The sequence below is a fragment of the Chelon labrosus genome, assembly GCF_963514085.1.
Source record: "Chelon labrosus genome assembly, chromosome: 2".
Taxonomy (NCBI): Eukaryota; Metazoa; Chordata; class Actinopteri; order Mugiliformes; family Mugilidae; genus Chelon; species Chelon labrosus.
The window spans coordinates 24,450,933-24,523,021 of record NC_140338.1 but is presented as its reverse complement, the minus strand read 5'-3'; positions in this window follow the sequence as shown (position 1 = coordinate 24,523,021).

The window sequence follows — 72,089 nt, the reverse complement described above, 5'->3', positions numbered from 1 at the left end:
GATTTCATGAGACCCTGGTGTTTATTTGATCTGTCTGTTTTAATAAAAGCCTCAAATGAAGATGCGAAAACCTAGTCCGTCTTTAAATTACCAGCAGATATTGGATTTACTTTATATAAAGGAATACTAAACTGTTGAGACGTGGTATTCTGTGTATGTAAATGTATGTAAGGTTAAATAAAGCGAATAAATCTAATTTATAGTAAACAGCTGAGTCTAACTTTCAGTGTAACTTTGCCAGCTAGTGCCTAGAAAGTTAAGCTAGTTCACGTTACGTCTGGAGTCGTTTTCTCTGGGTTTTGACCAAGTCTCTTAAAATAAGTCTCCATGGTCTAAAAAAATCAAGAGCACAAACTTCAGGTTTTGAAAAGTGGCGGTAACGGTATTAGTGAACAACACAACACAAATGGCTTCTCATGCTAGGTTAAATTCTGGGGAGGCGGCTTTGGTGATTGGAGGGAGGGAGGGAGTGATGCTTTTGGGAACAATAGGGAACATAACGCAAGGGCAAAGTTGTTTGAAACATGCAAAAATACTTCCGATTTGTTATGAGACCATGATTTTTATAGCTGCAAAAAAAAAGTAACTGCTCAGTCTCGTATTTTGCCATGTGTAGTGTTAACTATATGTTTCGAAAATATTTTCCATGTTGTTATGACATCTCATTATACCTGCAAACTAAATGATTTTTATAATAACATATGATAAACTGGCACGGTGTTATAACAAAAATAAATAAATAATCTATATGATGTTAAAATACATCTTTCATCACAAAATGTGGTTTTGGATTTGGACCCAGACCCGCCTTTAGATGTGGCCCCAGATCACGTCCTCCTGCAGCAGCTGTATTAAAGGAACAGAACTCCGCACTTGCAGGAGTCAACATCATGTACAAGGAAGGGCAAAACATGCAGCTACAGTTTGTGCTTCAGTCACGGATGACTAACCTCACTCCATGTGCAACATCAATGTAGCGTGTGAGTGATATTAAAAACAGTTTGGAGCCTGGTTTGAGAGAGCTGCTGAAGATTGAGGTAATGAGATTACTGTTTTATGATAATGTAACTGACTGTAAGCATGATGGTGATGGTGTTTTTGAGCGGTTGAGGGTAATGACCGTGCATATTAACCAATGGTATACTCCTGAGTAAGCAGGATACTGGAGGGCACACAGTTCATTTTAGGTGGCAAGGTTTCCCAGCGGATGCTGGTACATTGTCAAAGTCCAAGGTTTAAGATACACAGTTGGATGGATGTGAGCTCTTCAAGATAGCCATTAGATCAAGAGGTTGCATGGAGAGAGTGAGGATTTAAACTGAACCACAGATTGTATTCTTCATGAAATACACCAATCAGACACAACATTAAAATCACTGACAAGACAAGTAAATAACATGTGACAATTCATTGTTCTGCTGGGGAGATTTGGACCTGGCGTTCATGTGGATGTTACTTAGACATGTACCACCCACCTAGACCAGACCAGCAATGATAATCCCTGATGGCAGCAGCCATCCCCAGCAGGATGCAGCCTGACACAGACACAACTGTGCAAACTGATCAAGTATCTGTAGGGGGTGTTGGACAAACAAGTCCAACCTATGGAGGCCCCACCTCACAACTAACAGGACTACAAGCATCTGCTGCTAACATCTTTCTGCCTGATACCACAGCACACCTTTAGGGGTCTAGCAGAGTTCATACCTCAACGTGTCAGGGATGTTTTGGCAAAAAAGGGGGACCAACACAATGGGTGGTGTAGGATAGTGGTCATAATGTTATGCCTGATATGTGTAAATTCACGAAGCTTAATGCAAGGTGGGCCACTAATAACAGCCCCACTTCTTTGTTGCATGGATTTTCTTTTAAAGTATCCCTCAAGGATCTGCTCGATGCTGACATGGTTGCATCACACCATTTGTGAGGAGCTGTCACGATCATGGCTGACTGTAGCCTCAGATTTCTGCTCTCAGGTGACTGGAAACCGACGTCCTCTGCTCTTGAAGCCCATCTGCCTCAGTACCGGACATGATGTGCATAGTGAAATGATTCTCTGCTTACTGCAGTTGGAAAGAGTGATTATGTGAGTCACAGCAGTCTCTCTGTCACGTACAACCATTGTAGGCATTTCCATTCACAGAACTGCTGCCCACCGGATGTTTGTTGGACCATTCTGAGAGAATTCTAAATTGGAACCAACATCGAATCCAAGGTCAAAGTCACCAAGATTCTGCGAACGTGAACCAAAGCTTCAGATCTGCATCGGCAAGACTCTATGCATTTCACTGCTTCTGATTTGACAATAGCATGAATGAGCAGGTGCATATACTGTATGTTCCTATTAAAGAGTAATGAAGTGTGAGTCCGTGCTATGTGCCTTCATGAAGGGAGATTAACAACTCAGCTGTATAGTCTTGTGAAAAGGTTATCCGTGACTGTGAATATTACCTGTTGGTCCATCCAATTATGTTTGGATGTTTATTGTGAAACTGCAGCTGCTTTAAATAAAAAATATGATGCACACTTTGATGTTCCATGTGTTGGTTCATTTAACTGTGTCTATTTTATGTAGACATTCAGCTTGTCATCATCGTAATTATGTTAATTAAGTTTACAGTGTCAAAACTGAGGACATGCGTTGTAATTTAGACCTGATTTCAGAACAACACCGCTTCAGTTTATTGTGCATTTCCAAACTTTTATTTACTATTTTGTTTTCCCTGTCTTGACTTGATCAAGGCAATTTGCTTTCTAATGAGGATGTTCCAAACAACAGGATGGACTGCCTGTCTGAGCACAGCCTTGGAGAATAAAGAAAAGACTGACCTATCCATGGCGTTGGTGCACGCGTCTTACATGAATACAAATGCACGTGTGTTCTGACATATACAGTGCAAACAGTGCATGATTTGATGAACCAACATAATATGCATGGACACGTGGCACACATGTGCATGTTTTCAAATGAGCGTACACACACAATGTTAAAAACACAGTTGTCACCCACACCTGTTTCTGTGGCTCTCACAGTCTGCGTCATCAGATTGTAACAAGAGCGCTTTGCATGAGACGCACGCACGCACGCACACGCACACACACCCACACACACACACACACACACACACACAGGATTCTCCAGGGCTGCAGTGTCTGGCGGGTGTCCAGTGCTGAAGTGGTTCTGCTCTAGAGAACGGCAGGCCCTGTCTCCAGCCCATCAATCAAACCCTCGTGGCTACCCTTCCTTTCTCGTCCCCCCTCTCCCTTCTCCACATCCCCTCTTTCCCATTGCTCCCCGTCTCCCTCTTCCTGCTTTCATCCCCCTCTATTTCTCTGATAGATTCACCACTTTGTATACAATTGCTCATGCACCACCTCACCTTTGTTAATCTCCCTCCTTTTCTTTCTTGTCTCTCTCCCTCTTTGAATCTTAAACTCCCATCTCTCCACCAATCTATCCTTCCGCTCTGCATATTTAAACTGCTCTGTACTCTTAAAACATCCAGCAAGCTCTTCCCCATTTACTTCCTCATCCCACAGGCTTACACATCCCTTCACTTTCCCTCTCTCTCTCTCGCTCTCTCACCCTGTCTTTTTGCCTCCCTCTGTCTCTTCCTCTCGCTCTCCTGATTGATGCAAGCAGACGGCCTCTATCAGTGTTTTATACATAATCCAAATAAGATATGCTTGTGCCTGCGTTTCTGAAAGTCCTAGCAAGCCCCTGACACGATGTGCTGACAGAGGATTCACAATATGCGATCACACACACGCACACTCGTATTTGTACATGTATACGCACATGCAAACAAGTCAAACACACACACACACACACACACACACACACACACACACACACACACACACGGCCGTCATCAAAGGATTATTTCTAAAAGTTATGGCAGACAAGACAAAACACTGTATGTGGTTATGTGAGGGAATGCATGGGTGTGTATGTGTGGATGTGTCGGTGCGTCTTAAGAGAGACTGAGACGGAATGTGCATTTAAATGGCTGTGTTAAGTAATGCTGACCCATCTCTTTCTTTTCGTGATGTCCCATCCATACCAAAGCAGCGAAACTGGATGCATGTAAAGCTTTATGGAGAAACATAATGAATGCAATGATCCAATCTGTTCCTACCTGTCATCTAAATTCACCAATAGGAGGATTTAAATCACTAGATAAGGAGCTTCCAATCAAGTATTTCTGTATCCTTATTGTACCACGACAACAATCTTTACACACATTATCGCCTTATTTGTCACCATCATTCCATTATCAATAATTATAATAGAACTAATATAGCTCTTCATGCCCTCCCTTCCTCCCGACATGCAGAATTTAGCTGTATTGTACCACAGTATGTCCAGTTTCGTGACTACCTCATGAAGCTGGTTAAGATACAGTATTGCCTATGCAGTGTAAAACTGTCGTCAAGGCGCACAGGGACTACTTTGAGTCATCTAAAATATGGAACACAACTTTTTTCCTCACCATACAATCCCATCAAGACCACCTGAGGTTGAATTGTATAAGTTAGCCCACATAAAGTAACCTCCTTCTCCTCCTCCTTGAAAGACAACTCCAATGTTTCTATTATAACACATGTGCTGTTTGGTATTGAACTTCTAAGCCTTAGAAGTTTAACCTTAGAATCTAAGGTATAATGTAGATACACTTGCTGCTCACTCACAATTCAGTGTGAGCACATTTCTCGGATGTATTGACCTCAGAAAATCTTGATTCACTCACCTAGAATGTTTCAAAGCCAAACTCAGACATTGGTAAAAGAAGGCAGTCGGGTCATGATTGGATCTGTTCGTCTAAATCTGCCCCGCTGAAGCTTCGGCCATTACTAGGGAATGAAGAGTCATGCGGGGTGCGGTTGCAGTAAGATAACAGCAGACATGGGATGACTGTATATGACATGTATTTCATTTACCCTTTCCTCCCTGGATGTTGCTGTACTGGGGAAATATTGTATTTCCTGACGCGACTTCACCCACTACCAAGGTGCGTGGAGGAGGAAAATAAATAGTAGAAAGGTCCCAACTCCAGCTGCACTTGAAATGTATGGAACAACTTTATTAGACTGGCGAATTTTGGCTGGAGGCCTTCATCAAGGTCCTGTAGTCCAAGGTTGCTGAACTGTCTTAGCTGTCTTAACTGTCTTAGCTAAAACGCAACCTGCCTCTATTTTCTACAGTCTGTAAGCTGTCTAGTATTACTATACCTAAAATGGATGAGGTTATTTGCGCTTTATTTTATTTCCATCAAATGTGGTTATGGCTGGAAGTTCAATAACATCTGTGTTTACTCTGACCTGGTGACGAGGACAAGGAAAATTGCATTTCAAACCAAAGTGTCTCCACACATGGAGCCCAAGGTTGGTCATTTTGGCCTCAGAGTTCTGGATTTGCTACTGACTGAATTTGAGTTTTTTGTTTCTTAAAAACAAGAGCATGTGACTTAATATTGATGTTACAGTTGTAAGTGGTTGAGGCTACAGTGAGATACTTTAGTGCCTTGTTTCACAACCTCAGCGTTATACCTCTCTATAGGATTAGTTGTGTCATCTCTATCATCTCAATGTGTTTTTGTTAGTTTCACTTCCTCTTTTGTCCAAGTGACAAAGAAAAAGACATTCAACAGCAAGGAACTTGGCAATGTCTTGTGAAAAGTGTTCAAATCCAAATTTTGCCACAAAGCAATCCTGCTTATTGATCAAATCCAACCAATATGGTAAAGTCACTGCATATTTCAGAAAAAGAAAACTGAGAGAACATTGAAATAATATTAGTACGTTTTTGCCAATTGCTGCCCTTCAACAACAAAATTCAGCCTCAACATGGAAAATGTGTTCCCCACACCACAGTAGTCACACAGTCCAGGTGCTTCAATGAGTTCATTTTTTATTTCTGTCTTTAATGCTCTAGGTCATGGTTGTTTATGACTGTTTCATTCATTCCTTAAGGTTACATAACACTGTTATACGAGCAGCTTTGACTAAAATGTTTTCATACTTCTATTGGTGGTTCATCATCAAACTAAAATGTTAATGCTTTAATCCTGCACAACAGTTGCACTAATTACAAGGAAAAGCAACACACAGACCTCAGGTAGAGAAACGCTTCGACTGAGGTCAAAATCTTCACACCAGCATGATGAGCTGTGGCTAAGGCCAGGGACATACAACTCAATTTCAGCTTATACTGCCCTTTGTTGATATGAGGAAAAATTATTAAAGATACAAACATTTGTGTCTAGGAACGCGATATGGAGCTGGTGATAATAAAGAAAACACCAGAGAGGGGGGATTATATCATGACATGCTGCTTACACTAATGAATGACAAAGTATTGATGTATGAAGTCAGTCCTAAGGGATTCACAGTAATTGAGTAGTCTGGCTGCCACTGAAGCCATGTGCGCTTGACATCCAAGGTACTACACTGATACCGGACAGGATCCACTTTACTATCACATGTTTACTGCACACGCATGTGCTGACCGTTTCAACAAGTCCAGCTGTCCACTTAGGTCTTTGGAACAGCCTGTCAGATACATGCTGGCCCTCCTCAGTTCTTAAAGGAGATTTTCGAAACCATTGCACCCAACATTTAAGCTATTACAAACATCAGTCTTGCTTCAGGGGTAGTGCCAGGGAATTTTAAACATGTAGTAGTACATCAACTGATTTAAAAAACCTCAAACTCTAGACACATTTCTAAACTCCTATTTCTTTCTAAGATTTTGGAAGAAGCTGTGCTCTGGCAGTTGAAATCTTTTTTTAGACTTACATGGTGTCCTAGAGGTGTTCCAGTCTGGTTTTAAGTCTCTCTGTAGCACTGAAACTGCTCTTTTAAAAGTTTTTAATGATCTTTTATTAGTCACTGACTTGGGCGACTGCCATCCTTGACTTTTAGATCTCATAGCTGCTTTTGACAGTGTAGATCACAGGATCCTTTTAACATGTTTGGAGCACTGTGTGGGCATCAAAGGGCCTGCTCTGGAGGGGTTTATGTTCATCCTGTCCGAAAAGAGCTTCTCTGTAAGCCTTGGTGACACTGGTTCTTCCTCAGCACCTGTCAATTGCGGAGTCCCCCAGGATCTATTATTGGGCTGATCTTATTTTCCTCGTACATGCTCCCCTCAGGCCACATCCTCAGGAAGTCTCATTCCATTTTTATACAGATGATGCACAACTTTACCTGCCATTAAAATGGAATGATTCTAACTCCCTAAAGCCTGAACTGTCTGCAGGATATTAAAAATTGAGTGACCCTATTTTTTCTAAATTTCAATGAAAGTAAAACTGAACTGAGGTCCTGATATTTGGGACTAGTTGAGCCTGTGAAGCTCTTCATTTGTAACCGAGTTCCCTCCTCACATTTGTAAAATCCTCTGTTAAAAATCTGTGTGTGATCATCGATAGTGTCCTTAAATTGGAGAAACCAATAAATTCAGTGGTTACGTTGAGTTTTTTCTAGCTGGGGATTTTAAAGATTTTGAAAGGGTCAACCATGTTTTTATCTTATCCTTGACTAATGTAACGCCCTCTATGCTGATTTTACCCAGGTCTCTCCGTCACTTTTGCAGTTGCAGTCTTTTAAGAAGAACATGCAAACGAGAGCACATCTTCCCCGTCCTGGCGTCCCTGTACTGGCTCCCACTATGTTTTACGATTGAGTGTTTGCCTATAAATCACTTCAAGGTCTGGCTCCGACATCCCTCTGATCTCCTACAACCACAAGTCCCATTAAGGTCACTCACGTCTGCTGACCACTGTCTTCTGGTTGTCCCGAGAACAAGGCTAAAGCACAGGGGAGATCATGCTTTCTCAGCTGCAGCCCCCAAACTCTGGAACAGTTTGCCTCTGCACATTTGGCAGGCCCAGACACTGCCTGTTTTTAAATCCCTTCTAAAAACTCACTTGTTTCCTTTGGCATTTAATTCCATTTGAGAGCTGCCCTGTTTATTGCGACTTTTATTGCACTTTAAACTAGAAATTTTAATTTAGCTTTATTTACCTTCATTGTCTTTGTGTTGATTGTGCGTTTATATGTTTTTATATATTGTTACATGGTTTAACTACTCTGTAATTTTGTGAACATTTGTTGCTAGTAAATGTGCTCTATACAGTATATAAATTGACACTGACATTAACATTACTTACCCAGAAACCTGCCCAGGAGTGCTTTTACAGTCTCTTCCCAGTGTTTTACACACTTAATTACAGCAACTGCATTCTCTGAGCGTGTCTTAAGACATTGGTGACATACAACTCAATACTCAATACTGCCTGAACACATCCTGGGAAGACGTGCACGGACGCAGCACCAGAGCTGGTTCTGCTCTGCAAATATGCTGCTCATGCTCATGCACTATTTTATAATGATAAGCTTGATAATTAAAATGTTATATCTTGTTTCTTTAATCTGTGCGGCAACAAAAATGACACTTAACCTTTCTATCGTTGGTTATTTGTATGTGCCTGACTGATCCATGGACCCAACCAACAGCTCCCTAGTATCTCTTCTGGTTGCCCAGCAACTGGTTGGAGCAAAGTAAATAAAGTGTGTTAATTAGTGAGCTTTACAGTTACTGGATGACAGATTTTGTTACCTTTGGACATAGCAAGGCTAGCTGTTTTCAGTTTTTCTGCTTAACCGAGCTAACTGGCTTCGGGCTATATCCTCAAATGTCTTCTTATTTAACTCTCCACCATAAAGGAAAAAATAATTAGCTTTTACATAAACAGTACATTTTATTTAAATACCAAAAAACCATTGGTGAGGCCGGGGAACTGCAAAGAAAGTGGAGCAAACATAGTGCAGGACATGGCATAGACTACAACAATTAGCAGCATGGTGAAGCCAGTGCAAAAAACAAGACTTACCAATGTTAAGAGGCTTTATTACTTTACTCTCTAACGATCAGAAAGAATGAAATGGGACCTGGGATTCATCCAAGAAATATTTCTGATGCTCCAGATAAAAAGAGAATTTAGACAAAATATTACAGATCAATAAGGAAGTCACTGACACCTAATACAAATTGTCATTGGTGTGGTTTTTCCTCCCTGGAGAAGAGAAGGGACTGAGGGGTTGTAGATTTACAAACACCGTTGGCACTTGTTAGCAGTGTTTGTGTAATTACTCTCATTGCCGAAGGGGGAGACAGACATACCTCACTGTAACTTTAATACAAAATACATAATTGCAAGACATGCATTGGAAACATTTTACACTTCTCAATTCTGATTTAAAATTATGTTTCTAGTATAGGGTTTTGTCTTTTAAATATTATTTATATATTTAGCAAAATGTCTATAAAACTAGTTTTCACTAAAGCAATATCAGACAGGTGCTTATGCACTTATATGTCTTAAAAGTATATTGTGGCCTGGAGGCTTCCTAAAGATTCAGATTCACTTTAGCATTTACATTTCTTTTCAGAAAGTGGTGAGAAAGACAGTCTTCACAAATAACCCTGGAGCAACACTACTTTGCAAACTTTTGGATTATTTAACACGATAAGACACATTGCTGATTGACAAAGTTTCCTTTTACACATCTTACTGATACTATTTGAAGGATTATTTTTTTCTTCACCTGAGAGTTAGCATTGCTTTGCTAACCGTGAGTTAGCAACTATCTTGCGACATACATACTTGGTAGTGTATATGAGCAGCGACACTTTTTGTTAGCTCATGCTACTGTATAGCATATCAAATTCAAGATGGATGGAGCAGTAAAATTATGTTTTTGCTTTTTTCCCCCCCCCCATCAGAAAACCCAAATCCAACACAGACGTCTGGCATTTTCTATTATTTGAGCTGTCCAGATCTCCGGCACAAGCAGAGATACATCTCACAAGCTGGTATGGAATATGTTTGAGTTTACAGTATGTCTTCTATTTGTCTCACTTAATGCTATTGTAGGAAATGTAGCACAGCAGACCGGACATGTTCTCGCTTTTTCTTTACCAAGAATGCTGACCACAGCAAACAGCTCTGCAGTGATGGTTCCAGCAAATAAAGCTGTTAAAAAACACCAAAACGCACATAAAACCACCCAGAATATACAGAAGATCGATATTTTATTTAATACTTCAACCTACGCTAGTATAGCCTATCAGAAAAAGCAACGTAGCTGAAGCATGGAAATTATACAGCAACAAATCGCAGCAGCCAACCACCGCAACTTCTCACATCTAGCTACTACAAAACCACTTAATGACTTCATGTAGACCACTGATAGGCCCATGGAGCTTCTCTACTCTTCAGAAGGCAACAGCTCGAACAACTGTACTAAACACTGCTTGTCATGTGAAGACAGACTGCTGACAATACGAAAGGAATTCTCCTCTTTGCACAAGCAGAGCACATTCAGTGCGCTCACATAGGCCTGCACACACACACAGTCTGGGAAAGAGTAAATGGACTTTGGTATTGTTTCAAATCAGTATTTAAAATGGCAAAATGATCCCAAACCAGTTTAAAAATTGTTCACCCAGTCAACTCTAACTGGGCGTGATCTGCCAACACTGTGGCCCTGCTACCTTACAAAAGCAAAGAACGTATAGACAGTGAATTATGGATGCCACACTATGATGTATTTGTTAAGATCTGCAAACAGATTGACATTTATACCATTAAGTCTCAAACTTATCCCATTTCAAAGTAAAAGTTAATTTCCATTTTTTTTTCGGCAAAGTAAAATTGTGTAGAAAGAGAATCAGGTCAAAGTTGAGCCAAAATAGCCAAAACGGACGAGGGTTTCCTGGACTGAAAGGCAAGGCTTCTGATGTAAATGACCAGAACTATTAAAGTGAGGACTAATTTATGGTAAACTGGATGTATTACTTCAACACGTGGCTTGTTAATTCAAAAATATTACCCAAAATACTGTATGTGGGTCTAATAGCACTACACAGACTGTAGACTGACAAATTAAAAGGTCACTATAAATTATGCAATATCTGGCAGTAGTTTCCTACAGGAAAGAGGGCAATCAATTGAAACAATTTTTTTGCTGTAAACCAACTCTCTTCTATAGGTGTTTGCAGAAGCCTGTGCATTTGATTTGGAAAAAAACTCAGGCTGATTTTACAGGTCACAAATTTACCATGATATCAGATAACGATCCTAGAAGACATGACATAATAACAGGAGACCATCTACCTTTAAAGTGAGTGTTAGTGTGTTATTTCTGTGCATATCCATGTGATGCCAACGAGAGTCTTGGATTGATATAAATGGACGACTGGTGGCATGACTGTAAAAGTAGAGCGCAACCTTGTTTACGAAGTCGAGCATTTATACACATGTACACTGGTTCGTAAGACACACACACAGACAGATCCCATAAATCACTGTGACCTACTCTAAACAGTCGAAACTTAGCTGCTTTTTACTGCCGATGTCTGCAGCGGGTCAGCATCCGGCAAATGCAGCGCAGCTACTGTACAGCGTTTAATGGAGAGGGGCTTGAGCACCCGGCTGATACAGTGTATTTGAGAATCGTCTCTTCACAAAAGAGGATCCTGTTGTCCGCCCCTCTAGCCTCTCATCAATCACAAACACACCAACACCTCAAATAGACGCAGGATTGACCAAAAAAGGCACACAAACAGAAGAGACAAATTGAAAGTCTTCAGTACATATGTGCTACAAAGGGTACATGGCCTTCTCAGGAGTAAAAGGGGATGAACAATACACCACTATATGCAGCACAGAGATACTACAACCACCACCTTGCACCGGCTTTTGGTCAGTGGTCACTTTAATATGAAGGCCCGGTGAATGTGATAATGCCACATGACATTTTCCACTACTTTAGAAGCGTGCACTGGTATCTCTCGACTCTTAAGGTCTATTCTTTGGTCTAGATAGAGCTTGGAAGATTAAGCTCCAATATTAATGTCGTACTTTTGGAGGCATGCAACATAAGTAGGTGAAAACATTTGACCTTTAATGCTTCATTTGACATTTGAAAATGTATAGTTGTTTAGCATAATATGTTTGTATGCTCCAGCAAGGGACATTCCTAAAACACACACACTGATGCCTGCAGTCTAGTTTATTAGGCTAAATGGCGTCGTAAATGGCGTAAACTGGCAAGTTGTATTCAATACTTGTAGCTGAATTCAAATGATAAATGTGACAAGTAGTGTCAGAAAACATCTATTCTACAGATAAAAAAATAATAAAATGAAGAAAAGTCTGGTGTAATACACGGCCTATGCTTATTTTCATAGTTTTTTTTTCAATAATAACAATATTTAATCACCACGTTATTTTCTTAAATCAGTTACAGTTACATCATCCGAGTCGAAGTCGAAGACAAGAGAAGAAACGCGAGGAGTTGAGCAGATTCGAAACCAGCTATAATTATGTGAATGTAAAGGTAAACGCCGGTAGTAAAATGAAGACCAGATCTGTCTTTTGTTCAACATCCACTGCATCTTTAGCTCCGAGATCAGCTCTGATATTGTCACCTTCTCTTTAGTTTTCATCCAAATAAACTGGGTTGAATTACCTAACGCCGACGGCTTGTACAAGACGTACAATGCAAGATAAAAAATTTAAAAAAAGAAAGAAATAGATGGTCAGCTCAGAGTAGAATCTACCTCTTCTTTTTTTTTCCTGGAGAAACATTTGCATCTGGATGAAAAATGGCAATAATAACTGTGTGAAGAAAAACGTATATGGTTCAGCATTGTGTAAATTAAGCTGCCACCGAATACACATTCCTCAAAAGAAACTGCACTGACATTTCCTTTACCCCAAAATTTGAAGGGGATTGTTTGACCCAACCGCTCCAGATGGGATTCTCTAATTTCTTGGTGTCGGTGTTGCAGTCATGTAGCTCAGCCCGGAGCCAGAGGATTCGTGTCATTCTCTCTGTCTCGTCTACTAGTGGAAAAGCTATTTGAAGGTTCAAGGCCAGGCTTCACCGGAGAGGAGGCCCTTGACTTGAACACTTATTGACCGGAGAATCTCCAATAGCGAGTCTGACCCAGAGCAAGTGTGAGAGGCCGCTAACCACATCATTAGACCCAGATTATCTGTAACAGAACCTATTAGTAGCCATTAGGAGAAGGAAATGACCCTGACCCTATCATGGTAGTTTTACCTCTTCTTTACTCAGAGAAGAGACTGAAAAATAAGATAAAGATCGGCTTGAATTATACCAACTAGGCCTGGAACACAGGGGATTTTAGATAAGTACTGACATTCACACACAGAGATGCACAAACAACCACAAAACACACAGATATACACAGCCCCCAAGGGGGGAATTTAGATGCAATAAATCCAGGTTCTAAATAGATAGTGCCGCAACATGTGTGGCTTTTTAGATCAGCCCTGATATGATTATGCAGGCTCAGGACGATAGATGTGGAGTAGATATATCAAGCTGCTGTAAATACAACCCAGGCTAGACTGTTTGTGCTGCAGCTCCCTCGCATTCTGCTGACATCAGCGCTTTCCTCCACTTCCTGCTTATTAAGAAGCGACTGAGTCCTCGGATGACCTTGGTCCTCAGATAGCCCTCGGCCAACGTCCATGCTCGCGGCGTAGACAAACACTCAATACCGGCTATATGTATAGTTGTGCGTGTTCCAAAATTAGCCAGTGTAAATCTAAAAATAAGCAAACGCACTGTCATTCTGAACGTTCAAGAAGGCAGAGTGCACTCCAAGAACATTTTACCCTGTGATGTCATACCTCAAAACTAATCAATAACTCTACACCATTTTCTGCTCTATTTTCCTCTGAGAGCAAGCGCCTTGTTGGCTAGACGAGATAATCAATACCATTTTAGAGGGGGGGGGGTGTGTGATTGTTTGATTGTGCATCTAAATATACAGTACTTCAAAGCAGGCAACTCACACCAATGATTCATCTAAACTGAACCAAATCCCAAGACCCTATTTTTACATTTTAACGGCTAAAAATTGGCGCCAAGTCTAAATTGGTGTCAGTCAAATCAGATGGCTCAGTTCCCCTTTGGACTGCACACCCAGGGTTTTCCTTGAAGTTCCTCGGTGTGAATCATGCTCGAGCGAAGCTGTTTATTGCAGCGGCAGCACCGATTCAGTTCAGAAAACGGTAAAGTTGATTTATTCCTTGTGGGTTTGGAAGGAATAATTACAGCAACACTACTGTAAGAATTTTTTTTTATGACATTTTATTCGTGATTTGTTTGAGAAATGACATCAGTACACACACTGAAATGACAGCAATGAGAAATAGCAGCTTGTTAATATAAAACAACATCCACTGAGCAACAGCACTGGGTGACAAACATGACAATAATTGTTCTCCAGAGGGAGAGCAAAAAAAGTAAAGGGAATTGTCTGCTGTTGGAACTTGTACTGAGAGCTTCAAAATACGTATATAGACAGTAAGTGCCACCAGCGGCTTTGAAGTGGCTTCACGAGTCTCAGGCTTAGGAGTGACCAAAATGAGACAGTGACAGGGACAAGATTCTGAGTGACCAACCATCACAAGGACAGGTTCTACGCTAAACTCATAGCTCTCCAAGCACCTGTTGTTTTAAACAAACTTATATATTAGACACTGTACGTTGGCAGTGTTCTCGGGATTGACAAGGAATGAAAAACATCCCATGCGACATTACTTTATCAAAGCATAGAGCAGAGTAGCAGACCTTCCACCCTGAAGATGGTTAAAACACTACACAAGCTATAAATAGCCCCAAACAATGTGAAGTGTTGCGCTGCTAAGGTCGTGTTTGTGGGTTTAAATACTTATCAGATCCACAACACTGCATCTCTGCAAGTGTTGAACATTATCAAAGATAAGGTAAACAGTAGAAATATTCAGTAACGTTACATAATAACATAGAACATGATTTCTGTTGCACTGCAGTACAACGCAACTTCTTCGGAAAGTGCTATGGAACATAGTGTTTTTTTGTTTTTGCTTTAACTCACTACATTAGCAAACCCCTCAGTGTCACATCGCTGGCCTCGTTCAAATGAATGGGAGGGGTACATTTATATGACACCTTTCACATCGCACACTTTAGTGTGACATTGTTTGATTGGTGCATCTTTAAAACGAGTAAATTAAACGAGAGTCAATTTGAAAGGTTTTACGGTGCGATGATTGTAAATTGAAAATTATGTATGTGCACTTACAGTATTCACCAATCAGCCACAACATTAAAACCACTGAGAGGAGATGTGAATAACATTGACCATCTTGCGACAATTCAATGTTCTGCCGAGAAACTTTTGGACCTGGCATTGTTGTGGATGTTACTTAGACATGTACCACCCACCTAGACCAGACCAGGCACCTCCACCCCATAGCAATGACACTCCTTGATGGCAGCAGCCATCCCCAGCAGGATGCAGCCTGACACAGATGCACACACAAAAGAGTTTAGGAACAACTCAAAAAAACATGAAAAACAGCACAAGGTGTTGACCTGGCCTCCAAATTCACTACATCACAAACTGATCAAGTATCTGTGGGATACACTGGAACGAGCCTGATCCACAGAGGCCATCCATAGATCCATAGATGTTTTCTCTGCTTGATGCATGCCAATGATTTGTCCCTTCTCAAACAGACAAACATCTTTTCCAGGACCACAGTATGTGTCTTTTGCATGGTTGTTTAAGAAATGAGAAGCTACTCATTGCATCAGTTAAGGATTAAATAACTTGTTGCAAGCTGAAAGATAAACCCATGCAGTAATTATCCGACAGGAGGCTCGTACCTATTTGCTTCGTTAAATCCAGGTGGCGACTTTTTTTTAGCCAGACATGTCCTCATTCAACCATTGACATACATACACTTACACACTAATGGCAGTAGAGCTGCTATGCAAAGTGCTCGCATGCAATCATGAGCAATTTCAGGATCAGTGCCTTGCTCAAGGACATTTCGGCCAACCCTGCAATCAGTGGACAAACCTCCTACCACCTGAGCCAAGCTGTTCAATGTGTAATGTGTGACTTCCACAGCAAAGCTCAACGATGAGCTGAACCAACTGTGATGAACCAACTGCCAACACCAACACCTCAAGTTGGAAATAGAAACAGAATAAACAATTCCTTGACATGATTATCCCAATTATCATAATTACAAAAGCTTTGCCTTCAGTGTTAAGGCAGTTTTTACAACTCTAATGACAAGATCTATATTTGTGCAAGCTTGTGACAGAAACAGGGTGATACAGAAAGGCATTTAAGGTGAACTTGTGTTTTAAGAATGACTTTCATGAAAGGTGTTGCTCTTTGGCACATTGGCACACCTTTAATTTCTGCTTTCACATCCTCTTTATTCCCTCCTCTCTGTACCTGACAGGTAGCTGGATTGGCTTTTTATTGTCACAAAGTGCTTAATGACATTGGACAGATGATTGACAGATTGGGAACCTGGTTGACAGAACATACAGTCTGACTGAAATTGGCAGAGCACCACAGGATCACAAGTGCACTCCCCGCACACACACTCAAATGCAAATACTCCAGAGGCAACCAACCTCATTAGATATAGACAAACATTCAATTAATCAGTGTAATAAGGAACATAAAGCATGTCTGCAGTGGTAATGCTTACATCCCCCCTTCCCAGTGAGCAGCACTAAAACAACTGGCTGCGGATTTATAAGGCAACTGGTGAATGATACTGCCTCTTCCTCTGTCTCTCTGTGTCACCCAAAGTGTGTTTGTCTTGTCCAAGCATTTGAAATTAGAGTTCATTTCCAGAACAAATGGCTCTCTGTGGGAAGAGCCACACGAGCCTTAAGAATGATTTCACTTTCCTTTACAAATGTTTGTTTCGAAAGAGGCAGCATTTACAAAAATGAGCAAAATCAGTATATACACTGTCTGGCCAAAAAAGAAATCGCCACCTGGCTTTAAATAAGCAAATAGGTATAAGCGACCTATTGGATGATTACTGCGTGGGTGATTATTTTTCAGCTGGCAACAAGTTAGTTAACCCCAACTAATGCAATGAGTAGCTTCTCATCAACAACCATGTCGAAAGATACATCCCGTGGTCGTAGAAAAGATGTTAGTCTGTTTGAGAAGGGTCAAATCATTAGCATGCATCAAGCAGAGAAAACATCTAAGGAGATTGAAGAAACTACTAAAATTGGGTTAAGAATTGTCCAACGCATTATTAAAAACTGGAAGGATAGTGGGGAACCATCGTCTTTGAGGAAGAATTGTGGTCAGAAAAAAATACAGATTGATTGCGATTGGTGAACGTTTGGTGAAATCAAATCGCAGAAAAACAACAGTAGAACTCAGGACTATGTTTAATAGTGAAAATAAGAGCATTTACACACATACAATGCAAAGGGAACTCAATGGATTGGGACTGAACAGCTGTATAGCTTTAAGATAATCACTAATCAGTGATGCTAAAAAAAATCTTCAGTATGCTAGGGAGCATAAAGATTGGACTCTGGAGCAATGGAAGAAGGTCATGTGGTCTGATGAGTCCAGATTTACCCTGTTCCAGAGTGACGGGCACACCATCATGCCTAGTGCCTACTGTACAAGCCTGTGGGGGCAGTGCTATGATCTGGGGTTGCTGCAGTTGCTCAGGTCTAGGTTCAGCAACATTATGTGCCCAAAGAATGAGGTCAGCTGACTACCTGAATATACCGAATGACCAGGTTATTCCATCAATGGATTTTTTTCTTCCCTGATGGCACGGGCATATTCCAAGATGACAATGCCAGGATTCATGGGGCTCAAATTGTGAAAGAATGGTTCAGGGAATATGAGACATCATTTTCACACATGGATTGGCCACCACAGAGTCCAGACCTTAACCTCATTGAGAATCTTTGGGATGGTCAGACTCTCCCATCATTGCTTCTGCAATGTTGGTGACATTGCAGAAGCTTATCGAAACAATGCCACAGCAAAGTTATCGGCAGCCCACGAAATATTAGTGTTTCCTAAAGTGTGCATAACCTTAAGCCTTGATATAATGAGCTATACAAAAATCCACCCACGTACAGTTGTCATGAATAAGGAAATAAATTTACCAGTTTATTGTTGCTGTAAATTTGGGCGTTTTCACAAGGAGGTCAATCGGGATTGACTCGCTTTTGGAGCCAGCCTCAGGTGACCATCGTTTGGCATTTACTTGTTGGTTTTATTATTCAGTCCCGAAGGTTGATGCTTGGTGGATCTATGTATTCATAAGAACAGATTACGAAGCTCTTTAACCCATGGCCAGTTTTGTGGTTTACTAACTGAATGTTAATCATTATTTTGGGAGTTCTAATATATTGCAGTTATCCCCAGTGTCACATAAGAACAAGAGGTCTGACAACACTTAACACAATACTGAAGGTTTTTCAAAAATATTCAAAGACACTTCTAAGCATGCAATTGTAAAACAGATTCATCGAGTGCATGAAAAATCCCTTCAAATCAATTTGTCACAACACATAAACTGAAGGGCGTACCATAAATGTCATTATTTTTACAGTGGGAAGTGCTTCATAAAATTATTTTTAGGCGTTTTTAGTTTCCTGGACTAAATTCACTGACAATTCACTGAGAATTGCAGAAGAAGACGGAGTCAAACGAAGGATTCAAAAATGCCTAATGGAAATAAGAATAGATCGAGTTAAAATAGTGAGAGCAAATATGGGATTTATTGCATATTATAGAGCAGCTGTACATAATAATATGATCATGACGCCTTAACAACAAAGTGGGATTTATGATGCACCACACCTCAGCACACTGATTGCCTTAATGTAATATAAAAACTGGTTTATTCATAGCCATGGGGCAGAGATATGGTGCTGCAACATATTTATACAACTTTTCCCTCTTTGATGCCGTTTGTTTATCTAATGATAATAATAGTAATAATAAAATTACAATATGGTTTTTGGATTGCAATGTAATGAATGCACTGATTATTTCTGAGAAAATCTCAAGGTACACATTCATTTCAGCCCAGTTTGATGAGAGCTTGTAAAATGGTCGGAGAATTTAATTAGAGCAAGAACAAAACATGAGTCTGTAACATATTTTAGTTGGTAACAACTTTCATGTAGCACATACCTGATCATTCCTAAAGCTAAAACTGTTTGATGGCTAAATCTAACTCATTCGGAGGCAACAGAGAACGAAAGGAAACAGAGAGTGAGTGAAAATTAAACATAGCAGTGAAAAATTAAATAAAAAAGTTCTGCGTCACAGAAGAAAAGACAATTTATGTCCGTGGACATGAATCAGTTAATTAAATTCCATGACTGTTTCACCAACTACAGGGAGACTGTGCTGATTAATTCACTCCATAGCTGCTGGTGCAGAGATTGGTAACCATGGAATGGGGTATGAAGACCTTGATATTTGGCTGATTAAAATGATGTTTGTGTTTGAGCATGTGGGTGTCTTGAAGCAATCATCTTTTATGCATGGTCTGTTTGCACAGGACTTTAATCTAGCCTGGATTTCAGGTGTCTTTATCTTCACTGATTTCCTTGTAAATAAACTTGACCCCAACATCAAAACCAGAATGAGTAATCGCTTTCTCCACTCACAGTCCTCGCCTTGTCCCCGCTCATTCTGCCTGTCATTCTGTGTTTCAAAGACTGTTGAACGACTCGCAATTGTACAACACTAGATGGCACGTATATTAATATTTTCTCCCTCTCGCATTGCATTACTCTTGACAGAAACAAACACTCGCAATCATGCACACAGAAAAACACACAGGACAGAACCTTCTTGAAAGAGAATTGGCTCTTATTGTCAGTGAGGTCTCTTCGCAAGCCCTCCATGGAAGCATGTGAAAAAAATTAAATAAGAGTGTGGGAGAGAGAACAATCGGAGTGGGGAAATTATGAAGGACCAAAACAAATCAGGTCAGGGAGGGGCAAATAAAGAGAGACAGATGTGACGCATAGATAGAGCCAAGGACAAATAAAAATGTTTGTTCTTCTGAAAGTCAGATGGTGGTAAAGTAAAGAAGTGCTGTTTGTTTTGTTCTTTTTCTCTGCATTTTTACATTTGTAGCAAAACACTGCATTGTTGAAGGACAATGATGATGCAAATATTACATTACAAGCGTGGTATTAATGAAGTTGGCTTTTGCAGCTGAGACTTTCTGTGAGATGTGATACTCAGTGTGAACACTTCATAATCATTGTGCCCTTAAAACAATAAAAAAAAGTATCTACGAAGTTAAAAGGGAACAATGTGAATTTATTTTAATAATAGTAAATAATATATTCTTCCTAGATACAATATATTAGAATATACTAAAATACTCTTTGACAATGGTAAAAATATATTAATTTACTGTATAAATACTCGATATAAATAAGCTTTGCTCAGCCTTGTTTTCAATAAAAAGATTTTATTGCACTTTCCACAACTGAACATCACTGGCAGAATTAATATAAATATTTATTTATAAGAACTAGATTCCAATTAATATAATGTTAATATATTTATTGCATATTGCTATATATTCACTGCAATATGCAATAAATATATTAAAAAATGCGTATCTAGTATTTTACCTGGAGCAAGGCTATAGGAATGTTCTCATAGTTTGATGTGCATGTTTTTCTCTTTCTGTTGACCTGGCTTTGGGGAAGTTCTAGCAGCAAGACTTTTATTCTTTGCCATTTGTGTAAGTTTGAAATGCACCTACTGTAGAGTGCCTTAAGGAAAAAAGGTAGAGTTAGTAGAACAAATAAACAAACTGTGTGTATTTTCTGCTGGATAACACCGTATCCAGTCCAGTCCGTTTTGCCAGTAAATGCAGTGTTGCTCATTTGGCCTCTTTCATGGATGACTATTGCTCATACTAAGTTCATATTAGAGTTGGCCTCAAATGTCTTCCTATCAAACAAAATAAGTCAGGAAAGCAAAATGCTCATCGTCAGAATAGGATGTAACATTTAATGGCGCTGTAACTTTATTGTTGTTGTCAAATTCTGACATCTCTCCTTCATATTTTCGTTGTTCCTTTCATATTTTGTCCCCCGCATTTTGCAGTTCTGCTGCAGAGCAAAGGCGTCCTGTGACACCTTTTCTCCAGCTGCCATTGCTTACAAAGTGTCTATCCTCCCCCACTTTGCTGGCTTTTAGTTTCTGGAGCATATGGTTCCAGAGACCCTTATTGTGCTAGAACATTTCCCTTTACCATCTCATCTTGATGCTTGACAAAAGTAATGCATAAACAGATAAGTGAATTAACTGTAACGCTCTAAGTCCATTTAAAGGAAGAAAAACTCGACTAGGACTGCACTAATGTGGTTCTATGAGGACCACTTAAGTTAAGGGTTCGTGAGGAGCACTTGCATCTTTATAGTTGCAAAGAAAGCAAAATAAAATCCTCCAAAACACTTCTCTCATAGAAATGTCACTTGCAACCAAACATCTCAAACCAAAGTCCAGGTCTAATGTTCATTCCTTTTGTCTTTTGGCCCACGCAACACTCCTCCTCAAATCGGTTCCTTTCTCTCTTTGATTTCATATTCTCATCCTAACAGTTGTTGTTGAGAAGTGCCTGCTAGGTGAACTCTAGGAAGCATTGTTGTGGGCTCTAACCTGGGGTGTTGTTATCGGTTCTGAAAAAAAATGTTTTTGTAGGTTGAACTTTTTTTTCCTATTTAACAGTTTGTAGAACTTACCAAAAATAAAGAAACACTATTAAACCAATTAGGAAGTTTTTTTGACTGGTTCTGGATACCAGGTACCACATTTTGTGTAGCTATAGATCGAGATCTATCCTCTTACACACCAGGGAATTATCCACACATATGTGATGATACAATGTTCATTTAGCTATATCTGTGAATTTGTATACAGTTTTTGACTTGTTTTAAAAGAAATCACAGCGAACCTAAATGATCCCTGATATTATCAAGTAAAGAGAGTGCCGCAAAGTTTCAGAGCCTCGTTTCAAACAAGCAGGTGACGAGAGAAAATAGGCTCCTGGGTGAATATTCTTTTTAACTCCTTTTAAATTGTGTGTGTGTCTGTGTGGGGGAGAGCAGAAAGAAACAAGGCCCTCTGTGGCTCTCTATAAAGTATGTGGTTTATGTCTTTTAATCATTCGAGTCTCAAATGGGTCAACACTGAAAGATAAATCAAACAGTTTTTACATTTTTCACATCTTGACAGATTTAGGAGAAAAAAGGCCGGACAACAGGAGAGAAAAACTCACACTCAAAAGGAAATGGTGGGGGAGAACAAGAGGCATTTTGAACACATGCCTGAATGCTCAAAACCCAACGTTTCTCTACTTTAATAATGTCCCACGTCCTCACAGATAAATGAACAATGTTACAGCTGCAGGGAAGGATTCTTTCTTTCTCTCTCAATCGGCAGTAACATGATAATATCTGTGGGAATCAGTTTCTCATCCTCATGGTCAAGAACAAACGTGTCAGAACCGTCCCACTGTCAATTATTATTTTTAGAAAACTATTCAGTGTTCAGTTGAAAATTCAAGTTAGCTGACAGTTGCATGGCAACCAACAATTATGAGAATTATTTTTTTTGTTGTTGTTGTAACTATTCCACATATTCTGATTAAAATCCAGACAAATGTGTGCCGTTTACAGAAAAATAAATAAAAAATGAACCTGTAAATGTGCAGTAGTCGCATTGCGCTGTATTGTGTCTTTTAGGTGTTTTGTTTGAGTAGAAAAACAACAGCTACAGGAGACAAAACAAAAGGTCCTTGTTCAGAAAGAACAAGTGCTCTTGTCACTGAATGAACTAAATAAACCACATCCCCTGATAACAAATCACAGCATTACCGTAATAACACTCAAACTAGAACTAGACCATAAAAATCACAGTTTTCTATAGAATGGACATTAAACACACCGCTCACTGTACATTTATCCATTTAAAACCATATTCTGTCAAGTAAGCATTAACTTTCTCTGCCGGGCTGATACTGTGGGGTGAAATGTGGAATAGTATCATAAAACTAACTAGTACGTTGCAACTTTTTGAACTGTTATTATTACAAGAAAGAAAGAAAAAAAACTAAAAAAGATTCCATTTACATTTTTGCCAGACTGTTGAGCCAGACGAACAATAATTATAGATGTCTGTTACTGACTCCTCATTGTTCAAATGCACATCAGAGGGCACACTGTCAGTGAATCTGAAGTATGAAAGCTGTTGTTTTCAGGTGGAGGCACCATTTTTGATGAGCAAACTGGATGATTGGTGCTGTATTTAGTTTACTGCTGTTATTTTCCTCACTGATATTATTTGTTACATACATTGCTGCAGCAATATTACCCATCATTGTATTTGGCACGTCATACATAGACACACACCAAAAAATAAAAAAGGTCTGTCATCTAAATCCTGTGGCTGTCAGGTGCTCTGGATCCTCCAGGAGGAAGTGGAGCTTTGATTGACAATGCTATGTAGCTACACAACACTACAGGAAGCTAGAAACTGACACCCAGCACAACGCTGCGTGACGGATGTGATGTGCTACATATTAAAGCTGAGCTGATTCAACTTTTCTCAGAGCTCCAGTGACGCAGTGACTATGAGTTTATTTCACCAGCTAATTTTTAAACAGATGGCAACATAACAATAGGCACTTGAGCGACAGTCCAATGGCGACTGGCCAACAATATAGCGAGACACGAGTAACCGATTTAGTGAATGTATTACTTAGGGATGACCCCGTCAAATTTCCAAATCCGATAAGGACCTTTTAGTAGTGAGAATCGGCCAATCCGAGTCTCAATTTGATCTTAAATAAACAAAATTTCCACACAATGCTCCACCTCTTTCCATAGTTCTCAAGTACTGAGGCTATTACATACACCGCGAGAAGCGAGAAAATTGCCTTTAAGAGTTCTCGCAGCTTGTTCTCGGCGCATCATCAATAGACAGACAACGGAGCACCTTCTCCAGAAGGCTCAGACAACTTCGTTGTCTCAAAGAACGCTACAGGAAATCTTTCCTGCCCCAAGCCATAAGTCTGTACAACTCCTCAACTGTGTGTGACAGATGACACTCTGGACTTTTGTTTTTTTTCTTGCACATTTGCACATGTTTGTTTTGGGTAAATGGCTGTAAATTTTTAATCTTACCTATATTCAGTACACCTCATTTCAATCTAATTTAACATTTCTTTTTAATATTCACCTTTAATATTCACTTATTCACTTATCTTATAATCTTGTTAATATTGTGTATACTTATTTTATTTTTATTGTTGATTTTAGCTTTTGTTATATTTATGTATGGTTGAATGCCTGTACATTGCTGCTGCAACAGAGAAATTTCCCAGTTTGGGATTAATAAAGAAACTATCTATCTATCTATCTATCTATCTATCTATCTATCTATCTATCTCAAGTTTCAACTATAGAGCTCCGGGCGTCACGTGACTTTTTTGTTGACACTGCAGTCAGAGTTTACTGCGAACTTTAAACATATAGAGATTGACCAGTACAAGGCAAAACTCGACAGGTGTGCTGTTTTCAAGCATTGAAACAGCAGGGGCGGACAATGTTCCTGACGTGCAGTATCCGGATATAATTTCCTTTGTCCTACTCCAGACAGTCACTGAAAGCATACAATGAAGAATTCTTCTGAGGAGGTTCATGACAGTAATCTAACTACATTAACAAGTAACATTACAGTAACAGTTTCATGCCGAATTTCTTTCTCATTGTGGGTAGTTTTAGTGTGAATGAGCAGCACCCCTTTGTAATCAACGTTATAAATATTAGCCTAATTTGCCTTTATGAAAAGAAATCTGTTGGACACAGTGATAAAAACATGCTAAATAAACAAGACATTACACTCGGAAAGCACTGGATTCTGTACCTGATATAAAGTGATCGCTACACATGCGAAATCCGTTCCTTGAGGGATCCCACCGCTCCGTTTTACCGTGCCTGCTTCTTGTTCCTGTATTGCAGTAATCCACATCTGCCGTCTTGCGGGAACTTTGGGAATCCTTTAAAACGATTTCCCCTTTGCTTGTCCCCGACTATTCTGGCGTCCTGGGGCACAACAGCTGTCGACCATTTTGGGACGTAACTGATACATGGACAAGTTAGTTAGTTGCTCGCAGTTGTCAAACGAAGCGTGCTTTCCTGCCAATATGGCGGCGTTGTGATTTCCGGTACAGGGTGACGTCAGCTACCGGAGCTCCGAAGTCCCGCCCCCTCTACTTCCGGGTTATGGGACCTATCTTTCGAAAAAATATGAACGGCAGTCTATGGCGAAAGATAAATTATTTTCTGGTCCCGATCGACTTGTGCCTTGGATTATACATATGTCGTTTTTCAGAATAAAAAATGATTTTACATGTCAAGAATGTCACAGTTTGTCGCAAGATAGTTAAGTAAAACGCTATGGAAAATACGTAATTAAACGAACTACAAGTCCCGCATGCTGGCGCGTACAGAACCGACCAAAACTCCCTTCGTGTAACTACAGCTCTCGACATGACCCGATTTATAATGATTTTCACCTCGTTTGATGCTTCTGCCTTCGTCCTGGAAGAAGACGGTAAAGCTCAACAAGGAGACAGCCATAGTTCTCTAGTTACGTACATTGTTCGAGACGAGAGATGTAGTTCACTAAGCGATCTCATACAAAACCTAATGTTGTTCAGCTTATTTACGTCAAATAATTTATCTCTTGACGTGAAAAATTATCTTTTAAATTCACACACATCATATGTGAAATTCATGCCACAATTCGATCGGGACCAGAAAATAATTATGATCTCTCATAGACTGCCGTTCATATTTTTTCGAAAGATAGGTCCCATAACCCGGAAGTAGAGGGGCGGGACTTCGGCTCTCTATTCTGTGATTAGTCAGAAATTGGACGTGGGCGTGGTTAATGCGGAAAAGCGGAAATGCTAGCAGACACTCAATGCAGCCACACTGTGAGCTCCCAGAGGCTAATATTCGCGGTGTGACCATATACACTCAAGTGGCGTGACTGCTAAGCTCTCCTGGGTAGAGAAGATTGGCATACTGTTTGTAGCATAGACATATACACATATGCATGCTGAATGAACGGCATGATCCGAGACTCCCGCATCGCCCACAATGCTTAGCGCGTGTGACATATGCTGCAGTGGGCGGGCCCTATGAGGATTTCCCTGGAGTTTGGCATTTGAGTTTCTCCTGAAGTATAAATCTCCCGGCCAGAATGATTGTTGCTCATCTCGAGAACAAGAACAAATTTCTCGCTTCTTGCGGAGTATGTAACAAACTTGAGGTACTTCAGCACACGTATGATTGGTGGGGCTATTTTGATGGATCATATTGTTATATGGTCACATACTTCCTTCCTTCAGCACTCAAATCTCCTCTGTGGTCCTCATTCTTGGATTTGTGTATTAATCAGTATATTGTACCTTTTTATCGAGATATATTTGTGAATGCTAGATCAATTTGTCACTAAGTACTACAAGTAAAGCATTTCCTCTCACTTATAAAGTCTTTGTCCAACATTGTTGCCATTCCATCCGTCCAATCTGATAAGCTACTGTTCTTACGGAACCCTGACCTCAAATACCCTTGCGTATCCTTGGCGTGGTAAAGATCTCACCAGTCATTTCCACTGATAAACACTATTATCAAATCGTTCAGTCTGATAAGATACAGATCTCTGACAGATGCCGTCGCTGGTAATTACAGCAGAATTGATTGCTGAAGCAGTGGGATGAGTCGGGGCAGAACAGCAGCGTTGAACTTTTTGTCCTTCATCTGTTCTACATACCCTCCTCTCTACGGCAGGATGAAACTATCAAAGGGCAGCCTGCATGTGATTGAAACTGCTTATTACCCTTGTGCATAGTCATCAGTATTTACGTTTTATATGCTCCTGTAATGCAGTGTTGATTGTCACCATTGGACTACTCAGATTGAACTACACTCAAACAGCACATTGCAGGCTCAACACAAACAGCAAATAAAAACTAAACTGACATTAGCCTAATTTTTCTAATTTAGCATATAGTTTAAATTAGTGTCATTTGCAACTACTGGCTGCATTTCATCTACAAAGTTACTATTCCTTCTACTGCATTTGCCACTTGGTTAAATGTTTTTCTTCCTTTTGCATAATGGTAGTACACTTTTCCAACATGTATATTTATCCACATTTTTCCCTTTTAAAGCTATTTTTTTGTTGCCATGAAGCTAAGTCCTTTTCCACTTTGACCCAGTTTTACAGACTCCCTAGTTTTTATTCATTTACCTTCAAAGCAAAGTATCTGTTTAACCCATTTATCATCGACTTACTCGCCACCACTACAGATAAATCCCCTCTTACTTTTTTAACTGTGCCGCTTATTGCTTTCCCATGCTGCAGTCACAGCAGATACATCACAAAGACAAATCTATGCGTCGGCAGAGGTCACTGCTCCAGATATGCATGAATTTTAAACCAGTCTCGTTGTATTAATAATTAGCGCGTAGCTTACTCGCTGGTGTGTTCTTTGATGTGGCTGGCACCGCTGTAGGTGAGTGAAGAAAGTATTCCTTTGAGTTAAACTCTGTCTAATAGCACTGGGAAATTCTGATACTGTATGCAATTTACACACTGTTAGAAACTGTATATTAGTACAATGAAAGATGATTAATTACAGCTTTGCCTTCCTAGGAGGAGGAGGCGTTAAGGGAAAGCGGAGAGGATAATTTCAGTGTGTCTGGCCTTCATGACCGGATGGTGTTGACAACCTGTTCTCAGTCATTCCCTTGACAAAAGGGGAAAAAAAGCAGTACTGCAAATATTAGGTAGCATCTGTGCTGTTAATTGAGGATATTGCTGGGATAGGGTTCGTCTGAAAAAAATATGTTGATTGGTCATTAAATTTAAAACATAACTATCAGGAGCTGTAAAACACCACACATCTTTAAAGCGTCCTAGTCAGTATTATATTAACAATAAGTTAAATTATATGGTACAGTGGGAAATAGAGTTCTCAGATTGACAAACCAACAAAGAATCATTGTCAAACTTTTTTTTTTGCAAACCAATTTGTTCATTCTTTTGTTTTGGAGGAGGAATTATGTAATAAAGAACATAAACAGAAAACTGCACTAGTAAATATTGCAACAGAATGCCGAAGTGACTATGCACAATTTATTGGAACGGCAAACCAACAGAGAATCATCACCCAACTTTATATGCTACAAAGCTGGTGATATTATGACAGGACTATGTTTATAGTGTGCTGCACTGCCTCAGAAATATTGAGTGGCAAAAAATCCTTATTACTTTGGCTTCATTATGTCGGCTTCTCCAAAGCAGCCAGACACAGTACCAGTTTGGAATAACGTACTGGTGCCGTGGATTATTTTTTTTACTGTAAAAAAAATAAAAAAATAAATAAAGACATGAAAACTACAAAATAACACATAGGGAAATATGTCACAAAGAAGAAGAGTGATGAAGTGCTGCACCACATTCATTCAACCTGAACCCAATTGGGATGGTTTGTGATGAGTTGGACGGCAGAGGGAAGGAAAAGCAGCCACCACATGCTTTGCATATGCACAGACTCATTCAAGAATGATAGATAAAATATGGCTGAAAGAATGAAGAGTCTGCAAAGCTGTTATCAAAGCAAAAGGTGACTAAGCTGAAATGAAATCACACAGCTCCTATACATGCAACAATGTAACATCCTGCGTGTTTAAAGTAAGATGTAAGATGCTTGTGCGCACTGATTCTGAAAGAAGCTCTGTTCTGTAGTCCACCTCATTTCCATTACAATCTGCCGCTGAACGACTTCAGGCTATACTCGCACTGTGAGCTGACCCTGTGTTTACAGCATTGTTTACGGAGCTCAACAACCCAAACTTGTCAGAAACAACAACAATGCCTCAGTGGCAATTAACATTAGAGTGCCCAGAGACCATGTAATAAAGGAGAAATTACATCATAAACATTCAATTTTAATTGAGCATGACTGTGTGTATATCTGAAGCTGTGTCTACATCTAAACATTTCTGGTCTGTGTTTTTATGTGTGTGTGTGTTTCTGTGTGGAGTCGTGTTTTAACAACCAGTGCGAAGACGATCTTCCCTCCCACTAGCTCTTCTGTATTCCCTGGAGGGGCCTAATCAGACAAACAAGGCTTCTCTCATTCCTGGTCCGTACGCTTTGATTCCTCACTGATCTCCACAAACACACATGTAAACACACTCAGGCACACATAAAAAAACACATGCATATTGTATATTGTTGCGATAGATCTATCTACATGCATGCGAATGCAGAGATGTGACTGCACATACCTTTAGAGGCCTTTGTGGAGACTGGGGCTTTCTAACATCCATAAGCTTGGTTCTGGATTTTGTTCTGTCTATTTTCATTGTGCATGGCATTATAAATAGTCTTTTTTGTGTGTGTGCTGTCATGAAACAAGTGGTAATTTTATTTAATTATTTTTTTTAATTAACATCGACTTTTAAATGTCAGTAGTATAAGAAAAGAAAAAAAATATATAGAAATGTAGCATTAACCCACAAACGGTAATGTCTTATCATTACCGCTTATGGCACAGTTAGGCTCTGTGAGGCTGTGAATTTAATGCTCCAAGCTAATGTCAGCATGCTAACATGCTGACGACAATGTTAATGTAGTGTGTAGCAAGGTCACCAGCATAGTTTAGAGTATTTTATGTGTCCAGTCATATTTCTCCTTAATTTTTGCAAGATATCTAATACTATAATATTTACAATACAAAATTAGCAAAACATTGCAATTAATGAAGCATGTGCAGAGGCAAGGCAGGTAACTGCTTGGGGCCCCAGGTGTGGACCCACAGAGGGTTGACAAGCTTCAAATTACAGCAGTAGCAATTTTAATGACAGTAGGAGACCTCTCTAAGGTACCCCAAACTGATACAGCTCTGCGCACTCAACCCCGTTACATGCCGTGTGCATGACCCTTTAAAGTAGTATGACAACGCTATCCAATCCAAAATGAAAGTGAAATAAGAATGAAAAATAAAGAGGAAAAGGAGAAAAGAAAGCAAGATAGAGGTAAGTGAAGCAGAAAATTACAATTAATAATAATTAGGGCTGTCAAAGTTACACGTTAATAAAGCAAATTGCTTTGAAGGCTGTTTTTTTTAAAGCTCGATTAACCCACACACGCTCTGGTATTAGAATGGCCAAGCCATAGTTTGTGAAATCAGGAAGTGATGAAAGCAGCATTAACACTGTGGAAAGCAAACAGAGTCTGAAGTAGTAAACAGTTTTAACTTGCGAAGAGCAGTGTTACGCTCTGTTGCATCGAAACTGCCAAAAATCCTGAAAAAGGAGAGAGCAAGCAGAAACGTTCATTCATTTTCTGTAACCACATGTCGTCTGGAGGGTGCTGGAGCCTATCCCAGCTCTCACTGGGCGAGAGGCGGGGTATGCCCTGGACAGGACGCCCGTCTATTGCAGGGACGGTGGGAGGAAGCCAGAGTACCTAGAGAGAACCCACGCATACACAGGGAGAACATGCGAACTCCACACAGAAAGGCCCAGTCGGCCCATGGATTCAAACAAAGAACCTTCTTGCTGTGAGGGATCAGTTCTAACTACCACACCATTGTGCCAACCCAAACAGAAATAGATAACGTATTTTGAACGGCAAGTTCATCTTCAAGTTCCTGTCAGATGCTTCTTTCAAAGGTCAAAGAGGACTTTATTGTCATTTCAAGGGTATATAGTGAGATGAGAGGACGTTCCTACAGGACCATAGAGCTACATGAAGACATAGGGCTAAATACAATACAAGGGAATGAGCATAAAGTGCAGACAACAGAAAAACATTGCAAACAGTGCAACGATGAGAGACAGTGTAATGAAAAACAATACAGTACAGACAGTGCAAAACACTTGGTAGACAATGCACTTATAAAAAGACACAACACAACAGAAAGCAGCAGCGACTAATAAGCAGTTAGAGTATGAGTTAGGGTGATTGTAAATGTTCGACTGATTAGCAGCATAGTGCTTGCAAGGGATGCAAACATGTGTGCAAAGGGCAGAATATAGGTTATGACATGATCATGGTTGTGAGTGAGTGTGTGTATTGTGTATGTTCACTCCAGTTTCAGCAAGTTGAAGAGTCTGATGGCTTGAGGGAAGAAACTATTACACAGCCTGGTTGTGTGGGCCCAAATGCTCCGGTACCTTCTCCCAGATGGAAGGAGAGAGAAGAGTGTGTGTGTGTGTGTAAAGGGTGTGTGGGGTCATCCACGATGCTGTTGGCTTTGCGGATGCAGCGTGTGGTGTAAATGTTTGTGATGGAAGGTAGACAGACTCCAGTGATCTTCTCAGCTGTCCTCACTATGCGCTGCAAGGTCTTGCGATCCAAGATGGTGCAGTTCCCAAACCAGACAGTGATGCAGCTGCTCAGGATGCTCTCTGTGGTCTGGATGGGGAGTGGAAGGAGTTCTCTTCTCAGCTTGACACTGCTGGGCTTTCTTGGTGATGGAGCTGGTGTTGAGTGACCAGGGGCCTCGTGTACGAAGGGTGCGTGCACACAAAAACGTTCCGTACGTACTCGTTCACGGAAAAGTTCAGATGTATCAAGAGTGAAATGTCCGCGAACTTGTACGTGCCTCACGCCATTGCCATGGCTGGCGTACGCTGGCTTCTACAGCTGTTGATCCTTTGGCGACACTTCGAGGTGATGATGGGAAACTGTCAGAAATGTGAAAACAATTAGTCCGATCAATCGGGACTGTGCCGGACGACCCTGAGTAGAGCCATACCAGCTCCGTGGGACGGAATTATCCGCATGTCAGCCAGGTAAACTACTCTTTCGACAAGAACTAAATTATTTGAATTTACTTTTAATGTGAATTAAGTTATGGACTGAGCAGGGACCTTCCTGAGCAGCTGAGGGTTTCATAAGAGTAATAGACACTGTGAAAATCCAATTACATTTAAAACTGATATTCAAAAAAAGTGTTAATTTACATTAACTATGGAATAAGTGATTAAATATCTTAACTATTGACAGCCCTCATAATTATACTAGATAGCTAACTGAATCATGCTAATCTGTCTTATTATGGGGAGAGAAATTCAATTCACTGAGTCACTGAGCCATTTGTTTGATATTCTGAGTCTATATATTGTCTGTGTACTGAAAGTTTATTGCAGTGTTTAGCTTTAATCAACAGTTCATATTCCTGCAAATATGTTTCATTATTGTGTGCAAGTTGACAGGAAGCCACTCAACCAGACATATATTTTCTAATGGCCACAAATTGGAATACATCCGAGATGATGCATACATGTTGATTAGCTAGACTTGCTAGTTGGCAATGCTGAGAGGCGGAATTTGTTCTGTCTATACAGAGCCAGGCTAGTTTTTTTAATGTCTGTGCTGAGCTAAGTTTACCTGCCTCATATTTAATGAACGTGCTCTCCCCTGCCAGTTCATTAGGTACACTAAATAATACATTTTAATATAAAAGTATAAATCTAGCACCAAATCTTATCTCTGTGAAAGTTATTTTATGCAGCATTTGTTTAAAATAGCTGAGAGAGCTGTTGATTCAACTGTGTTGTGGAGACTGGGGCTTGTTGTGCTATTGAATTGTATTGTGTTGTACTGACACCTATTTCTATTATTTTGACAACCTTATTTTAGGCAGGGTTAAATAACAGAAACACTTTATCTACAGTTTAACAGCACCACAACTGCATCCTCCAAAATGACCAGTGAGTTAATCTGTTTTGTTAATGGGTGGATTGGTTCCTGAAATGTTTTGCTGGCTTCCTGTCACCTTTCTTATGCTGTTCAACAAAACATTAAGCCAAGATTTGGTGCGGGACTGTTATATTAGAATGCATTCATTTTTACTTGTGCACCTAATAAACTGGCAGGTGAGAGTATATTATTTTCTAACTCTTGGAAAGAACCAGTGACAATAGCTGCAGTTAAGTTCCTGCGCTGGAAAAGTTTTATAGCACTAGGCATTGGATTTAAGATACTATAAGTAACTTTTGGTTCAGTGGGAAAAAACAAATTGATCAGTCTGAGTCAGAGGCTTTGCTCTCCCTCCTTTCACTTGGTGCCCTGCCTGGTCACCTTCTCTGTGTCTTCCCAACTCTCCTGCAAATTCTCCTTCCGAAACAGTTTTCTCCTTGCCTCTCCTCACCCTCCTTTCCTTATCTTGATTTTGTCTATCCACTCCCCTGCCTCTTCTCTCACTCCCCTCCAAACTCTTCCCCTTTAATCCATCTCCGCCGTCTCCCTCCTCACCCCTTTCTGTTCTCGACCATCCCTCACGCCTCGTCCTTGTTTGTCTGGCCGCTCTCCTCCCTCCCCACCTCTCTTATATCCTCCCCCGTGTCTCCCCGCATCTCTCCCTCCTGCCTTGCCGCTCTCGAGCCCTCCTCTTCTCTTTTTCCTCAGACAGAAAGCCAATTGGGGCTGTCTAAACAAATGAGAGGTGTCTGAGATCATTTAAACAGCCATAAATAACATCAAGAGAGGAGGCAGACGATGAGTGGACCCAACTGCTGAACGCACAGACACACGTGCAACGTTACACAAACAGGGGCGCACACGTAGACACACACGGAACTCACTCTTAAGTGGACCACATTGCTAATTTGTCTGATAGCGTGTTAGGGGAAGATAAGGGAGGAGAGAGGAATCTGGCCTGCCTGAGATGCATTAGCTCGCCTTGTACTGTTTTCACCAGTCAGGCTATGGGAGCACAGTCTATTGTTTGCTAATTTGCCTTTCGCAGCTATTGTTTGCGGTGCTGGTGGAGTTATAACTGGCCTACATGTGCCTGAAGTGTGAGAGTTTAGAGTCTTGATAGAGAGATCTTCCCAGGTAATGATGCCGTTAAAGGATGAATGGTGCCCTTTGTGTTGATTTAATGCCATGTTGCTAGGATCGCGCTGCCACTTCTTGTTGGTCTAAAACCTACAAATATGAAGCCCGCACATCACATGGTGAGAGAGGTAAGAGAAGGGCTAGATATTAATTCATTAAGCTTGTCCATGTCTTGAAGAGAAGAAGATGAATGGTGATTTTGTTCTGTCAGTCCCTGGCAAGCCTCTGCTCTCCTGGTTTCTGACAGCTCTCTGCCAAGTAGGACATTAAATAATAAGCTTCCTCCTTCTTCTCCCTGTCTGCCCGTCTCCCTCTGACTCTCACTTTCTCTCCACCATGTCTGTCTCTGAATGTGTGTGTTTGTCTGACTTCCTAAGTGTCTTTCTCTGTTATAAATATTTAGCTAGGAATAAAACACTGGCAGCTTTGTGTGGAGTAAAACATACGCCCGCACACACACACACACACACACACACTCGATGTTTCTCCGCCAGTACCCTCTTAAATACTACAGTGCTGGCATTTGTTATAAGCCTCTGCACATCAGGCCAAATCCATTTTAGGAGTGCCAATTTCATTCTTGGGATGTTAAGCATCTACACCGCAAGGTCAAAACATTCCGATGAAAGCCCCTCTCGCTCTGTTGCAGAACTGGATAAAAATGAATGTTATTTCTTCTGTTGAAATAGCCATCATGTCTCACTGGTTCCCACACAGCAGGTTGGCACATAGTAATATAGAGAGTAAATATTCCTACAGCATGACACTAGCGGTGCATAAAGCAGGACTTTTCATATGATTTGGGGTGTTACTCTATCCTAAAAATTATATTTGCACAGATGGGGGCTGTATTGACATGTATGTATGCTTATGCTGCTATATAATATTCTAGTTGGCAATGTTTTAGTGTACACATAGATGTCACACATCGACAGTGCCAGGAGGTGCAGTGGGTGTGCAGATGTGGGTGTTTTTCTTTCATATATACCAGCTTTGAACTCTCTGATTATGCTTATGATGTTGTGTGTGACAGGTTGCCTCTGGAGGTGCTAGAGAGCACAAAGGGACCCTGGAGACATAGCATGTGTATTGAAGGGAGGTGCGGGGTAGGTTGTGGGATTCAAGTTAATCTTTTCTTCCAGTTCCCTTAGTCTCTGGGTTTGCCTACTTTTTGTGAGATATTTTATGTCAAAATCACTCTTTGGTTAAATTGCCGTTTGGTCAGACAAACACATCTAATCGGTTGAAAGGAGTCATGGCTTTTGTTTTGCCATAGTCATACAGCAAATATATTTGGAATGACAGGATGTTATCTGTTTAGCTTGAATTGAGTAGTGCCTGCACAAAACAGCCATGTACGGAGGACTGATGACGATTCCTTTAGGCTTGCATTGTAATAGAGAAAAGGCCATTGGGAAGGAGTGTCTGGGTGGCCAAGGGTTTATTGCTAGATGTATGCTTCTGAGTCAAATTGTTGTAAATGGTGTGGGACTACACGCCGCACCATTGCATTTCCTCTTTCAAATCTCTTAGTGACAAGCATGGAAAAATTCAAACTGGTTTCAGTAAAATAAATTGTTGTTTAACTTTTTTTTATGTCCAACTCCATCAGGAACTGTTCTCAATGTCTGACGTAGAGGAAATCAACACAGCTTACTTGCCACCTACTACCGTTTCAGCGGCGTAATTACTGAACGATGCTGACACGTCTGCAGATGCTTACAATGGTGTAGTCCACCCGTATGGCACTAAAAATATGCCAAAAATGCCAAGAACTGAGGCTGGAAGCCGGCATAAAATGTCATAAAAACGGCCTTATCAGGATAAGTTATTTAGCTTTGGCTTTTATTACGAGGCATATTTCAACCGATGCAGAGAAAATAATAGCTCCAATCCTTTTTGTTGTGCTCAGATGATGTGTGTGACTTCAGTCCCTCACCGCATAAAGCCTGCCCAAACAATTTGATTATAGACATAATCAGTTCCTAACAGAGCGACTCCAGACCAACTTGTAAAGCTTTACTTGTCAATTTCAGACATTTAAAGGCCCTTAAAAAACAGTATTTAGGGGTACTGCACAGAGGTAGGGCAAGATATTTGGAATTTTAATGTAGAGTATATACAGTATGTGATGAAGGTCCTTGAACATATCTTATTGTGTGTTTCAATTGGTGGGGCCTCTCAGCTGCTACTGATGAGGGCCTGTCCTGTGAAGAGATGCACGTTGGTTGTAAAGATTGTGTAGTAGTGGTGCAACCTGTCTGTATATTTGGAAATTTTATGTGGAATAATATTTCTTACCTTTGCTGTCTCCTCAGGTGTTCAGCCTAAAAGAGCTCCAAGGAGGTCTGAACACCTTCTTAAAGTTCCCGGGAGAGACCATTAGAATAATTAGAGAGGGGGGTAGCAAATGTTGCAGGATGGTAAATAATTGGTATGACTGAATGTCAGCTATGTAAGGTTGTTTTAAACGAGGTTGATAAAAGTAGTGGTATTTAGAGTATATTTGTTTTATTTGTTTATTTATGTCATTTAACGAGATATTGTGTGGTGGCTCTGCTCTGGGGAGAGACCTCACCTGTTCAGTGGTAGGGCCTGAGATGTAGCCTGTAAAAGGGAGCCTGTGCACACAGACAGGAAAGTGAGTGAGTGAGTGATTGGCTGGGCTGCGACCCAGACCTCAGGTCACCAAAGTGCATTAGTGATACTTTTTCTTTTGTTTTGCCTTGTAAGTTTTGAACACTTGGTTGGTCTGCACCACATCTGAGCCTCAAGCTTCCTGTTTTAATCCAACCGCTATGAGGCCATTCTAACACAGTACATCCCACAGGTCCATGAACAGCAGCCGGGATGCTACAAGTAGTAGTAGTACGTGGCATTTTGAGGCTTAGAAAACAGCTCTACCGTAGTGAATACACCGTCAATTGAAAGGAAATGGATAAAACTTATTTTTCCAAATTCACCTTTACTAGGCGTGAAAGTCGTTGTTGAACAATGCTCTTACTATCTTGACAAATAAACTATAATAAAAATATAAAACCACACTGGCAGAAGTGGCCTTTGAAAACTTTTGGTTGTGCATTGTCAAAGCAGTCAAAAGAACCAGAAGAACACAAAAGAAACTGGACAGCCGCGAGTATTGATTTGGTTTGGTGAAGGTTGGAGAAAGGATCCCGGAGGGCAATGGCAACAGAGATTTACATTCAGTTAACTCGAGCTGTCATCCATTGTTCTTCCTGTATGCCATGCCACGACCCAGAGATTCAGTGGCTATACTTTGAATTTGAATCCACAAATGAAGGAGGAAGGGAGATGTGGACAAGTAGCCGGACCTTATCGTAAAGGCAGTCTTTAAATAAGTCCAGTGTGACGGTGTGGCAGTACTTGACATTTTCTCAATTTCTCCACTTTAAAGTCCTTGTGACTGAAAAGCAGATTTATACAGAAGCACAGGCAGCTACACAAATTGAGTATCTGGGTATGAGTCTAACCCAAACTTGTTTTTGTCCTTTAATTCCTTAATAATGACACAGTTGGCAATGTGATTTTGGATGGTCTGACAATCTTCTGGGGATTACCTCAGCACTGTATGAAAATTTAACTCGGGCACTACATATTTTTTCATTTCTATTGCTTAATAATTTGGGTTTTGATTAGAAATCAAACGAACGGAGAGATGAAAGGTGGCAGAGAACCGGTGAAGGGGAACAATAGATGAATGTGTCAGTGGGAGTAGAAAGGGTAGAACAGCGGAGAGAAAGGAGATGAGTAGACAAAGGGAAGAGGATTAAAACATCCCAGAACCCTTTGAAGCCTCAGGTCTTCGGCTACCTCTCCTGGTTGGCCCACTTCTCTCCTGTCTCCCCCGCGGTCATCCAACTCTGCTCTCTGTATTGTTGGAACAGGGGAGCAATGTGGAGAGAGGCAAGATGTGGGGCAGTGTGATAGTTGCAATCATCTCTCCAGCTTGTAAGAAGATTTCCACCCTGAGGTTCTTAGTTCTCCATTCGTTTTCACTCTAATGGTGCCTTCCTCTTCTTTCTCTCTACGCTCTTTCCCGCTTCATCTCTTACTCCCTCCGTCCTCTTTTTTTCCTCCATCAGTTTCTCATCTCTCATTCTGGCATTCTCCCTTCCTTTCAGCCATGCTTAGCCATTCTACTTTCAGTTTCCCCTTCTTCTTCCACCTCCTCCCTTCGCTCTGCCTTTCATTTCTGCACAGCCCTTGTCTGTTGCTTCCCCTCTTTCTCTTCGATCTCACCCGCTTTCTTCTCTCTAGCCTGTCCTCTTAATTCTCTTTCCCCGCTCATCATGGGGACAGTAAATCCCCTGGTGGTTGGAGCACAGAGGCACGGAGCTCTTTGATCGTTTGCGGGGAACCGACACTCTCACTGCCATTCTGGACGGAGCTCTGTCTGCTGTCTGCTCTAGCGGATGCTGAGGGAGGAGCGCTTGGTTCTCACATACAATTGTGTTCTCGCCGCCAATAAATGCGCACACACTCACACACACACACACACACACACACACACACACACACAGTCAGGCAAGTGTTGTCCTGTGTGTAATTAAATTTCCTAAGGACCACAAGAATGAATTCATAACACAGTCAAACCAAACATCTTAAAATGTCCTTCATGAGTTTCTTCCCCCACCCGCAAACTCTCTTTTCTTTCTTTCTCTCCTCTCTCATTCTCTCTGAATGCGTCATGGCTCCCTTTATCCAAAATATGCTGTTTAATCTGGCGAAATGAGAAATTATCATCAAACAAGAAATATGGACTTATGAATACTGATTTAGCATGTGCCGTTCCCTCGCAATGACTTGAAATGTAATGAAACGATTCGGTCGTTTATAATGCATGAGTGCACGGCTTGTAATCAAACGAAATTGTGTTGTTCACTTGCCGGGGAAAATGAAATAATGATGATGTTCTTCAAAATGAATGCTTTGTGGGATTTAAATTCAGTGAGAGTGAGTTAGGTGAACTAATCTCATCGCATGTAGTGTGTGATTTATCCCCGAGATAGTGGGGAAATGCTAGTTGTACGGACTAGAAGTGAGGCTAGTGGAGGAAAGAAACATAAAAGGTAAATTGATTCAGACATACCACTCTGTGACGCTTTGGCATTTAGTTGTTTCTCTTCTTTTGCAAAGTCTCCACGGGCAGCACTTTTGTTTGTGAGACATTAAAAGGGCTTTTGGAAAATCAGAAAACAAACAGAAGCCTCTCAAATGTCATTTCATTTGTCTCCCTAATGTGAACACAAAGTCTTAAATATTAATATCATATTCCTCATGTTCTGCTTACACTAATGGGGTAGAAGGCAAGTAGAAGGCAACAATCCCTCATCTATGAGTAGTTTAAACTATCTTTTAATAACTACTGCCAAAGGATTCATTTGAAGAGACAAAATGCAAAGTGGAAATCAAGCCCTCTCCATCTGATATCACTGTCACGTCTATTCATGGCTGTGATATTTATTTGAGAATATGAAAATCCATTTGTATTAAACACTTTGTCTCTGCTGTCATGCGCATGGAAACAATATGAACGCTTAATAAAGGGATGGATCCCCTAAATCCCCCCGCTTTTATCTGACATTTGGTTCAATACGCTCATTATGACAACATTTAACATGTGACAAAGCGCGCGCACACACCATACCAACACACACCCGTTTCAGTGTGGTTCTCCGTCTAGAAACGAGAGCGCTATAAGAAAATGCATCTGAAGCAAGCACCACACAAACACACACGCCGCCCGTCGTTTGGTTAAGCCTGTGGAATTGATGTGCCCCTAAGCTTGTTTTTTTTTTTTTTTTTTTGTCATGCATTATGCCCCAAGGAAAGAGCTTCTGAATGGTGGTGGCTGCCACTCACTAGAGTATAAGCTTGGGATCAGACTGCAGAGGTAAACACAGACACACACATGCATAAAAGCACACACACCTGCAGGGTGAATGAGAGCAAATTTAAGGGCACAATTTCAGGGAGGAAACATACATTTGTGGTGGGAGACTCATTCTGTTACACACAATCATGCCCTTTCTTTCTTTCTTTCTTTCTTTCTTTCTTTCACTCTCTCTGTCTCTCTCTCTCGCCCTCTCGTTCTCTTTTTCCCTCTCACAGAAACACTCACCTCAAAGCTAAAGTATGAAACCTGCACAGTGTGTCTCTGCCTCATGCTGGCTTAGCCACAGAGCTGAAGAACAGTGAGGGGATAGAAAGTGGAGATGAAGACATATGACAGAAGAGCTCTGTAAACAAGACACACACAAAGACGCGTACTTACAAGTACATGCGCCCGCGCACAAGCACACACACACGAAGGGGCTCCGCTCCCCGTCTGCCCCTATCTTTTTGCTCAGCCATGGCGAGGTGTGGCGCTTTGTGTCAGACTGGGTGTCCCGCGACATGTTTATGTCTCTCTCCTGTCCTGTGTTCAGCACTACAGGGGCTGCTTGATGTCAGTTTACTGTGAAGCGGTGACGGCTGGGTGATGGGCTGACGAGGTCTCTCTGTGGGAGGCCTTGGCTTGCCTTTTAAGACGCTGCTAAACCTTTCAGACCAACAGTGCCTACACTGCACACTGCTGGAAGCAGCTGAGCGCTGACTTGGGGGCGTGGCACATTTCCCTGTTTGTCAGTGAGTGTTCAGTGCTTGTGTCTCTATTCTGATTACACATACATGGTGTGATGCATGGTGCATACTGAACAAACTAACAACTATAGAGTGCCCCAAGTTTAAAATCCAAAGCTATTGTCACAAATTTGTTCCACTGCCAAAACAATCACTAGGTCAGTACATTAAATACAATAGAAAGTAATTAATCAACAGTATGTTACTCCTTAGAGTAAGTGATTGATATGTGTCTTTTTTTGTCCTGCAGTGTTCCAAATGTGCCAACTATTTTTATTTGATGTAGCCGTGTCTACTGAGCGCAAAATTGAGAGAAAAGTGATACATTTCTTGGCATTCGAATAAAGTATCCTGTTGTATGCTGCACATCTTTCAATTTTGCATGTACGGCTTCATGTACATTTGACTACATCAGTGCGCTTTGATCTGTTTTCCTCGTAAAAGATTCTCTGCATTGCGACAGCAGTTATGTGTAAAAGATGTACATATGATGGTGAAAGCCTAAAAAAAATAACATCTGCACAAAATAGACCAAATGCTTCGTGTGTGTGTGTGTATGTATCCTGTGAAAGGGGTCACGCGTGATTAACCCTGAGACTTTACTAGAGAAATTGTATTTATTAAATACATACACACATTAAATGTTTTTCCTTTACTCTCCCTCTCCCTCTCCCTCAGATGCAACAGACAGGTGTTTTCAGTGAAATGAAAATCCAGACAGACAAGTTAGCAACGAGCTAGTGAGCGTAAGGGAGTGCCGTTCCTCTATCTCATTAGTCTAGTGTTGTGCTTCTTAACCTGGCACTGAGGAGCAATGGGGTCACAGGAAGAGTGCTAAAACGGCTTAATGTGAAATGCAATCTGCAGAGCTAATAACATCTCTTAAAACCCACAGGATGAGGAGGGAGTCTTGAACTGTTGTGAACAGGCTAAAAACAAATGCTAATTATATGTAACGGTTGAGTGTAATAGACCTATTTCACAGCAGACGTTTTGGCATGACATCGCAGGAACAGCAGGCATAATTAATAACATTAAAAATGGCTGCATTCCATTTTGATATGAGGATCCTGGCAGTGTGACTGGCTCACATGGCTCAATGACGGACTAAATAGAACTTACCATAAACTATGCTATATATATATCTATATATCTATATATCTATATATATATATATATATACTATAGCTATATTGTATACCATGTTAAAGGTTGTTGCTAATAATAAATAATACTTTTGTGCATGGTAGAATCATTCAAGCAAACTGCATTCTCAAATGGAAAGAAAAACAGAAAGAACCGGAGGCCATATCTTTTAATTAAGATTGATATCATGAAAGGATAAGGTCGTCTTCAGCCATCTTTACTTGAAAGGACAGGGGTGATGGCATATTCTAATTTGAATCTTGAGTATCAATATGTGTTTTTTTTTTTCTCAACTTTTTTTTTTTTTTTTTTAATATTTGCAAAATGTCACATTAAAAATAGGAAGCGGGGAAGTAGGTCAGCGCTGGTATTTCAAGTTTGCTTGTAAAGCCAGTAATGAAAATGGGGAAAGCTACTAAATAAAATGTATTCTATTCTGTGTTCTAAAACCAAAAAGAGAATTAATATTAATATTAGAGTTAATATTAGATTTCATTTTCGTTCAACTAATGCGATAAATGTGTGGTAACTCTAACAAATGTGCAACTAAAAACAAGCCACAAACTAAAATAAAAAACTGACATATTTTCCTTTAATGAAACTGGAAGTAGACTGCATCTGGAATTTGCAGCAATCAACACTTGTACACTGCTCTCACAGGCACGGATCAATCCAACAGCCCGGGGCATGTTCAGCGCAAAATTTCCGGATGTTTCTTGTGGAAAAACCTGGTGCTTCTCCATATTCAGAAGACGAACGCTCAGAGACAAATTCAGATGACATACCTTGAGTCATGAAGTCTAAAATTACATCTGAATATCTTCTACAGTCATGTTCATTGTCTGTTTTGGCTAACAGCTACAAAATCATTGACTGTTATAAATAACAAATACCAAATAGTACTCGGACCAAAGACGCATGTCGTAGTTGTAGTGAACTGAACTGTGGGCGACTTTTTTTCAATTACACATTTGTTTTCATTTTTGAAAATTGTAAAAAGTACACCAACTGAGCTTGTACAGTTTCTGCTTAAGTGTGTTTTCCCATGATTACAAGACCAGAATCTCATTATCATGCTAAGCTCCGTGGCTAAAACTGTGCATCAGTTTTATACCAAGCAGCAGTATACTTTTATTCCAGCCGTCCCTCTTCAAGATAGACTGTCCACAAATTTTTGCAACACGGCTGCAGAGATTTTCTCAGATTCAGCCACAAGAGCATTCATTAGGTGAGGCACTAATGCTGGGTCGCAGCTGTCTTTCCAATTCATCCCAAAGGTCTTGGTGGGGATTGGGGTAATGGCTCTGTGCAGGCCAAACAAATGCTTCCACACCACCACCAAAACTTGAAAACCCACTTCCTGATTTACAGTACTCCACATATGGTCTAAAATATCATTGCTTCCAGCAGCACTGACAGTTCCCTTAATTGGAACTATCCCAAACCATCTTCAGATGAAGGTTACGCATGATCATCCTGTGACACAGATGGGTCTAACTGGCTTCATAGTAGCCTACTACTTACTCAAGACATAGCAGATGAAGCGGGAGTGCAGCCTTTACTTTGAGCCAACTGCCGTACGGCCGAGTGGGCAAATCCTTTATGCAGAGCACACACATGCAAATCTTCAGTGTGTGGAACTGCAGATATGAGTGTTCAAGCATAAAGAACACAGTTAGTGTGTGAAGCCTGTGTGAAATATAACAAAGATTTTGGAATCAAGAACTCTCTTCTCTCCATCAAACACACAAACACACCCCCACGCACACACTCACAGAGCAGCGGGGCTCCTCACTGACCATTACTCTTAGCAATGAGTGCTGAACAGAAAGTGCTTAGTGGAAAACAACAGGATACCTCCACTGCAACTCAAACAGCATCCATCAGCCATACGGCCTGTTTGTGTGTGCGTGTGTGTGTATATGTGCACGGTCACTTGTGTGTGTGTTTTGTCTGCATCATTTCTTTGTGTGCATGCTTTGGGTGAAAGAGAGAGGGAGTATGAGATTTCTCTCCTGTCACTTCGGTAATGCAGGCCTGGGTTCTCCCAGCATCTCACTGACCTTCATGCTCAGTTTCAGCACACTTACATCACCCGTGTCAAACACAGACCTTCATCATTTCTGACTGCATGTGTGTGTGTGTGAGAGAGGGTGGGAGAATGAGATGGAGAGATGAGAGTGAATGGGAGAAACACACAAACCTCTTGCATACTGTATCTTGATAGAGATCTGCAGTTTTTATTGATCTCCAAGGTTGTTCTTCACCTCTTTTACTCTCACCGCTATTACATTATTTCATTTGTATATATATCTTTTATGTTTCAATTGCTGCCTTTGGATTTTGGTTTGCGTGAAGGTTGCCATCGGGTTGTGGTGCTAAATGAGGTGAAAAGGCCACATGTCAAATTGAGTGATTACTAATACAGCTATCTTTCTGAGAACCACTTTCAGTTTTATTCATTTGGAGTGAGCACATATGGACATTTTGGCCAGTCCTCACTTCTTTAAAAGGCTGTTTGAGGGTTAAGACTTGGTGTTAGGGTAAAGGTTCCAGTTCGGTTATGGTTAGGGTAAGTGACTAGGGAATGCATTATGCCTCTGAATGTCCGCACAAAGATGGCCATACAAACATGAAGTAACAACTGAGGAGGATTTTGGTATTTAACCATTGCTCTTGCTTGAGAAGTGCCTCTGGAGGTATGGTCGATACAGATGTCACTTGGACACTCCCAGAGAAGATTTTCTAGGCATGACTGACTGGGAGGAGACCCTGGCATAGACCCAGGACATGCTGGAGGGATTAAGTGTCCCAGAGGGCATCGATGTACTTGAGGATCTTACAAAAGAGGACACCAAATTGGAGGAACTTGGAGGGAAACTGGAGTTTTAGGCTGTTTTACTTGCCTGATTACCAGTGCAATTATAAGATAAAGGAATATTCAAGACCAGAATCTGGTTGGAATACATTATGAGGTTAGGCATGTCGTAGAAATTAAAACCAAGAGTTTAACTCTTAGAAATGTGTCTAATTTAACTCCTTTATAAGCATGGGTTAAGCAGACAGTATGGATTAGTACATATTAGTATTATTAGTAGTAGTATTACATATTCCAACCACTAATATCATAATATCATATGAATCGGCTTAGGGCTACTTTGTGAACATTGTGAACATTTCCCATGTTCATTTTGTAAGTGTGAACAGTGAGGAACAAAACAAATCCAACTCTGAGTGGGCCGTCGGTTGAGAAAGACTGTGGAACAAATGGCACACAAGCCTCTCCTGTTAACTGCTTGCTGTAGCATCTGGGAAACTTGGTTAAGCCCATACTAGCGCATATTCATAAAGTCAGAGTCATCAAGTGTGCCACAAAAGACCACCTCATTACAGCCCCAAGAAGAGGAATATGAAAAAAGAGCACAGAAGCAACAAAGGACAGAGGTAAGGACATCAATTGGCATTTTCATTGAAGACTGAAGGTGTCTAAATGTATGTTGTATGTATGTATGTAAATGTTCTTCTACTTCTTAGATGTTTTCACAAACTTGGTAACATGGTATTTGTTAGCTATTATCAACTTTTACCTGGTTACTTAACTTTGTCAAGTACTTTAGTTGACTAAATAGTCAGTGTAAGGCAATATGTAGAACATACACTCATTCATTATTTTAAAGTGTACAAATGTGATGTCAGAGTTCATATAAAATTATGCAAAATTTGTTTATGAACAACCCAATGGTATAAATGTATCAGGCTCCATCTAGACTTGCACATTAAAACACTGCTTGATGTATCAGTAATAGGAGAATCAGTCATATTCATCCAAATGTATAATGCATATAATAATATGCCTTCGACACTAGTTAGGGAGCGCCTGTAAACCTTTTCCGTGAGTAACTGACAGGAACAAACTGCGTCCTCTCATAGCCATAGTGGAGTTGTGGAGGAACTAGAGATGAAGTAGCTTTTATATAAGGAACAGTAACTCAAAAGATTTTGCGGGGGTTCAACACTTATTTGAATTCCACAAAGGAATCCATAAAATGCAGCTCGAGCTGCATTATCCGGAATGCTTTTCTTTATTGGATGTTGGCAGACTTTAGCCATAAAGTAATATTTTAAGGCTCAGACATTTTTGCGGTTCCGATGATGGCTCTGAGTTACAAGACAAAGGTCTGCGGAAGTTTGAATGTAGAGGCTATAATAATGAAATACTAGAGCACACCCTCGCAGTGGAAACTAAAGTGCAACACCAGAATTTATGGAGGCTCAGACAAAGAGATTTATCCTCTCGGTGGAGTCACATTAGTTTATACTTAGAGCTCTATATGGAAAGGTGGAGGTGAAAGCATGCTGGCTTATATTAAAGCTGACTTTAACATCTGCAGGTTTGTTCTACCACTTCCCCAATTTCATCATAAGAGACCTTCAGTTTAGTTGAATATGTGGTTCTTGACTTACTGAGTTATGGGTATGTGTAAGAAGGAATCACAACATATTTTGTGCACAAGAGAGACTGATATGAGTGTTATTAGTGATGATATTGAGTATTTTATTGGGCTATATGTACAGCACACTGTCTGGTTACTGATGCTAGCGTGAATCATTTGAAACATTTTGTCATTTGGTTGAATGGAATTAGGTTTGCATTGGCTGTTGGTTTTTTAGGTTTTATTTACATTTCACGTTCACGGGGTTCCACTAAGGAGAGCTAACAGGAACATCATGGTGCTGCAGAGATAGCGACATGAGTCTGCTTATGTTTTTTGCCAATTTTAACGGCACAGCTTTTTGGATTAACTGATTGTCAGCAAATTACTTAGATGCAGAATCTCACTGACATTTGTTCTTGCTGCACCATGAAGTTGCACCTTTTTTTTTTCCGCTGAAAAGTATCAGCTAATATATATAAGTTGGATTATTGTTATGTGTGTACAGGATGGACATGCTGCCCTCAAATGGGGTCTTGTCTACTGTCTATTTATGTATTTATATTCAGTTCATGAGTTGGATGTGGGTAAGAAGTTTCTAGATTGCCGTTCCGTCGTATAGTTTGCTTAATAGCTTGCTAAACTGTTAGCCTCGATGACTGAGATGCAGCTGATGAAGGCGTATATGTGGGCTGTCGAAGGTGGCAACTGTCATAGATATGCTTATGTTCCTTCCTTTAATGATGTTTATCGTGTGGCGCTAATTAACAAACATAAGCGTATGAAAAAAAAAAAAACTAGAGCTAAACTTAGATTGTATATAGTGTAAACATTGTGTTCATCAGCACTTTTCAACAACACTTTTGATAGTGAGCATGTTAACGTGTCTTCCTAAAGCACAGCTGGGCTGATTACAGCCCCTGCACAACTGTTATTGTTGCCATAATGTGTTGCTGACTCTTATAGACTTATCAACCAAACTGTTCTTTCCATCCTAACAGTTGACTGCATTTTTAGGTTTCTGTCTTGATGAACTTCTGAAGTACTGTCCGGTTATGCCACATAATTATATGCTCCAGTGACATGTCGCTGCTGTGGCGAAATCTGCGCGCAGCAATTAATGACCAACAGCAGACGGGTTGCCGTCGTGTGCATGTGCAGTTCCAAGCATATAATATCTGCATGAGAGTGCTACATGCATGGAGTGTTGAAGGAGTAATTTCTGTGTGGTGGATATTCTGCTGATTAAGTGGATGTGAAGACAGTGATAATTACGCTGATAGATTGGTAGGTGTGCACATGCATGCCTTTGTGTGTGTGTGTGTGTGTGTGTGCGTGTGTGTTTGTGTGCGCTGCTTGTATCTGACACATTAACTAGGCTGTTTATTTGGATTGCAACCAGTTTCTGTTGGCTCATTTGAGGTTTTAACAGATATCATTAACAGTTCGGTCCCTGCAGATCCATTTCTCCTATAATACAACATGGCACCGTGTAAACTGTACCTACTTTGCACTACCTTACAGAGGCATCGTCGTGACTTATCGCTTGTATACACCTTGAATACAGAGAGACGATAATGAGCTGCTGCAGCAACATGATGTATGGATGTTTTATGAAGGGTGGAGACTAAACAGAAAGTAAGAGACGGAGTAAAAGAGCAAATACTCCTGTCTGTCTCTCTGTCTTTCTGCAAGGCCCCCCTTGTTAAGAGATTAAATGCCACACTCCTTGTTTAATAGGATTGCTTGGCAAAGACCAGTGTATGTATGTGTGCGTGGTTGCGTTGTGGGTGGGGCTAGGGTGGGAGTTTTAACTAGATTGCCGGCACAATATTAATTCTATTTTCTCCTGGCACCACATCACACTGTCTGCTGGACAACATGTTTTTTCTGTGTGTCTCTATTTCATATATCATACACTTTGGAAAATAAGGAGACGATTCAAAGGTAGTACGAAGACAGATGCAGTGGAGAGGACAGGTGAGCTGAGGTGAAACGAGAAGGCACAGCTGCAGGTGAATGTAGTGTAAGTTGATGTGCGTCAGTCATCTCATATGATTATGACAAGTAAGATATAAATAAATAAAAAGTTAGCCAGTGTAACTCTTTTCCATAAACAAGTTTCTGTCTCATAAAATACACATTATCTGTAATGGACACTCATTCAGCCCACACAGCAGGAGTGTGCATGGAGAATTTTATCACTGAGACACAGATAATGACTGGAAGTTATAAAATATAAGTAAGTAACAAGTAGTTAAAGTAATAAGTAATTCACGCAGGACTGGCTGTGATACTCCTCTCAAAAGTTTTATAAAACTTTTAATTAAATACGCTACGTCATGGGTTTTATGCGCTATTCTTAATTTTCATGGGTTTATGTGAAAACAAAAGTTACAGTATTTCTATGATGATTTTACATACATATTGTATCCGAGCAAGGGACTGAAAAACGTGCCAAAACCTCCAGTTCTTCAAATGTCCACTTGAGGCTGCCTCCGAAAATGAGTCAATACCTATAGAGCCCCTACTTTTACCAGGCCGGACTTCCACCACCCGAAAAAAATGTTTGTTGGGGACAAGTTAGTCTGGAGTCTCTTCCTTTTAACGCTCCGGAAAAGATCTGCCAAGCCCATCAAATCGTTTGGGCTATGCATTAATGGACAGATACATTTTTGTTTAACTCTACCATGTACATTACATTAATGATTAAAGTTACGCATAATTAAGGACTTTTTTGTTTAGTCTATGTAGCATATTTTTATGAATCTATCATCGGATTAGTCCAGCAATCATTTAATTAACTTACCACTACATAATAACCTCGGAATCTACTCTACTCTCAGGAATTGAATTCCCTCATGGTACTATTCATAACAAAAGCCCAAATTTATGTAGCGAAGGCCTAATTAGTGAAGGCGTATGTTTACTGTAGCCCTATTGGCATGGGATTAGTATTACCTGGGTACGTCACGTGATTTAGAAATGACCCTCTTATGTCTGTGTTTCAGTTGGAAGCATTCACACGGGATCTACTTTCCTCTTCCACGTCACTACATGTCATGACATTTTGACAGCTATAGTTACTTGGCAGATTCGTATTAATGATGTTATGAGAATGTATTGATCCCGGGGAAGAATTTACGGACTATCGGCCGTATTTAAACCAGCTCCACCTTTACAAATGCAATGAACAAATTAATAGACCACTAAAAAACAAATGAAAATCCACACCACATCTAAATAATGCTGACACCCATGTCATCCATCTCACCATCGTTCATTATTTCTGTTGGTTCTGAGCTAGCTTTTTTTCCCGTGGAAAGCTCAACATCCTGTGCAGTGACATCTTGCCCTGAGTTTGATTTATAACACCGCTTTTATAATTCTCGAGTGTAAAGAGGCAAAAAAAAGTCGCAAATCAAGCAAAACTCCAACACAGAAATGCAATCCATGGAAATAGTTGTATCTGTTGAGTACTAGTCACTTATGTCCACTTGCTGTGCCATCCCTTGTACTGTACATGAACCCTTTCATTGTTTTGTATCATGTCGATTCGGTCATCAGACAAAGTGTGACTTCCTTCTCGCCTCTCACAGTCCTTATCCACATGGGTTCCGCTTCTCCTCAGCTATTGTAGATAGTTCAGCTCAACTTTATCCTCCGGGCATGAGCGGCTCTTGTTGAAAAGTTCTTCTCTTGAGGTGGAATACTGCGATCTTATTTCTGTCAACAGATATCATCTTTCAAATGCTGCAGGATTTAGTTATTATTACTGAAGGAGCAATAAGAAAGAGTCGTGAACTTGAAGCATCTAAAGCTGTGACCGATTTCACCTGCCCCACAGTGTTTATGAAAACACTGTCTATCAGTCATACTGTGAGTGCGCCGTGTGTGTGTGTGTGTGTGTGTGTGTGTGTGGGTGGCTGCTCTGTTGATGTGCGGCGAGGTTGAAAAAGAAGACGAGTGACTTCTCTTTAGGTGGGCATGCTTACAGTAGTCAGCACCTGGTAAGTGAAAATCTGTTAAATTAGATTAATCTATCGAAATAAAAAATGCATGAAAGATGAAAGAATATTAAAGCCAAATCAATTCTCCACTCAGAAAAACTGCAAATAGGAGTGTGGTGTGCCCTCATTCCTGATGATCTGTGTCGAATTCATCAAACAAATTACATCTAACAGATTTTGCACTCTTGAAGGTGCATTGAGACTGACACACCTCATTTTTATTTGTGCAAATTGTGTATCTGTGTATCATGTCGCATTTTATAAGCAACTGCTTTGTGCTCAGTCGAACACACATAAATTACTATATACCACTTCTTTTCCAGGAAAACGCAAACAGGCTTCACAGATCGGACATTGTCTTAAGGATAAATCGACAGTGGGTGTGTGAGCTACTGAATTTTGTCCCCCATAAAAATGAGTGCACTACACCACGAGAGGGGCTCGCGCCGAGTTATTTCTTGGCCAAGTGAGCAATATGTCATTATAGTTGGGGGAGTTACTCTAGCGCTTAGCAACCTTCAACTAGAGCAGGCTGACTGAAGTTAGCGTAACAAACTGACTCTGGTCCCTGAAATTCGCAGAAATTCACAGCAGATTAATTTCCCCCGGGATGTCTGACCGCGGCCTGAAGCAAGCCAAGCAAAGTGACATCTGTCAAAGTTGCGACAGAGGAGCAATCCTATCCTAAATTAAAACTAATCAGAGAGTAGTAGCAGAGCAGCATGGCACAAGGGAAACTGAATGAGATGGTTAAGCTACAATATCTACGTAGTGTATGAATCTTGATTTTGTACAGTGCAAGGTTTGAAAGATGATTTAAATAGATGAACGTGTGCTTTTTCAGCCCGACTTGAGATGATTTTATGAGAATGTATAGATTAAGTCACTGCACATAGTGTCAGGAATATTACAACAGGCCTCAATGGTCCTGCAAAACCATTCGCATTTTGTAGTTTTGTGGTATGATATGGAACTTGTCTTAGCATAATTCAGCTAGAAATATTAAAACAGACAGTCCTTAGTTGGTTAGGTCAATAAAATCTATGTGTGGTTTGCATGCCCACATCCATTCCAAGGTTAAGCAGTGGCCCCATAAAACGCCTTCCTCATTCATAACTAGGAGCTGCCACTGGCTCAACACTCTGGTAACATTTACTTTGTCCATACATTTCTGGAATTTGGCACACAGTCACAGTGTGACTTAAAACTCAGCATTTCTGAGTAAGTTCAAGTGAGAGTAGACATTTACCACCACAGACAGGTGAAGTGAATAACACTGACCATCTTGTGACTATTCAATGTTCTGCTGGCCTGGCCTGACCTGGCTATAATGTGGATGTTACTTAGACATGTACCACCCACCTAGACCAGACCAGGCACCCCTACACCATAGCAATGACGCTCCTTGACACACAAACGGTTTAGGAACAACTCAAAAAACATGAAAATTAGCACAAGTTGTTGACCTGGCCTCCAAATTCACTAGATCCCAAACTGATCAAGTATCTGTGGGATGATCCACATAGGCCCCTCCCCTCAACCCATAGGACCCAAAGGCCCCCACTAACAACATTCTGTTGCCAGACACTACAGGACACCCTCAGAAGGCCCATGTCCATTCTCTGATAAGTCACAACTGTTTTGGAGGCACAAGGGAGACCTACACAATATTAGGAAGGTGGTCATAATGTTATGCCTGACTGGTGTAACTGTGATTAGATTATGCCTGTCATTATGTGACCAGAAGGTGCTACAGCAAGTGTGCCCTGAAGTAACATTAACTCACTTAGTGGACGAATTGCATCCCTTTATGTATCATTGCATGGTCTGTGTTCCTGATAATGGTTATATTTGGAGCTTGTTTAATAAAGGTCGCACCACATGCAGCTCTTTTTGGCTGCAGGTTTTGTCATGCCATGAGTAAAAGACAAGTCATAAGACCACAGTGGATTTATTAGCTCTAACTATGATGCACGTCCCCTACAATGTGCAAGTAGCACATACTGTAGTTGCACTACTATTGCTGCATGAATGACGAAATCACAAATGCTGATTGGTAATCATTCCGCCAAAACCCTAGAACGGTCTGCAGGAGTGGACAGCCCAAAGTGCAATGGCAAATATCACCTCTGCAAGCAGTGGTTTCTTCTGTCTTTCTTGCACACTCACCGCGCCCAAAATCACCAACCTGAATCTTTCTTTCTCTTCATGTGGCCCTCTAGCGCTTACAGTGGTGGTCCTGGATAAAAGCCTCTTTGTATTTAGACATTACCAAGCTACTGCAGGTGCTTCTCTGTCCAATCCCCAATCACTTAATTGTGTATTAAAAAATACAGAAGTCGATTAAACGCATTTGTATTTAAGCCATGTGCAGCACAACACCTGCTACAATAGATGGGTTTCTGTCTGATACGGGGTTATGCCTGTGTTCAGCGAACTAAGATGATCATGCATAACCTATATGTCAATTTACGTGTGCCCGCTGGTCTCTCTGTGAACACTCTTTCCAATTTTTCCTTCCTTTTGTTTTCCTGCAAGGAAAGAACAGCTTGAAACCAATAAAACATTGCCTGTCCCTCCTGGGCACCTCTGTCATATTCTCTCATTTCAGTATGAAATGATACATTAACCACTGGCTACAGTAAATTACATTTTCAAGAAAATACAAATCCAAGTTTGCAAAGGGAAATTCTCTCAAAATGTGCCTCGGTCTGATGTGCGATGGGGGTATGCGCATGCACCTTCAAAGGAAGAATTGAAAATAATCCACTCTTCGCTCTGTTTCTCCTCTCATTTCTCTGCCTACTGTACTTTTATGTGTCCTCAGGGATCTCAGTATACTGCTTTAAACCCATAAAAATCATGTAAATCCATTATGCAACATGCCATAAATCTCTCAAAACCTGCACTCGTAATCCTAATCCCAGGTTGTGGATTAATTTAATCCAGTGTTTAGATCTAATCCACTCGTCTCCAGGGCAGCGGAAGAGACAGAGCCATGAGATTAATAATGATTGAAATCTCCCTAATAAAACTTTATTTATGTTCGCATTAACTTGGCAGTTTGTTGGAATGCTTTTCCGTCATCCGGCGTTTCCATCTCTGCTCGCTTTCTTGCTTTTCTACCTCTCTTTACTCCAGCCCCATAGGGAGGTTCCCATAGGGAAATATTCAGAGATGTGATTATGCAGTCTGCATTTCATAATTTGAACGTTTACACTCCGTGGCTGCATCTCTCATCTCAATCAACAAACACAAACAAATCAATTAAGATGGGATATCAGCCATGTTTACTTTGCCACTTGACAGCAAACTTTGCTGGTGTGGTGAGTCCTCCTCTGCCTCGCTCCCCCATCTTCCGCAAATATGCGAAGACAAACTTGAGTGTGAGGAAAACACACAATTTTGAGAACACGGTAGACGGTGCTGTTAGAAACCACATAAAAAAAAAAAGCCAGCTAAAATCAGACAATGCATAACTGCAAAGCACACACGCAAAAAAACACAAGACACAACTGTGTTACCACTAATTGCATCAGTTCCATCAAGCCATTCTCAGAGAGCCGCAAACACAAATCAAATTAGCACTTCACATCCCTGTGTCCCCTGCCTCAGATACTGTAATTAGGCCATGACTGAGGGACTAGATTTTTGCACATAGTCACACATGTGCACACACAAATTTGTAGTCTGAATAGTCTGGGGGTATCTGCGCAACTTTCAGAAGTTTCGGTATATATATATATATATATATATTTTTTTTTTTGGTGTTGTGATTAGATAAACTGTGTGAGTGTGTGAGCAGCGGAAGATAAGGGAACAGAGTCGGGGATAGAGAGACGGGAGGAAGGGGTTAGATGTTCCTTCAGAATGCACTCATGGAGTTTGTTGTCAGATTCACACATTTCAGATTTGGCTCATTATATGACTCTGTCCCTGGAGGATTTTGCGAGTCTTTGCTCGCTGCTTGACTCGAGTGTGTTTACGTGGTTGGTGTGTACTTGTGTCTGTGTGTATTCAGGGTTAGGCTAATGGCTGTGTACTGATTACACATTCATTAACAATGGCTTGAGTTAAAAGTGAGAATGTAATGCCCATACTGTGGCCTTTGTGCTATGTTGTTTACATTGTAGACCCACTATGCTACATGCTATATTATTAATGTACCCGAGTATTAAAAAATTAAAATACACCACATAAGTAGACCCCCTAATTGAGACAATTAACTTCTGGAGAGGAAGCATTAAGGTGGAAAACTCATTGCATGCAGTGTTTCCCCCAGTATTTCATATGATACACTTTCACAGTGCATGTGTTTTGAATCAGTCCATCTTTAAATTATGAATATTAATAATAATATCAATATTGGATTTGGCAACAAACAGCAGCACCTTGAGCAGTTTATATACAGGAAAACTAAACATAAGCTGTTGTTAAAGTATCAGTGAATAAAACTAATTTATAGCAAACAGTTGACTTTCAATCTTATTAGCACTTGTAAAGTTAAGTCAGGTCACGTTACGTCTGCAGTCGTTTCCTCCAGGTTTTGATCAGCTCTTTAAATAATTGTAAATATCCATTGGTTAAAAAATCAAGAGCACAAACATCGGGTTTTGAAAATTGGTGAGTGACCGGTGTGTGTGGAGAGACTTGGGGGAGGTGGCTTTGGGGAGGGGAGGCATGCACATTTAGTAGGCAAGTGAGTATTTTGACCATATCGTCATTTTTATGTATACTTTCCAACTCCAAGCTGAATAAACTTGAATGCCTATTGGATTTAAACATACTAGGTGATGTGCATTTGTGTAATGAGGGAGGGTGTGGCCTTAGGAGCTCAACACCCTATATCAGGTGTGCACAATCATTAGGCAGCTTCTTTTCCTCAGGCAAAATGGGCCAGAAAAGAGATCTAACAGACTCTGAAAAGTCAAAAACTATAAAACATCTTTCAGAGGGCTGCAGCACTTTTGAAATTGCCAATATATTAGGATGTGACCACAGAACCATGAAACATTTTGTTGCAAATAGCCAAAAGGGTCGCAAGAAACGTGTTGAGAGAAGAAGATACAAATTAACTAACACTAAGCCAGGAACACATTATCCTCCAGTGCTGTCACATTCCAGAACTGCAGCCTACCTGGAGTGTCCAGAAGTACAAGGTGTTCAGTGCTCAGAGGCATGGCCAAGGTAAGAAAGGCTGAAACTTGACCTCCACTGAACAAGACACATACGCTGAAATGCCACAACTGGGCCAAGAAACATCTGAAGACAGATTTTTCAAAGGTGTTATGGACTGATGAGATAAGAGTGACTCTTGATGGACTAGATGGAAGGGCCCATGGCTGGATCAGCAATGGGCATAGAACTTCACTCCAACTCAGATGCCAGCAAGGTGCAGGTGGGGTATTGGTATGGGCTTGAATTATTAAAGATGGCCTTGTTGGACCTTTTCAGGTTGAAGATGGACTCAAGCTCAACTCCCAAACTTATTGCCAGTTTCTAGAAGACACTTTTTTTCAGACAGTGGTACAGGAAAAAGTCTGCATCTTTCAAGAATACCACGATTTTTATGCAGGACAATGCTCCATCTCATGCGTCAAAGTACTCCACTGGGTGGCTAGCCAGTAAAGGCCTTAAGCCCAAATTATGCTTCCGCGTTCACACAGCGCGAGGGGGCGTACGGACCTATTGCGGACCTATTACGTCCTTGCGGACCCCCGTGCGTCCTACGCAAGGGCCAGACGTGCACCTCCCAAAAATCGAGGCGACGCAACAGCAACGCAGCAGCAACGCAGCAGCAACGCAGCGGCATTGGCTGTGATTGGTCCGCTAACTACATCCGCTGGAGACCGCTTTTCCGGTTTCCACTCATAAACATTATTGTCTCCTTTGTCGTGCCCTAATTTGCAATAGAAGTATTTCTTCCTCTGCTTGAATAATTTGGAGCTCCAACGCCAGTCTCTCTGTCTTGGTGTCCATGGTACACTGTGACTACGACAAAAGCCGGAAGGTAAATAACTATACGAGGCGAGATACGTCACAAGAGTCTCGGTCGGTCGGTCACAAAAAATCATAGCGCCCTCTACCGGTGTGGCATGCATTTCGACACGTAAACCCCACGCAGAACCATCACGGTCTCACGACTGCGTCCAAGCAACTGCGTGGCCATTGCGTGACCATTGCGTGATCACTACGCGGAAGCATAATCAAGCCTTTAGAGATGAAAGAATAATGACATGGGCCCCTTCTTCACCTGACCTAAACCCTACTGAGAACTTGTGGGCCCTTCTTAAACGCGAGATGTACGGTGAAGGAAAACAGTACACCTCTCTGAACAGTGACTAGGAGGCTCTGGTTGCTGCTGCACAAAAAGTTGATGGTCAAGTGATCAAGAAACTGACAGACTCCATGGATGGAAAACTTTTGAGCGTTATTGAAAAGAAGGGTGGCTATATTGGTCACGGATTTATTTTTTTGAAATGTCAGAAATGTTTATTTGTAAAGTTTGAGTTGTTTTATTCTGACTTTAAAAGATGAAAATAAAGAAGTGAATTATGCATTCAGTGTATTAACATGGTATGGGAAACCCTGGCATAATTTGGCACAGACCTCCCAAAACTGACCATTAGGATGCGGCACGGGCTATTTTAAATTAAGTCACTTCTTCCATTATATTAATACTTCCTAGGACGTTTTTTAGTTTGTTATATACACCGATCAGGCATAACATTATGACCATGTGTCTGGCAGCAGAATGTTGTTAGTGGGGGCCTTTGGGTCCTACGGGTTGAAGGGAGGGGCCTCTGTGGATCAGGCTTGTTCCAATGCATCCCACAGATACTTGATCAGTTTGGGATCTGGTGAATTTGGAGGCCAGGTCAACAGCTTGTGCTGTTTTTCAAGTTTTTTTGAGTTGTTCCTAAACTGTTTTTGTGTGTGTTCCTGTGTCAGGCTGCATCCTGTTGGGGATGGCTGCCGCCATCAAGGAGTGTCATTGCCATGGGGTGGGGGTGTCTGGTCTGGTCTAGGTGGGTGCTACATGTCTAAGTAACATCCACATGAATGCCAGGTCCAAAAGTTTCCCAGCAGAACATTGTATTGTGTACAAGATGATCAATTATATTCACTGGTATTCACAGGTTTTATAATGTGTGTGTAAATTGGCTGCACTTTTACCTCTTAATTTCCAACATGATACCCTTGAGCAAGGCACCTAGCACCCAAAATGTTCACTGGAAAGTAGTAGGGAAGTGGCTGATCATTGCTCATTAGGGACAGTTTAAATTCAGAGGTCACATTTCCTGTCTGCAATCAAGAGAACAACAGAATCTTCAAATATGAAAAAAGGAGGTGTGTTTCCATCCATCTCATTAACGGAAGTCTGTCACTCTCCATTTGTCTCCATTTTGGTTGCCACAAACTCCCAAGGGATCTATCTGGGTACTCAGCAGCCAATCACTCCACTCTGTTCACCAGCTGGTACGTGTGTTCGGTGCTGCGCAGGTAAACAGTTGGTTTATCAACATTATTACGCTGCCAGAAGGGGACTGCTGCAGCTTAAAACGCAGTTGGTGAGAGCGGTTTGTGCAGCTTGAACACGTCAGATTTTATGCTGTATATGTAACAAGCAAGTATACAAAAGTCAAATGCTGTAAGACTAGCAAGAGAGGTGAAATGAAGATCAGTGATGGCAGAGCACTATGCCTAAACGATAATGATGGTATCGCTCAGGCAGGCAAAACAAAAAAAAAGTACGTAAAAACTGAAAAAAAAAAAAAAAATGCATCAACAGCTAAAATAAAATATACTAGCGTACATGATCTACCTCAAGAAATAGAGTTTTTAACCTGTTTATTAAGACGCATGGTTGAATTAGATTGCATCTTATTCATAGTTCCTGTTGGTATATTAGAGAACTCAATTCATTAAGTTTCTGTTTCATCCTTTAGTTCTTTCCTTCTTGGGTCTTACCTAAATGTGATAAGGCCAGTGATGCCTGGCCAGCGTGTTAGAGACAGTCGCACAAACAGAAATACATTAAAGGGATGTCATGTAAGCCCATCAAAGGCTACATTACATTAAGCTAGTCACTAATTACACTAACTAAACTAATCTAGTGTAATTCTAAGGCTGCATGGGAAAGCAAAGGAGAGATGAGGTGTAATTCTTTGGAAGTCTTACTGTTATGTGATGCAAGCTCTGTGATTCTCTCTCATCTCAGAATCATTAATGTGTGCGCACCGCTTAGGAAAGATTGTATGTGTGAGCGGCGCACGTGTTTTTTTATTTTATTTTTTTTATCTCAAAGCCTGTGTTCAACTAAGCGTCTCGGAGCATACCTGGGATCGCTTTGAGATCTAAGATGAAAGGCTCGCTGTAAAAGCAAGATATTTTTCCGGGGAGCTGCTGACCTCACTCGTAATGCCCCGTGGTTTCAGTGTTTACGCAAAAGCAAAAATCATTCAAACATCACATCTCCTGCTGAAATCTAGCCCGCTAACACAGATGTATTAGCTCGCTCGACTCCTCCTGCAAGTGCTTCAAATGTTGTCTGTTGAAAATATGGTTCAGTAGCTATGCAGAGACAACAGATGGGGGATTGTTTAAAAATATGTAGCAGCGTGTGGCATACTGGACAGTTTAGATAGATAGATAGATAGATAGATAGATAGAGTAGTTATGTAAAAGTTTACCTGAGTGTGTGTAGTGTATGTGGGATGTACTTCCCTTGTGTCTTCACTTGTTTGAGCTTTGAACTTTTCCTTTTTCTTCCTGCACCAGACCGCTGCTCTAAATTCATTACACATAAATAAATTACTCCGTGTATCTTCATGTGTCATATTGATGTCTGGAGTTCAATAGATTACCGATGTGATTTCATGCTCAGGTGCAGACATAAATGAGGGTGAGGTGCCGCAAGAAACAAACACACACTGTCATTTCGAGGGGCTGCAATCTGACCTGAATTTGCCTCGAAAAGCTCTCAGCGTTCAGGGGAGTATAGATAGATGGCGAACAGGCAGAGGAAAAGGGAGAAAAGTCCTGCGAAGAGAAAGAGTGCAAAAGACACGCTGAAGCCAAGGCATGTGAAAAGACAGATGGACGCAGAGAAATCCGCGGCCCATCCACAGACACAGAAACTGAATCCCTTGATGACGCCGAAGTGAGAGGCAAGGTTGCCTGCGCTCAGAATACACAGTTCGGGGTGTGAATGAGAATCACCGGTGGACAAGGGTGTGTGTGTGTGGACATGTCGGTTTGTATGCATAAACATGCACGTGTCTCTGTCTGTTTGAGAGGACCAGACTCTCAAGCTCAAGGTTTCCATTTAGAGCAGAACGCGAAAACAGTCCACAGGGAGTGCCACGCTGTTTCAACCCAAGCATCCTCAGACTTTAACAATGCTGTACACCTGATGTCCTTTATCATGGCCAGCAGATTCCTACTCTGAATGGTAATAACTCACTGTGTGTGTGTCGGCGCTCGTACTTGTGTGATTCAGCGCCAGCAAAACAAACACTGGGTAAATATATGAAAAATGAGGCCTTCATGTCAAATCTCTCACCAAGGCCTTATTTTTCATCACAAGTTCCTTATAACTTATGTTTTTGTTGAAGCAGCACTAGTCGGGTAGTTTTAGACTAGCTTTCTGAAATGGGTTTTTACACAGAGTGCTTGTCTATAGTTATGAATGCTGCAGATACAAGCATGTCTGATTAAATGTGGCACTGCAACCTGACCCAGTGTAATTTTAAAAGGTAAATGAAGATTAAAAAATCAATATGACAGCTGTGTTGTATTTATTGATATATCAGAAAGTAGCTTAATGTATCTCTAATCTCTGACTCAGTCTCTAGATTTGTGGAAAATAACACACGTGCTGTTACTGTGGCAGTTTGTATTTGTTACACCAAGCGTCAGTGAGCTCTCATTGTTGATTAACACATTTGACATTTTACAAGACCCATCCCATGAAAAGTGACCCCATTTATGGTTAACATACCAACCCTTAGTTCTTTATTTCAGTGCTTTTCAATCAATGTTTTGATTCAAGAGGCAGTGTGCTTTTGTAGCACAGTCATTTACACAGGGGCAAAGGAACAAGCCTGGTGATGGTGTTATAGAGCCATAAAGTTGCGTATAGGGAGGAGGTCGGGCTGGATCGATGGGTCAGCGCTTACGACTTCACAAACTGATATTGACTTCCTATTTGGAATAAGTGGTCAGCGCCGTTCCACAACCGTAACCAAGTCCTTATTATCGTAACCATCTCTACAAAGATCTAACCATAACAGCGCATGATTGCCTATCAATACTCAGTTTGTGTTTGGTAAAGGACCCCCAATGCAAAATGTGCCAGAAGTAATTGCATTTCATGTGTAATCCCATTATGTCACGTAGGATATGGTCACCTCGGGTTGGAAAACTTGCTGGTGAATCACACCAATAAAGTGCGGTTGAAAGCTCAAATTAAAAGAGCCTGTCTTCCTCCAACTATTACGCACAACCATTACAGGAGAGCTGCGATGCAGAACTCCTCGGCTGTAAAACATATCTTAATCGCTCCCATTATAATTGGGTCCTATTCATGGTCTATTTTAGGCTAAATGTTCTCTTTAACTTGTATAATGTGAGGCAAAAATATAGAATTATAATGAATATTGGATTACTAAATCTGGCCAGGGCATCCATAAGTGAAAGTACAGTACAGAAATGAAAAGAACAATGAAAATGAAATGAGACCATGTGGGATGGAATCAGACACTCCTGTACAGAACAGAAACCTGAATACGGTTTCAATCCTTAAGACATGAAACATTTCTCCTGTTTTTATACCACATCCCTAACATGATTAAAAGATTTCACATGTAACAACAGCAATAGTTTGATTACTAAATGACTGATTATGTGTTGATGTTGTCGATGAGACACACAGTCTCATGCAGAGTCCATCCTTCCCTCAGTTTACTTGGTTTGTCTCCATTGTTTTTGTTATGGGAAGCACAAAAGAGCTTTGCTGTTAATAATTCATGAAACAGACGTGGACTAGCTTGTACATCAACAGTGGGAATGGCTCTCCGTGAACCCGTGGAATCCACCCATTGTTTTTTTTTTAGTTTTTTTTTCCTTCCTAACACCTCGTCCTCTGCTCCCCCAGCACCTGTTTGTACAATAACACATGCAGACACAGAGATCCTGAGCCTTGAGGCACTTCAAATGTGCCAGCAACATCTACACACAGGGGACCAATTACAACAACATCAGGATGTGTGACCCTTAAAGAATTACTATAACCAAGCGCAGGGAGGCTGTACTTTTCAAACAAGGACATAGCACAGCTGCAGAACTGTGTCTTACAGAGGGTAAGTGAAGTTTCTCTCCTGTACACAGGTGTGATATGTCTCAGCAAGACTATTTGCACATATGTACTCTCTCGTTTTGACCCTTCTTTTCTATGTTTAGTTGTTACCACTTGTTTTATCTCTCTCCCTTCTCTCCCTGGAGGCCATGGTAGGAGTAGTTAAATAATGCACCCCACCATCCACAGTTTCAGGGTCAGTTATTTTTATGTTCCATTAACAATACCTTAACTGGGGGAAGTGTAATCAGGGAGCAGAATCTCACTTAACAACCGAGAGGCACCAAACTCTGAGTGCCACAGATGAAAATGGAGGGAGTCCTGAGCGGAAGCAGTGGGACAGGACAGCACTTTGAAGTGAAGCATTTGAAAAAAAGGTGCCTGCGATTGATTTCACACAAAAAGGCCTGGGAACTTCAAAAGGCTAAAGAAGGTTTTCCCAGGCTTTGAATTTACCACTCGCTCTCAAAACCGGAGCGATAAGGCCCGGTTGTAGGAAGGACATTATGTTGCAGAGCAGAATGCGAGTCTTTAGTTAGTCAGGTAGAAATTATCAAGACTGGATATAAGACACAAGAATAATGGACAATTGCGAGCACGGATAAGACTGGAAAACTAACCATCATTCAATTTTTAGCAACCTCAGACATGCTTCACATACAAACACATACAAAACACTGAAATACACAGAAGAAGATACACACCAGCGTAATGCCCAAGCGCAAGGTTTGATTTCTGGCACCAATATTGGCTGTGCTGCAAGACATTTCTTTAAGCCACAGATTTTCCGTGTTAGGTCCTGACTTTCCATCTGCCCCAAACAGCTTTCACTCCTGTGACAAGCCTGTCAATTAATCTAGCCAAAATCCAGCCAAAGAAAAAAAAAAAAAGTGGCCCATATCACCCACACCCCTGAAAGCTTGGATTATAACATAAACCGGGGGATTTTACCCTTCCTCGTGATGGATTCTTACCCAGCTCCACAGCCTGCTTTTTGACAGCTAATTATTTCATTAAACATCTTTCGATGGCTCTTTTCGTTTATCTTTCAATGACTTTAGCTGGTTTAAGTCCAACTGACACGCAGACTCCTCTGTTTTCAGCCAGCTCAAATATAGAGCGTTGTCAGAATATATTGGCTTTTTTTGAGATGAGGCTTTAGTTAAAGTTTAATCATTCATCTCACATTGATTTTTTCTTTTTTCTTTCTGTGTTTGCATGTGAGGAGGAAAACGCGGCCTAATCCTAACCCTGTATCTCTGTTATACCTTCTGTCTCTTTCTTTCTGTTACTCACAGAAAAACATTGCAATATTGATAACTAGCTTTTCATTACGAGCTTATTATATTACCACGCAAATGTTATCTGTGAATAATAAAAATAAGAATTATATTCTTATTTCATCGCAATATAAAAAATAAGAATAGCTTTAGCTTGAAACATAGATATATAGATTATATTGCTAAGTTGCTGTCTGCCGATTCAAACTCCAGCTACACTTGGTCAACAGTTCAATAATAAGGGTGAGTATGGAATAAAGTTCGTCTTCTGTTCACATACCACACTCCTGACCACATGCAGCAGTTGCACAATTGAGGTTGTACAGAATTGCTCCTAGATAGACTTTAATGATCCACAAGGGAATTGCTTGGTCACAGTAGCTTAGTTGCACATAAAACAAACACTTGTAAAAGAAAGATTAAATAAGATAAAACAAAATAAGTAAAATCTAGTAAAATTAAATAATAGTAGTATAAGCAAAAAAACGTACAAAATTAGCATATGAACAAACGTACAAAAAATAGAGATGGAAGAATATATATTATATACATAGGAATGATAGAATGATAGTTACAGAAAGGTGAGTTGTTGTACAGCTGGACTGAGAATGGTATGAAAGAAGTCCTGTAGCGTTCACTGTGGGAGCGGAGCTGGATCAGTCTGTTGGAGAATGAGCTCCGCTGCCCCTCTATTGTCTGGTGTAATGGATGAGATGGATTGTCCATGATGGAGAGCAGCTTGTCCAGTGTCCTCCTGTCCCTCACTCATAAAAGTCTCCAACTCACTGCCATTTACATGACCAGCCTTTTGGATCAGTTTGTTGATCCTACTAATGTCCTTTTTGCTGGTGCTGCTCCCCCCAACAAACCGCAGCAAAGTACAGGGTGCTCGCAACGACAGACTGGCAAAATATCTCCAGTAACTTGCTGCATACGTTGATAGACCTGAGCTTCCTCAGGAAGTAGAGTCTACTCAGTCTCTTCTTGTACACAGCATCGCTGTGGTCCCTCCAGTCCAGTCTGCTGTTCGTGTGGACTCCTGGACAGTATACTTCCACCTCCAGACCCTGAATGGTGATGGGCTCTGCTGGTGTCTTCTTCTTCCTCCTGAAGTCAATGACCAGCTCCTTGATCTTGTCCACAGGACCAAGTAGGTGGTTTGCCTGGGACTGCTCTAAGTCTCCGATCAGTGTCCTGTACTCCACCTCCTGTCCATCTCTAATACACCCAACCACTGCAGAGTCATCCGAGAACTTCTGCAGGTGGCAGAGCTGAACTGGAAATCAGAGGTGTAAAGAGTGAACAGAAATGGAGACAGGACAGTCCCCTGTGGTGCCCCCACATTACTGACAACAGTATCGGACAGGGAGACCCCCAGTCGCACAAACTGGGGCCTGTCAGACAAGTAATCATCAAACTGATAGATTACTGTCTTTACCGTGTCAGCAACATTATGACTTATTTGGAATTGTGTTTATGTCTACCTGGCAGTTTAACAAATATTAGCTTTACGATGTAATTTTGGTCTCTATCAACTACTTGAGGAAACCCTCTAAGAGCTACAAAACGCTACACAGTGCTCTCTAACTAGTAGTATATATGTGCTATTCTGTGCTGAATACATCATGTCCAGAGGTTTTTCACTGAAAACAAGTGTTTGCTGCAGCTGAAAACAACAATATATGAGATTAAACAAAAACAGCAACATTTGCAGGGCGGACAACTAAACTGGGACCTGGAAATCCCTACAAAGCCTTGGAGAGCAGCAGATGAAATAGTAATAAAAAAATATAAATTGTGGCCATTTTAATTCAAATTAAATCCCTTTCAAATCAGGAAAGTGACTCATAGGTTCAGCCTTGACTGGGCATGTGAAAATGTTCGCGCACATCTAGTGTATTACAAATAACTCATGCTCTGCCAAGACCCTGTTAATTTTGAAATATTAATACTTTTATTCTAGAAGTAAATAACATTTCAAGGTCAGCAGCAACTATTTCTCCTCAGGATGAGAACTTAATGTGGGGGTCAACCTAACTTTTTGTGCCTTTACTTTTCATAGGTAGCACTGGAGAGAAACAGGAAGCAACGGAGTGAAAGAGAGGCAAAGGGGACGGAACCAAAATTCTGCTACTGCAGTGAAGACCACAGCCCCAACCCACGGGGTACGGCGGTCAAACATGACAGGTGGATTGGAGATTAAGAGTTGAAAGGAAACCCTGACACTAGAAACATATGATGTCCATGATGTCCAACAAGGTATGTTACTGTGTTTCAAAAGCAGTAACAGATCTAATATCAGATGGATGAGCTTGGGGTATGGTCATAGTTTAAAAAAAAAAAAGGCAAGATTGATTGCAGGTCTGTGATGGGCTGCAAACTTTGGCCTATTTACACTCTTCTTGTCTGTCCAGCCTGCCTGTTGGATGGCCGGACAGAGCCAGAAACCTCTTTCTCATCTGATGTCTCGATGACAGCTGTGTCTGTGTTGACGACTTGTTGCAACTTTCAGGAAGAAGCAATCTGACATTCACGCTGACTTCATGAAGTGCTGAACCAACTGCATGGCTTGTTACAGAAGAGCTTACAGAGAACTGTACTTCTCTTTCGAGCTCTCAATTTTTCATTTTTTACACAACTAGGTGAAGCACCTCTATTATGAAAGCCCGAGCTGTATGTGTGGTGTTATCTTAAAATTTAAACAATATCCAATCTTATTCTGCTTTAACACTCTTTTCACTCTACCAGATGTTTGGAATAACTATAAACGCTTTTGATTTCCGATGTGGTCAGGCAGCCCGTCTTTTGGAAAAACCATAACCTGGCACACATTCTTCTTTGTCACATAAGAGGCAATAGAATAAGGTGTGAGGTGAAGTTTTTCCAGATATGTTATTTATATCATATTCAATATCTAGCTACACTAAGAAGTTCAAATAGTTCAAATGCCTTGCCAAAGTTTGAGAGTCAGTGATTCATTTGGCTAGACACAGACACCCTTTTCGATGTGTGTACATCCACATTGATGCATCCCCCTATGATCAACATGAAGTGATTCGTTCATTCGTTCATTCGTTCATTCATTTTCTGTAACTGTTGTCCTCTACCTATCTACCTATGAAATCTATCCCAGCTGTCATTGGGCGAGAGAGTTAGGCGGGGTACATCCTGGACAGGTTTCCAGTCTATCACAGACCTAAAGTGATATTGCCACTAAAATAACTATTCTAGCTAACTTCTCCAATCAGTCTGCATTTACAGAAGCATTTCCGTGTGGACATTTGAAAGGAAGAATAATAACAACAAGTCAGCTGATAAAATCTGTACACGGCAACGGCTGTCAGTAAGTAACTAAAGCTTGTAGGTAGTGTTGTATTTCGAGCAGAACTAAGCAATCTAACACGACTTATTAACAGCAAATTTCAAATCAGGATGACTGATGGCTTCCGCAGGGACAAACTTTGCTTCAGGAACCTAACATTTCAGCTCTAAACAACATATCACTCACTTGCACACACGCTCTCTCTCTCTCTCACACCACGCTTTCAATCTGCTTTGATTGCCTTTCTCCCGCTAGTCTATTTGACTGGCCATCACTGTCTCTGCCTCTCTGTGTTGCATGTTTCTTTACAGAAGTGAGTGTCTCTTTTGCTTCATGTCTGGTTTCCCACTGGACCCTCTCTGCACTCCAATTAGGTTTGTCACTCAACTACTGTGAATGGGATTAAAGGGGAAGACAGAGCGTGGGGAGGGAGGGATGGGTGGAGACAGAGATACAGAGAAAGAGAGAGAAGTGGTGAGAGAGGTGGGTTGATGCAGCCATTAAACATATAAGGAGAAAACAAAAAGTCAGGGCAATAGAGGAGGAAAATGAGAGCAAAGGGAAAAGAGAGGCAGAAAATGATAGTGAGTGCAAGCAAGGGGCTACAAGCGAACAGCTGGATTTGGCCTGGAGGACTTTTGAATAATGTGGTGCCATTAAAACGGGATTCATAAACTCACTGTCCTCCCTTCTCCTCCCCTCACCTCGCCGCCTATTTTCCCCTGTTTCATCCCTTTACTTTAATACTCCCATAACATGCATAGTGGATGCTCTTGCATATTCTCTGCAGCGGATTTACTGCTCGTCAAACCACATATGTACAATAAGCCGCAGCATTGCCTTATACCCCAGCTATTGCAGCGTATAGTAAAAATGACAAAACGGTAAACGCTTCATATGAAGACGTACTGTTCTGTTGGCTTTAGGCAGCCCTGCGTACAGTAATTTTGTATAAATATTTGATAGGTTAGATGTTGTGCGTATATTACGTTGATGATGTTGTTGTAGCTGAGGCGAGGGAGCAGTGGAAAACCAGCAAATAGAGCGCTGGCAGCTGCCAGACTGTAGCTGACTGACCTGCCGTTGAACTATGACCTGTTCACACGCAGCGGCTCACCTCAGTAGAGAAATAATATAAGTCACAAATAATTACGCGAAACAGCAGGTAGGAATAGTTCAATGAATATACCACGGCAGCGGCATGAGCCAACTGGCTAACACTCAAGGTATTACTTCAAGGAGAAACTGCTCATTTTCTGTTGTTTCCCATCTTGCCTTTTCTACATTAACAAAATGAGAACAGCGGCTCTCAACACAGAGTTAATAGGTCTTGAGATTATATTGTTTTTTTAGGTAGCTTGTAGTAGAGGCACGTGCTGATAAACTAGACTCCACAACCAAGCTTGAAACTAAGAGGTTGGTCTTAAACGCAGCATCAAGGGATTTGGTCTTAATGCCCGGCATGAGCATTTCCCAAGAGCAATGCTAACAAGCAGATGTTATGGTTATAATTTTTATTTATTTTTTACAATGCAAACATTCACCAAGTAGTAATAAACACAACGTTCATCTTGGGGGTGATGGGGAATACCATTAGTTTTATAGGTAGTTATGTCGTAAACCAAAGTATAAAACAAAGTTTTATATGAGATCAGGTTGCTTAGATGAACGGTCAGGCCTTCAGAGTCATTGGTGTTCATCTTCTGGTGACCAGCAATCATTGCAGCATCGAAGTGTTGGATCCCATGAGGGTGTTGCTAATGCCCTGAAAAGCTAGGGGATCACCATATTCAGAGCTATACTGATCATCTGGGGCCTCATGTATGAAGGTTGCGCGCGTAAAAAAACGTTCTGTACGTACTCGCTCACGGAAAAGTTCAGCTGTATCAAGAGTGAAATGTCCGGAAACTTTGTACGTGCCTACGCCAACGCCATGGCTGGCGTACGCTGGGTTCTACAGATGTCGATCCTTTGGCAACACTTAGAGGTGATGCCGGGAAACTGTCATAAATGTGAGAACTATTAGTCCGACCGATCGGGACTGTGCCGGTCGACCCTGAGCAGAGCCATGCCAGCCGTGTGGGACGGAATTATCCGCATGTCAGTCAGGTATATCAAATTCCCAAACAATGCATCTGAACAGGTCAACATTAAAGAGCAATTTGCAGCGAGAGACGGTTTTCTGACTGTAGGCTAATCCGAGCTATCGACTGCACACACATCGCTATAATAGCGCCATCGCATGAATTTGTAACTGTCAACAGGAAAGAAGAGGATTTCCAAAGTCAATACTACACATACTATGGGGACAAGAAATCTGGACGCAATCTATCCAGGTGCTAGATCCTCTGTGGGACTACCAAAATCAGTTCATCTCATCTTATGGAGACCTTGAATGTTTGTACCCATCTTCATGCCATTCTACCTAATGATTATTGACAATGGTAAATAAACAGTAAAAATGTTAACATCCTGCTCGTGAAAGAGGAAAAGTGAACTGATAACTAAGTTCTTTAGAGTTTAGCCTCGAAGGAACTAGAGTGGCGAAGTTCACACTAGAAGAAAAGTAATTTCAGTGCAGTTCATCCTCTGGCAGCCGTTAAAGTTTGCACAGATCTTCAGGTCAGTTTTCAGGGCAATAGCGGTTGAGCTATTTCTGTCTGGACCAAAGTGATGGACTGAGTGACAGACTGACGTTGCCGTCCCTGGAGAACATGCCTAACATGGCTTAAGAGAGAGAACAAGACAGAAAAAGAGAGGAAACAGAGGAAAAGAATAATAATAATAATAAAAAAGTTCATACCAAGGAACAACATGAGCCCCAAATAATGTTTTCTTTCTTCGTATACTTCTTTTTTTCTACTGGCCCAGACAGCACTACCTCAAATTAAGAGAAAGTTCAACAAGGCAAGTCCGTGCAATAATTTGAAACTTTAAGAAATATTGAGGCATGACCCATTTACTGCTAGGAGGCAGTCTACCATAGTGACTTCAAACAATGTTGCATTTTTATTTGAGTTTGCTCTGTGGTCTGCTCCATTGCCTGCAACCTGTTTCTGGGACAATGATTTACAAATCTCCCCCGAGAGACTAAGACTAAGCAGGCATTTGTCATTTTTGATCTTAAGATGTTTGATACGGAGGTGAAGAGGCTTCACTTTGTTGTTTGTTGTTTGAAGTGTTTCAATCTCCGGTTTGGGATTATAAAGAGTAACATCAAATGAACAAAATAATTATGAGGATATCAAACATTCATAATTCTGTTTATTTGTTTTCCTTGAGGTTATGAAGGGTTGCTGTAATGAATCCCATTTAAGCTTTGATACTAAATAAATGTTTTTATGTGGCAATATGCTGCTAGGGATGTGATGTGACAAAGAAAGCTCCTGTCAGATTGAGAGACTTCTCTTCAGCTGTTCAGTTCTAGAGAAAAAAAAAAAGAGATGAACAGTTCAAAAAACAAAAGGCATTTGTGCTCTTTACCCAAACACTGTAGATTCCTCTTTAAACAAAGCCAAATAACTCTTTGGTGTATTGTTGGGAGGCTTGTTAGCTAAGAACATATAAAACCAAGTTTTTCCACAATATCTCAACCACTTTATCTAGCTTTATTTGAATACCACAAGTACATTAGTGATTATGCAAGAATTGTGAAGGCCCAGTACATCTATATTTTCACTGAGATTCTTTTCTTAGAGATGGGAATCTGCTCGAACACACTGTGTGAACAACTTTGGTTCTTTCACATGAAAGATTTCTGTTTGTCTATTCATTTACTTTTTTTTCTTCTCACTGGTTTGAAGTGGGCATAGTTCAGTTGGAAACAGATGATGTCACATACTGCCATGTACCAATAAAGATTTAATAATAAAATCCAATGACATCTATTGAGTTTTTGGGTCCCTGTCACAGAAACCTGATGAAGACACACCTACACGAACATGATAAAGATGATAAATGATTAGAGATTGTAACACCTAAAGATACCTTTTTTACATGCTTTGACTATTATTTATTTATAATGGAGATGTGAAGATTTTAAACCACATGGACTTCACGCTGTGATGAATATGTATATTTGTCATTTTACTATTCGTCTTTGCTCTCTCTTTCAGATCACCCTGACTAACCCAGAGGTGTGATCCAGATAAAACATTCAACTGCTTGTATTATGGAAGAATCTTTGTGCTCCATGCTGTTTACACACCAGAAGTTTATTCTCTGCATTTAACCGAGCCATTCTTGCATATAATTATTGAGCACACTTGCAGCAACAGGCAGCTGTGTGCAGCACCTCAGGAGCAGTTATTTTTTGGGGCAGGTGTCTTGCTAAAAGACACTTCAGCCATGAATTTGGATGGGAAAGCACTTCTTGTTCATTTTGAAAAGAAAAAAAAGGCAATGCCTGCGGGTCCAATCATGTGGAGTTTAATTATTTTTTATATTTTTTTTAAACGATTGGTTGGAGGACCATTCAGATGCATGCAGAGGTATTTTCCCCTCTGTACCGACATAAACACACCCCATAATGTAATCTAAATGGTATGTCACCAAACACATGTTCTGATAACATCATCTTGTTTTTCTGTAAAGTCGCTAACAAATATTGGTAGTCGCGGGTCGAGTTTTTTTTGGGGCTTGTTTCTAAAGTGTAATTGCTTATTTGGGCTTGTTCCCAGCTCCATAATGAGTTGTCAAGCAGATATTTGCTATATGTTATTTAAACGTAGGAGTTTGTCTTGCCTGTTCCCTCTGTCCCTACCCTTTCCCCATACACACAGGCACAGGAGACAGCAGAGTTTTTCCCCACCCACATCCTGCTTCTAATTGGTTCTGGCAACGAGACCTAGCCAATCAGAGGCAGAGCAGGGCAATCTGTTTTTGGTTTTGTTTTTTCTGGTTAGGAAAATGTCAGTGAGTGACGTTTAAAATACGCGCGAATGATGGTGGACTTCAGGAGAGTTTTTGAGGAACTAATGCCCGGGACAAAGTGGGCGAAAAACGGGAAGAAATATAACAAAGACTGGGAGAAAGAGAAAGTTCCTGAAGCTCAGGGGGGAGAAAAATAAATAAACTGTGTAGCGTGGGTACAGTTTTGCAAAACTGAGCACAGTTTACCAATCTGTCCACATGGATGTAAATTGACAATCTGTCCCCACGGATTGTAAAACCGTGCACACAGTTTATTTATTTTTCTCTCCCCGGAACTTAGGGGGGCTCCGTAGAAAAACTTGCTTGTTTTGGGCTTCTTTTCATAGGCCTGGTTGTGTATTTGTCTCGCGAGATCTGGCTGATTTTATTTGTGTGCCACTTTGCCGCCATCGTTCTGCAAGTAGGTTGCTGAAGTGCTAATCGATGGTTAGTCAGCTGTGTTTCTCTGTGTACTCTTGGAGCACATGAATGTTGACCAACAACTGAACTCTGACTGAGATAACTGCAACAGAAAAGAGAGGATTCATCTGAATAAATGGTATGTAGGAGGCAGAAGGAGGAAGAATTTCCTGCGCTCATTGGCCGCCGAGAAACGTGACTGAGGAAACGCCCTTTGGACCAGTCATAGACCTGACACAAAAGCATAAATCTAGCTTTAGATCTTACTGCAATGTAGGGCTAGGCCAGATGGTAAGATCTTTTTTCAGTGTTTTTAGGTAATTTATAATTTTGGTGGATTTTTTTTTCTGCCTACATGAACTCAAGGCAAACATGATTCAACATCAAGAAACAAGAATGATTGCAAACTGCAACACTTACAAGGGTATCAATGTTTAACGTTATTTGTAAAAAAAAAAGAAAGAAAAAAAAGATCAAATAAAGGTACTTCTAGGCAACGAGTGGAGAAACATTCATTCTTCTGTAACCGCTTATTCCTGTTAAGGGTTGCGGGTTTTGCTGGAGCCTATCCCAGCTGTCATCGGGCGAGAGGCGGGGTACACCCTGGACAGGTCTCCAGTCAATCGCAGGGCTAACACAGAGAGACAGACAACCATTCACACTCACATTCACATCTACAGCCAATTTAGAATCACCAGCTAACC